Genomic DNA, 72,089 nt, shown 5'->3' with positions numbered 1-72,089 from the left:
ACATATATTGGCGCAGACGCTTAGCAGCTCAAGCCAATGCGCAACAAGTCTTTTCTAGCATAAAATACCGAGTCTCACAGTCGGTGAATTTCTTACTGAGGTAGTAAATACCATATTCTTAGTTTCCAGTTTCGTCTTGCTGACCAAGAACACAACCCATACTCTCTTCGAGCACAGACAAATACATGATCAAAGCCCTTCCTTCCACAAGTGGAGACAGAATCGGAGGCTCGAGAAGATACTTTGATACTATCAAAAGCTTTCTGGAAATCCTCGGTCCAATCACAAGATTGATCTTTCCGAAGAAGCTTGAATATAGGCGCACATGTGGCAGTCATATGCAATATAAATCTTGAGATGTAATTTAAGCGGCCGAGAAAACCTCTGACTTGCTTCTTAATTTTGGGCGCATGCATCTCTTGTATTGCTTTGACCTTGGCAGGATCAACTTCAATACCCTTCTCGCTGACAATAAAGCCCAACAACTTACCAGAATGAACACCAAAAGTACACTTATTGGGATTCAAGCGGAGTTTGTACTTCCTCAAACATTGGAATAGCTTCAACAAATGCTCAACATGCTATTCTTCATCGCTGGATGTAGAAATCATATCATCAATGCAAACTTCGATCTCTTTATGCATCACATCATGAAAAAGAGTGGTCATGGCTCTCTGGTATCTTGCACCAACATTCTTTAAACCGAAAGGCATCACTCTATAACAGAATGTTCCCTAGGGTGTAATGAATGTCGTCTTCTCCATATCTTCGGGTGCCATCTTGATCTGATTATAACCGGAAAATCCATCCATCGACGAAAATACTTTGAATTTAGCTGTATTATCTACCAACATATTAATGTGTGGTAGAGGGAAATCATCTTTCGGACTAGCTTTGTTCAAATCTCTATAATTGACACACATGTGAACTTTTCCACCCTTCTTCGGAACATACACAATATTGGCCACCCATTATGGATACTCAGCGGTAACAAGGAAACCATCATCAATTTGCTTCTACATTTCTTCTTTAATCTTTACTGCCATATCTAGATGAGTCATCCTCAACTTCTGCTTGACTGGCGGGTATTCTGGCTTCAACGGCAATCTATGCTCCACAATCTCAAAATCTAAACCAGGATTGTCTTGATAGGACCAAGCAAACATATCTGAATAGTCTCGGAGAAGATCAATCAATCCCTTCTTAACCTCTGGACACAGTTGAGACCCAATCTTAACTTCCTTCACATCATTTTCAGAATGCAAGTTGACTAGCTCAACCTGCTCTTCGAATGGCTGAATGCCTTTTTCCTCGTGCTCAAGTAGACGAGATAATTCATCAGATACTTCTTCAATAATCTCTTCCTCAGCCTCAAACACAGGGAAATCAAAGTTTGGAGAGGGAGTAGGATCATTGTATTCAATGGGTTTAGACACCAACCTGCATAATGATTTGATATTTTGATTTTAGAGAAATGAATTGTGACCAAATATTATGCAAATGGACAATTATTTATTTATGTTTTTTGTGATTACCATTTTTAGAAAAGCAAAAAGTAAAAATAAAACATCATAGATATGGATGAATAAAATTGCATTTTATTGATGATAAAATTTGAAAAATGCCCAACAATGTTCACTTCTCTCTTAGGCATAGGAGAAGGATTTTTCCTAAAATAATGAAATGGAAAATTACTTAGAACGATGGATAATAACAGGAACATCAATAGTAACCCAATTGCTGCAAGTCTCGCCATGTGTCAGAAAATTGGCACAGTCTTCATCTTCATCGCCTTCGATCACAGCAGTTGAGTGTTGTTCATTACAATGGATGAACCCTCCGCTACGGAAGCTCGGTTGCACTTCTTCAACTTTGACATTAGACGGCCTTCGCTGGAATCCCAATCCAGCTCGGTTCTTGTTCTCGGCGATCTCTGCCATACGGCCCCACTGATATGTAATGCCATCTTCATAATTTTTTGCGGATCCTTGAAAGAAGACATGGGTGCCCCAATTTTCTTTACCTCAGCAATAGATAGAGCTTGGAACAGAGTTCCAACCTCTTCCTCAGTTTCAACATATGAAAAGGACGACAAATGGCTCACCAACAGTGCTTTATCCCCACCTACAATGACAAGCTTGCCATTCTTCACAAATTTCAATTTCTGATGCAGAATGGATGTTACAGCTCCAGCTTCACGGATCCACGGCCTTCCCAATAGGAAGCTATAGGGAGGGTGGATATCCATTACTTGAAAAGTAATCTGAAAATCACTCGGACCTATCTTCATCGGAAGGTCCACTTCTCCTATAACGGTCTTGCGAGAACCATCAAACGCTTTGACGATCACGCCATTGTATCGCATCGGGGTGCCTTGGTAGGATAACGTGGACAGAGTTGACTTTGGGAGTACATTCAAAGAAGAACCGGTATCAACTAGCACATTTGACAGTGCATCCTCCTTGCAGTTCACCGATATGTGTAGCGCCAGATTATGATTTCTGCCTTCCTTGGGAAGTTTTTCATCACAAAAACTCAAGTTATTGCAGGAGGTAATGTTAGCCACAATGTGGTCAAATTGATCCACAGTTACATCGTGCTCGACATAGGCATGGTCCAACACTCTTTGCAATGCTTCTCTGTCCACTTCAGAATTCATTAGCAGAGACAACACTGAAATCTTCGAAGGAGTTTGGAGCAGCTACTCCACCATATTAAATTCACTTTCTTAATTAATCTTAACACCTCATCATCATCATTAGGCTTCAATTTGCTGGATTCACCAGACTGACATATTAGAGCACTAACTTGGTTCACTGCAGGTACATCAACCTTCTTACCATCCTCTAACACCTCTTTTGGAAGACAGGACCAAAAACACGACCGCTACGAGTCACTTTCGCAATATCGGCTATATTCACAATAGAATTGGTTGTAGGAAATGAAACCTCTTGACCATTCTCCTTCATTTTAGCATTATATTGGTAAGGAACAGCTTTATCGGATGCATACGGGACGGGACCCACTAACCGTATCACTAACGGTGATACCGATTTGTTGATGTTTTTACTGATGCTGCTATCAAACTGAATCACTACCCGCTCTGGGGTCTTACACACTGGAACAATTATATTGACATCACCTATATCCCTCGACTGTTAAATCTGGGTTACATTCTCATCCATTAACATCTGGATATCTCTCTTGACTATCAAACACCCACGGGGGTTCACGCTACAAATTGCACAACCATCATGGTCATGCTCACAATCACTAATGGTACACAGGGTCCTATGCATCTCCACCAAGGACCTATGAATACGTCACACATCGAATACTCGGAAATTTCCTGGACAACCATCTACCATATTAACAGAGGAATTACCATAAGGAGGCAATGGGTTAGCTTTCACATTCGGAGCACAGTCCTCAAAGGACACCATCCCATATTTTACCAGTTTCTGGACCTCATACTTCAATGGGTAACAGTTTTCAATATCATCGTCGGGATCTCCTTGATGAAAGGCACAACGGAGTTCGGGCTTATACCACCATGGAAGTGGGTCTGGAATTTGAGGCGGATTTCTTGGCTGGAGTAGGTTCTTGAGAACCAAAGACGGATAAAGTTCGGCATATGACATGGGAATAGCGTCGAAAGAGACATTCTTCCTCTCAAAATTTGGTTGTTGTTGTCGTAGTTGTTTGTTCGTTGTTGCGGCTGTTGTTGACGTTGTTGTTGAACTGTCACTGATTGATTGTTTGAATTGTTTGAAAATACTAGAATAACTGATGAAACCTGATGATGATGCTGACGCGGTTGCGGATTTATTTTGACATGAGGCCTTCTCTGCCTCCCTACTGATACTGCATTAGTTTCCCCTTCCATCTTTTTAGCGAAACTGCTTCCATATTTCTGGCTTGATGACACCTCTTCTTTAGACAGACGTCCCTCACAGACTCCTTCCTCTAACCTCATCCCCATGTTGGCCATTTTTGGAAAGTCATTGGGGGCACTGGCAATCATTCGTTCGTAATAAAACGAACTCAGGGGTTTAAGGAAAATCTTGGCCAACTCCTTCTCTTCCAACGGAGTATTGATCTGAGCAGCAACCTCTCTCCATCTCTAAGCATACTCTTTGAATGTCTCTTTGTCCTTTTGAGACATAGACCTTAGCTGGTCTCTATCCGTCGCCATGTCCACGTTGTACTTATACTGTTTCACAAAAGCTTCTCCCAAATCATTGAACATGCGAATACTTGCACTGTCTGGTCCCATGTACCATCTCAAAGCGGAACCAGTTAAACTGTCTTGGAAATAGTGAATCAACAACTGATCATTAAAAGTTTAATTAGACATATTTCTAGCATACATAACAAGGTGGCTTAGTGGAAAAGTATGCCCCTTATACTTTTCAAAGTCAGGGACTTTGAACTTCATTAGGATCTTCACATTCGGCACTAGGCAGAGCTCGACAACACTCTTCCCAAACAAGTATTTTCCTCTCAGAGTCTTCAACTCTTTTCGCAGCTCAAGGAACTTATCCTTCATCTCATCCATCTTCTCATAAACATCAGGGCCCTCAGACGGCTCATAATGATAGATGGTGTCTTCAAAACGAGGCAAGGTATGAACAAATGGAGACGGCACATACATGACCCGGCTAGATGCCGGCATAGAAGAAAATGTGGGTGAAAACCCTTTAGTCATGAAGTTCGGTGGCATCCCCCACGGGAATCCAGCAGGCATAGTCGGACTGAATTGAGTAGCATCAACAAGGACATTTGAGGTAGCAACCTCTGAGATGACATGCCTATGAGGAGGAGGAGTTGCTGGAGTTGGAGAAGACTGATTATGGGCAGCTAGAACAGACTCCATCATAGAAATTAGGCGAGCAATCTCATCCTTCAATTCTCGGTTCTCTTTCTCTAAGTCCTCCATGATTATCGGTTGATTGGCGCGAGTGTTGTATCGGTGAGTCAGCTTGGCTGAAGCACAAAAGAATAACCGATAAGACATCTAGCGAAAGAAAGCCTGTTATGCAAATGATGCATGAAATGCAATGTTTTTTATTGATTTTATTTTCAAGGAACATACTATTTCATTTACAAATATATATTAATAATAATAACAAATTTGATTGACCATAAAGATCTCTTTTATAACTTGGAAGGATTATACTGAGTACGATTTCAGAAACCAAAATACAAATACAAGAGAAAAGGAAACTAATCATCCTAAGGATCTCTAGCAACAGTGTCAGATGATCTGGCAGCAGGTGCATACTGTAACAACCCAATTTTTAGTATTTATTTCTTATATTATTATTATTATATTTTATTTTATTTATTTGGAGTGTTAATTAATTAATTGGTTGTTAGGTAGTTTAATAATTGATTATATTCATTAACTTGGTGTGTATATTGTGTTAGTTTAATTTAATTGAACTAATTAGAGATATTTTAATATTAGGTCTTATTGGGCCTAATAATTAAATTAGAGGTATCATTCTTTAAGCCCAAATATAATACTAGAATAGTAAGAGGTGAGGAGAGTGAGAAGTAGGATTCATTTGGTCATTTGACGACAACAGAGAAATAAAAGAGGAAAAGTAAGGAGAATAGGGGAAGAACAAGAGAGAAGTCCAAAAAATTGAAGAGCTAAGGGGGAGAATCCTTATTATTATGGGTTAGTATGATTGGGTCAATGGGTAGAAATATGTTTAGGTTGAAATCCCTAATTTTTACGATTTTGAAATTGTGAGGTTTTGATGAGTAATCTTTGAATTGTGATGATTAATTTCGTTTGGAATGGATATATGGGTGAAATTGAGAGATAGGTGGAGAATCCAATTTTGATGTTTTATACTGTAGTAACGTTAAGAAAAATCCAGATTTTACACCATGTTAACCGGTTACCCAAATGCGTTAACCGGTCACATGCTGAAAAATCTCCCCAGAAACTGAATTCTGTTTTCAGAGTATCCGGATACCAAAATGTGGTAACCGGTTACTTAGTTCAAAACCTGCCCAGAATTGTATTCTGTTTTCAGAGTATTCGGATACCAAAATATGGTAACCGGTTACTTGCTGAGAAAAAGGGAAAATTGAGGATTTTAAATGCTGTAATCATTTTGAAATGAAATCTAATTGTGCGTATTTGATAATTAGTTTATACATGTGAATAGTGGATTTGTGATGAATGTGTATATGTACCATTGGTGGATAATTCATAGAGTTGAATTATGGTGATATGTGGAATGTTAAGATGGTAGAGATGATCTTAATTGCATATGTTATTGGTATTTGTACATTCATTCATGGCATGGTCGGCTTCATGGTGAAAGCGGTGAAACTGTGGGTTCACATAGACGTTGATCCTTAATTGGAAATAGGCGTAGCAGACGTTGATCCTTAATTGGAAATAGACGTAGTGGCTTGGATTCTAGATATTGAATCGGAAAGAGGTGAAACTGTGGGTTCACATAGACGTTGATCCTTAATTGGAAATAAGCGTAGCAGACGTTGATCCTAAATTGGAAATAGACATAGTGGCTTTAATCTTGTTCGGATCGGAAGCGTGGCTTGGATTCTAGATATTGAATCGGAAAGCGGTGAAATGTTGGGTTCACATTGCGGTACCACATGCATAGAGTCACATGTCTTGCATTGAGTCACATTAGAGTTATGTGATAATTGAATGTATGCATTGATGTGATTGTGATGTGTGTATGAGATATGGTAATTGAATTTGGTGATGTTTGGATACATAACTTGGCAAAATATGTGATTATGTGATGAATTTCGTTAATTGTAGATTTAATCATTGTGCCTCATTACACTTCTTCATAATGTTTTGAATTCTCACCCTTCTGTTTAAATGTTGCCTTTACATGGGCGTCATGCAGATATTCAAGAGTAGTATTGCTGAAGTAAGTGGACGGTAGCTCACTCGAGATTTAGCCGGAGTGTTTCCGTGTTTTGTTTTAGAGACTAGGTAGTGAGTCAATGCTCTGGTCATGTAACACGGGGAAGATTAGTAGTATTGAACTCATATCTTATTTGGATATGTATTATGCTATTACTTGTGAACATGTTTAGTTGCAATTGTTGTTTGAGGGCCATAGTGCCAAATATTCTGGATATGGTTTTATTTTATCTTGAGGAGATTATTGAGAGATGATCATGGTATGGGACATGAATCATTTTATGAAATACATGAGTATTCATTATTTTCCGCTGCGAACGCATATTCTTGAATATTCATGATAATTAAAATGTGTTATTTTAAATGACCAGGTGTATTGTATATTGATGATGAATGATGTTGGTTACTGAAAGCTTTTAGTTTTTGAAAACGTCGATGTGACGCCCTTTTGTTTATATGCGTGTTTATTCATTCTGATTATATGTTAAGTATTTTGGGGTATAAAAAGGGGTGTTACATTAGTGGTATCAGAGCAGGTCGGTCCGTCCGGCTAGGTTGTTTAATTATGTTTGTTCCCTAGTATGCGACATGTGTGTGAGAACACTGTCGATGCTTGTTTTATTTTCCATTGGCAGGTTGGGAATGAAATAAGTGGGGGAGAAGCGGCTGCTTATCTTGAGTATTCCAATTGTATCGAGCTTGGACATCATGTTGTTGCATGCAAGAGTGCAGTGTTGGCCAGTTAACCTGTTTGAGAATGTTGTGCTTTTCCTGAACCCGAAGAGAGGTCGGATTTGAGGATGGTGTTGGTTAGAATTTAATCGGGTGTATATCAACTGTTTTGAGAAGACGATTATTTTTCCCGAGGTTGGTGCTAAGGAAGATTGGTTTGTGTCTGCTAAGCTAGTTGATGAATCGGTGCAAGGTGGTGCCGAGTTGTTTATGTTGTTGGCAACTCTGGATATTTGTGAGAAGATGACGATTGAAGAATTGCCAATAGTTTGTAAGTTTGCGGAGGTATTTCCTGAAGATATAAGTGATTTACCGCCGGAACGTGAGGTTGAGTTTTCGATTGATTTAGTTCCTGGAACTAGTCCTGTATCGATGGCTCCCTATAGGATGTCTTCTTCTGAGTTGAAAGAGTTGAAGAGTCAACTTGAAGACTTACTCGAGAAGAGGTTTATTCGTCCTAGTGTGTCGCCATGGGGTGCACCTGTTCTGTTGGTCAAGAAGAAAGAAGGTTCTATGAGATTTATGTGTTGATTATAGACAATTGAACAAAGTGACGATTAAGAACAAGTATCCACTTCCGAGGATTGACGATCTGATGGATCAGCTGGTTGAGGCTTGTGTGTTTATCAAGATTGATTTGAGGTTTGGGTATCATCAGATTCGTTTAAAGGCTAAGGATATTCAAAAGATTGCTTTTCGGATAAGGTATGGTCAATACGAGTACTCCGTGATGCCTTTTGGTGTGACTAATGCACCTGGTGTACTTATGGAGTATATGAATAGAATTTTTCATGATTATATGGATAAGTTTGTTGTTGTGTTGATCAATGATATATTGATTTATTCTAAGAGCGAAGAGGATCACGCCGAGCATTTGAAGGTTGTGTTATCGGTGTTGAAAGAGAGGAAGTTGTTTGCTAAACTCTCCAAATGTGAGTTTTGGTTGAGTGAAGTTTTCTTGGACATGTGATTTTGAGTGGTGGTATTTCTGTGGATCCTACGAAGATTGAAGTTGTATCTCAATGGGAAGCTCCTAAGTCTGTTGCTGAGATTCGAAGTTTCCTTGGTTTGGCTGGTTATTATAGGAAGTTCATTGAAGGATTTTCTAAGTTGTCGTTACCATTGACGCTGTTGACTAGGAAAGGTCAAGCTTTCATTTGGACTTCGCAGTGTGAAGCGAATTTTCAAGAGCTTAAGAGAAGATTGACTACGGCTCCTATTTTGATTTTACCGGATCCGTTAGAAACTTTCGTTGTGTATTGTGATGCTTCTTGGCTAGGTTTAGGAAGTGTTTTGATGCAAAAAGGGCAAGTGGTAGCTTATGCTTCAAGGCAACTTAAAGTTTGTGAGAGGAATTATCCGACGCATGATTTAGAGTTGGCCGCCGTTGTGTTTGTGTTGAAGCTTTGGAGACATTATTTGTTTGGATCGAGATTTGATGTGTTTAGTGATCACAAGAGTTTGAAGTACTTGTTCGATCAGAAAGAATTGAATATGAGGCAAAGGAGATGGTTGGAATTCTTGAAAGATTATGATTTTGGTTTGAATTATAATCCAGGAAAGGCGAATGTTGTAGCCGATGCATTGAGTAGGAAGTCATTGCACATGTCTATGTTGATGATTCGAGAGTTTGAATTGTTGGAGCAATTTAGAGATTTGAGTTTGGTTTGTGAAGCGACGTCTTCGTGTGTTAAGCTTGGTATGTTAAAGCTTACGTGTGGCATTCTTGACGAGATTAGAGAAGGTCAGAAGTCAGATTTGAAGTCGATGTTATGACATTGATTAATCAAGGCAAATGTGGTGACTTTCGGATTGATGAGAATGGTATCATGAGGTGTCGTGATCGAGTTTGTGTTCTGGATGTTGCGGATTTGAGAAAGAGGATTCTTGAGGAAGGGCATAGAAGTGGTCTGAGTGTTCATCCTAGTGCTACTAAAAGGTATCAAGACTTGAGGAAGATGTTTTGGTGGCAAGGTATGAAGAAGGATGTAGCGGAATTTGTGTATTCATGTTTGACTTGTCAAAAGTCAAAGCTTGAACATCAAAAGCCGTCTGGTTTGATGCAACCATTATCTATTCCCAAGTGGAAGTGGGGTAATATCTCTCTAGATTTTGTCTCGGGTTTGCCGAGAACATTGAGTAATTGTGGGGCGATTTAGGTCGTTGTCGACAGGTTGACGAAATGTGCTCATTTTATTCCGATGACGATGGATTATTCGATGGAGAGACTTGCTAAGTTGTACATCGTGAGGATTGTGTGTTTGCATGGTATTCCGTCGAGCATTGTTTCAGATAGAGAGCTGAGGTTCACTTCGATATTTTGGGAAGGCTTGCAAAGTTCTTTGGGTACGAATTTGCGTTTGAGTTCGGCATATCATCCGCAAACTGATGGTCAAACGGAGAGGACTATTCAGTCACTTGAAGATCTTTTAAGGTCTTGTGTTTTGGAACAAGGAGGAAATTGGGATAGTTTCTTGCCTTTGATCGAGTTTACGTATAACAACAGTTTCCATTCGAGTATTGGAATGGCACCTTTTGAGGCTCTTTATGGTAGAAGGTGTAGGACTCCTTTGTGTTGGTACGAATCGAGAGAGAGTGATGTGGTTGGACCCGAGTTGATTCAAGAGACTACAGATAAGATTAAGATGATTCAAAAGAAGATGAAGGCTTCTCAGAGTCGTCAAAAGAGTTATCATGATAAGAGGAGGAAAGCTCTTGAGTTTGAGAAAGATGAGCATGTGTTTCTTCGAGTTACGCCAATAACGGGTGTTGGTAGAACTTTGAAGTCGCGTAAGTTGACGCCGCATTTCATTGGTCCTTATCAGATTTCCGAGAGAGTAGGTGAAGTGGCATATCGGATTGCATTGCCACCGTCACTTTCTAATCTTCACGATGTGTTCCATGTGTCTCAATTGAGGAGGTACATTGCGGATCCATCGCATGTTGTTCCATTAGATGATTTTCAAGTGACGGATAACTTGACGGTTGATACATCACCTATGCGAATTGAAGATCGAGAAGTGAAGAAGCTTCATGGTAAGGAGATTGCTTTGGTGAAAGTGATATGGGGCGGAGCCGCCAATGGCAATATTACTTGGGAACTCGAGGAAAAAATGAAGGAATCGTATCCGGAGTTGTTCGTTTGAGGTATTTTTCGAGGCCAAAAATTTTTAAGTGGGGGAGAGTTGTAACAACCCAATTTTTAGTATTTATTTCTTATATTATTATTATTGTATTTTATTTTATCTATTTGGAGTGTTAATTAATTAATTGGTTGTTAGGTAGTATAATAATTGATTATATTAATTAACTTGGTGTGTATATTGTGTTAGTTTAATTTAATTGAACTAATTAGAGATATTTTAATATTAGGTCTTATTGGGCCTAATAATTAAATTAGAGGTATCATTCTTTAAGCCCAAATATAATACTAAAATAGTAAGAGGTGATGAGAGTGAGATGTAGGATTCATTTGGTCATTTGACGGCAACAGAGAAAGAAAAGAGGAAAAGTAAGGAGAAGAGGGGAAGAACAAGAGAGAAGTCCAGAAAATTGAAGAGCTAAGGGGGAGAATCCTTATTATTATGGGTTAGTATGATTGCGTCAATGGGTAGAAATATGTTTAGGTTGAAATCCCTAATTTTTATGATTTTGAAATTGTGAGATTTTGATGAGTAATCTTTGAATTGTGATGATTAATTTCGTTTGGAATGGATATATGGGTGAAATTGAGGGATAGGTGGAGAATCCAATTTCGATGTTTTATACTGTAGTAACGTTAAGAAAAATCCAGATTTTACACCGTGTTAACCGGTTACCCAAATGCATTAACCGGTTACATGCTGAAAAATCTCCCCAGAAACTGAATTCTGTTTTCAGTGTATCCGGATACCAAAATGTGGTAACCGGTTACTTAGTTCAAAATTTGCCCAAAATTGTATTCTGTTTTCAGAGTATCCCCGGATACCAAAATATGGTAACCGGTTACTTGCTGTGAAAAAGGGAAAATTGAGGATTTTAAATGTTGTAATCATTTTGAAATGAAATCTAATTGTGCGTATTTGATAATTAGTTTATACATGTAAATAGTGGATTTGTGATGAATGTGTATATGTACCATTGGTGGATAATTCATAGAGTTCAATTATGGTGAAATGTGGAATGTTAAGATGGTAGAGATGATCTTAATTGCATATGTTGTTGGTATTTGTACATTCATTCATGGCATGGTCGGCTTCATGGTGAAAGCAGTGAAACTGTGGGTTCACATAGACGTTGATCCTTAATTGGAAATAGGTGTAGCAGACGTTGATCCTTAATTGGAAATAGACGTAGTGGCTTGGATTCTAGATATTGAATCGGAAAGCGGTGAAACTGTGGGTTCACATAGACGTTGATCCTTAATTGGAAATAGGCGTAGCAGACGTTGATCCTAAATTGGAAATAGACGTAGTGGCTTTAATCTTGTCCGGATCGGAAGCGTGGCTTGGATTCTAGATATTGAATCGGAAAGCGGTGAAATGTTGGGTTCACATTGTGGTACCACATGCATAGAGTCACATGTCTTGCATTGAGTCACATTAGAGTTATGTGATAATTGAATGTATGCATTGATGTGATTGTGATGTGTGTATGAGATATGGTAATTGAATTTGGTGATGTTTGGATACATAACTTGGCAAAATATGTGATTATGTGATGAATTCCGTTAATTGTTGATTTAATCATTGTGCCTTATTATACTTCTTCATAATGATTTGAATTCTCACCCTTCTGTTTGAATGTTGCCTTTACGTGGGCATCATGCAGATATTCAAGAGTAGTATTGCTGAAGTAAGTGGACGGTAGCTCACTCGAGATTTAGCCGGAGAGTTTCCGTGTTTTGTTTTAGAGACTAGGTAGTGAGTCAATGCTCTGGTCATGTAACACGGGGAAGATTAGTAGTATTGAACTCATATCTTATTTGGATATGTATTATGTTATTACTTGTGAACATGTTTAGTTGCAATTGCTGTTTGAGAGCCATAGTGCCAAATATTCTGGATATGGTTTTATTTTATCTTGAGGAGATTATTGAGAGATGATCATGGTATGTGACATGAATCATTTTATGAAATACATGAGTATTCATTATTTTCCGCTGCGAACGCATATTCTTGAATATTCATGATAATTAAAATGTGTTATTTTAAATGACCAGGTGTATTGTATATTGATGATGAATGATGTTGGTTATTGAAAGCTTTTAGTTTTTGAAAACGTCGATGTGACGCCCTTTTGTTTATATGCGTGTTTATTCACTCTGAGTATATGTTAAGTATTTTGGGGTATAAAAAGGGGTGTTACATTAGTGGTATTAGAGCAGGTCGGTCCGTCCGGCCAGGTTGTTTAATTATGTTTGTTCCCTAGTATGCGACATGTGTGTGAGAACACTGTCGATGCTTGTTTTATTTTCCATTGGCAGGTTGGGAATGAAATAAGTGGGGGAGAAGCGGCTGCTTATCTTGAGTATTCCAATTGTATCGAGCTTGGACATCATGTTGTTGCATGCAAGAGTGCAGTGTTGGCCAGTTAACCTGTTTGAGAATGTTGTGCTTTTCCTGAACCCGAAGAGAGGTCGGATTTGAGGATGGTGTTGGTTAGAATTTAATCGGGTGTATATCAACTGTTTTGAGAAGACGATTATTTTTCCCGAGGTTGGTGCTAAGGAAGATTGGTTTGTGTCTGCTAAGCTAGTTGATGAATCGGTGCAAGGTGGTGCCGAGTTGTTTATGTTGTTGGCAACTCTGGATATTTGTGAGAAGATGACGATTGAAGAATTGCCAATAGTTTGTAAGTTTGCGGAGGTATTTCCTGAAGATATAAGTGATTTACCGCCGGAACGTGAGGTTGAGTTTTCGATTGATTTAGTTCCTGGAACTAGTCCTGTATCGATGGCTCCCTATAGGATGTCTTCTTCTGAGTTGAAAGAGTTGAAGAGTCAACTTGAAGACTTACTCGAGAAGAGGTTTATTCGTCCTAGTGTGTCGCCATGGGGTGCACCTGTTCTGTTGGTCAAGAAGAAAGAAGGTTCTATGAGATTATGTGTTGATTATAGACAATTGAACAAAGTGACGATTAAGAACAAGTATCCACTTCCGAGGATTGACGATCTGATGGATCAGCTGGTTGAGGCTTGTGTGTTTATCAAGATTGATTTGAGGTTTGGGTATCATCAGATTCGTTTAAAGGCTAAGGATATTCAAAAGATTGCTTTTCGGATAAGGTATGGTCAATACGAGTACTCCGTGATGCCTTTTGGTGTGACTAATGCACCTGGTGTACTTATGGAGTATATGAATAGAATTTTTCATGATTATATGGATAAGTTTGTTGTTGTGTTGATCAATGATATATTGATTTATTCTAAGAGCGAAGAGGATCACGCCGAGCATTTGAAGGTTGTGTTATCGGTGTTGAAAGAGAGGAAGTTGTTTGCTAAACTCTCCAAATGTGAGTTTTGGTTGAGTGAAGTTTTCTTGGACATGTGATTTTGAGTGGTGGTATTTCTGTGGATCCTACGAAGATTGAAGTTGTATCTCAATGGGAAGCTCCTAAGTCTGTTGCTGAGATTCGAAGTTTCCTTGGTTTGGCTGGTTATTATAGGAAGTTCATTGAAGGATTTTCTAAGTTGTCGTTACCATTGACGCTGTTGACTAGGAAAGGTCAAGCTTTCATTTGGACTTCGCAGTGTGAAGCGAATTTTCAAGAGCTTAAGAGAAGATTGACTACGGCTCCTATTTTGATTTTACCGGATCCGTTAGAAACTTTCGTTGTGTATTGTGATGCTTCTTGGCTAGGTTTAGGAAGTGTTTTGATGCAAAAAGGGCAAGTGGTAGCTTATGCTTCAAGGCAACTTAAAGTTTGTGAGAGGAATTATCCGACGCATGATTTAGAGTTGGCCGCCGTTGTGTTTGTGTTGAAGCTTTGGAGACATTATTTGTTTGGATCGAGATTTGATGTGTTTAGTGATCACAAGAGTTTGAAGTACTTGTTCGATCAGAAAGAATTGAATATGAGGCAAAGGAGATGGTTGGAATTCTTGAAAGATTATGATTTTGGTTTGAATTATAATCCAGGAAAGGCGAATGTTGTAGCCGATGCATTGAGTAGGAAGTCATTGCACATGTCTATGTTGATGATTCGAGAGTTTGAATTGTTGGAGCAATTTAGAGATTTGAGTTTGGTTTGTGAAGCGACGTCTTCGTGTGTTAAGCTTGGTATGTTAAAGCTTACGTGTGGCATTCTTGACGAGATTAGAGAAGGTCAGAAGTCAGATTTGAAGTCGATGTTATGACATTGATTAATCAAGGCAAATGTGGTGACTTTCGGATTGATGAGAATGGTATCATGAGGTGTCGTGATCGAGTTTGTGTTCTGGATGTTGCGGATTTGAGAAAGAGGATTCTTGAGGAAGGGCATAGAAGTGGTCTGAGTGTTCATCCTAGTGCTACTAAAAGGTATCAAGACTTGAGGAAGATGTTTTGGTGGCAAGGTATGAAGAAGGATGTAGCGGAATTTGTGTATTCATGTTTGACTTGTCAAAAGTCAAAGCTTGAACATCAAAAGCCGTCTGGTTTGATGCAACCATTATCTATTCCCAAGTGGAAGTGGGGTAATATCTCTCTAGATTTTGTCTCGGGTTTGCCGAGAACATTGAGTAATTGTGGGGCGATTTAGGTCGTTGTCGACAGGTTGACGAAATGTGCTCATTTTATTCCGATGACGATGGATTATTCGATGGAGAGACTTGCTAAGTTGTACATCGTGAGGATTGTGTGTTTGCATGGTATTCCGTCGAGCATTGTTTCAGATAGAGATCTGAGGTTCACTTCGATATTTTGGGAAGGCTTGCAAAGTTCTTTGGGTACGAATTTGCGTTTGAGTTCGGCATATCATCCGCAAACTGATGGTCAAACGGAGAGGACTATTCAGTCACTTGAAGATCTTTTAAGGTCTTGTGTTTTGGAACAAGGAGGAAATTGGGATAGTTTCTTGCCTTTGATCGAGTTTACGTATAACAACAGTTTCCATTCGAGTATTGGAATGGCACCTTTTGAGGCTCTTTATGGTAGAAGGTGTAGGACTCCTTTGTGTTGGTACGAATCGAGAGAGAGTGATGTGGTTGGACCCGAGTTGATTCAAGAGACTACAGATAAGATTAAGATGATTCAAAAGAAGATGAAGGCTTCTCAGAGTCGTCAAAAGAGTTATCATGATAAGAGGAGGAAAGCTCTTGAGTTTGAGAAAGATGAGCATGTGTTTCTTCGAGTTACGCCAATAACGGGTGTTGGTAGAACTTTGAAGTCGCGTAAGTTGACGCCGCATTTCATTGGTCCTTATCAGATTTCCGAGAGAGTAGGTGAAGTGGCATATCGGATTGCATTGCCACCGTCACTTTCTAATCTTCACGATGTGTTCCATGTGTCTCAATTGAGGAGGTACATTGCGGATCCATCGCATGTTGTTCCATTAGATGATTTTCAAGTGACGGATAACTTGACGGTTGATACATCACCTATGCGAATTGAAGATCGAGAAGTGAAGAAGCTTCATGGTAAGGAGATTGCTTTGGTGAAAGTGATATGGGGCGGAGCCGCCAATGGCAATATTACTTGGGAACTCGAGGAAAAAATGAAGGAATCGTATCCGGAGTTGTTCGTTTGAGGTATTTTTCGAGGCCAAAAATCTTTTAAGTGGGGGAGAGTTGTAACAACCCAATTTTTAGTATTTATTTCTTATATTATTATTATTGTATTTTATTTTATCTATTTGGAGTGTTAATTAATTAATTGGTTGTTAGGTAGTATAATAATTGATTATATTAATTAACTTGGTGTGTATATTGTGTTAGTTTAATTTAATTGAACTAATTAGAGATATTTTAATATTAGGTCTTATTGGGCCTAATAATTAAATTAGAGGTATCATTCTTTAAGCCCAAATATAATACTAAAATAGTAAGAGGTGATGAGAGTGAGATGTAGGATTCATTTGGTCATTTGACGGCAACAGAGAAAGAAAAGAGGAAAAGTAAGGAGAAGAGGGGAAGAACAAGAGAGAAGTCCAGAAAATTGAAGAGCTAAGGGGGAGAATCCTTATTATTATGGGTTAGTATGATTGCGTCAATGGGTAGAAATATGTTTAGGTTGAAATCCCTAATTTTTATGATTTTGAAATTGTGAGATTTTGATGAGTAATCTTTGAATTGTGATGATTAATTTCGTTTGGAATGGATATATGGGTGAAATTGAGGGATAGGTGGAGAATCCAATTTCGATGTTTTATACTGTAGTAACGTTAAGAAAAATCCAGATTTTACACCGTGTTAACCGGTTACCCAAATGCATTAACCGGTTACATGCTGAAAAATCTCCCCAGAAACTGAATTCTGTTTTCAGTGTATCCGGATACCAAAATGTGGTAACCGGTTACTTAGTTCAAAATTTGCCCAAAATTGTATTCTGTTTTCAGAGTATCCCCGGATACCAAAATATGGTAACCGGTTACTTGCTGTGAAAAAGGGAAAATTGAGGATTTTAAATGTTGTAATCATTTTGAAATGAAATCTAATTGTGCGTATTTGATAATTAGTTTATACATGTAAATAGTGGATTTGTGATGAATGTGTATATGTACCATTGGTGGATAATTCATAGAGTTCAATTATGGTGAAATGTGGAATGTTAAGATGGTAGAGATGATCTTAATTGCATATGTTGTTGGTATTTGTACATTCATTCATGGCATGGTCGGCTTCATGGTGAAAGCAGTGAAACTGTGGGTTCACATAGACGTTGATCCTTAATTGGAAATAGGTGTAGCAGACGTTGATCCTTAATTGGAAATAGACGTAGTGGCTTGGATTCTAGATATTGAATCGGAAAGCGGTGAAACTGTGGGTTCACATAGACGTTGATCCTTAATTGGAAATAGGCGTAGCAGACGTTGATCCTAAATTGGAAATAGACGTAGTGGCTTTAATCTTGTCCGGATCGGAAGCGTGGCTTGGATTCTAGATATTGAATCGGAAAGCGGTGAAATGTTGGGTTCACATTGTGGTACCACATGCATAGAGTCACATGTCTTGCATTGAGTCACATTAGAGTTATGTGATAATTGAATGTATGCATTGATGTGATTGTGATGTGTGTATGAGATATGGTAATTGAATTTGGTGATGTTTGGATACATAACTTGGCAAAATATGTGATTATGTGATGAATTCCGTTAATTGTTGATTTAATCATTGTGCCTTATTATACTTCTTCATAATGATTTGAATTCTCACCCTTCTGTTTGAATGTTGCCTTTACGTGGGCATCATGCAGATATTCAAGAGTAGTATTGCTGAAGTAAGTGGACGGTAGCTCACTCGAGATTTAGCCGGAGAGTTTCCGTGTTTTGTTTTAGAGACTAGGTAGTGAGTCAATGCTCTGGTCATGTAACACGGGGAAGATTAGTAGTATTGAACTCATATCTTATTTGGATATGTATTATGTTATTACTTGTGAACATGTTTAGTTGCAATTGCTGTTTGAGAGCCATAGTGCCAAATATTCTGGATATGGTTTTATTTTATCTTGAGGAGATTATTGAGAGATGATCATGGTATGTGACATGAATCATTTTATGAAATACATGAGTATTCATTATTTTCCGCTGCGAACGCATATTCTTGAATATTCATGATAATTAAAATGTGTTATTTTAAATGACCAGGTGTATTGTATATTGATGATGAATGATGTTGGTTATTGAAAGCTTTTAGTTTTTGAAAACGTCGATGTGACGCCCTTTTGTTTATATGCGTGTTTATTCACTCTGAGTATATGTTAAGTATTTTGGGGTATAAAAAGGGGTGTTACATTAGTGGTATTAGAGCAGGTCGGTCCGTCCGGCCAGGTTGTTTAATTATGTTTGTTCCCTAGTATGCGACATGTGTGTGAGAACACTGTCGATGCTTGTTTTATTTTCCATTGGCAGGTTGGGAATGAAATAAGTGGGGGAGAAGCGTCTACTTATCTTGAGTATTCCAATTGTATCGAGCTTGGACATTATGTTGTTGCATGCAAGAGTGCAGTGTTGGCCAGTTAACCTGTTTGAGAATGTTATGCTTTTCCTGAACCTGAAGAGAGGTCGGATTCGAGGATGGTGTTGGTTAGAATTTAATCGGGTGTATATCTACTGTTTTGAGAAGACGGTTATTTTTCCTGAGGTTGGTGCTAAGGAAGATTGGTTTGTGTCTGCTAAGCAAGTTGATGAATCGGTGCAAGGTAGTGCCGAGTTGTTTATGTTGTTGGCAACTCTAGATATTCGTGAGAAGAGGACGATTGAAGAATTTCCAATAGTTTGTGAGTTTGCGGAGGTATTTCCTGAAGATATAAGTGATTTACCGCCGGAACGTGAGGTTGAGTTTTCGATTGATTTAGTTCCTGGAACTAGTCCTGTATTGATGGCTCCCTATAGGATGTCTGCTTCTGAGTTGAAAGAGTTGAAGAGTCAACTTGAAGACTTACTCGAGAAGAGGTTTATTCGTCCTAGTGTGTCGCCGTGGGGTGCACCTGGTCTGTTGGTCAAGAAGAAAGAAGGTTCTATGAGATTATGTGTTGATTATAGACAACTGAACAAAGTGACGATTCAGAACAAGTATCCACTTCCGAGGATTGACGATCTGATGGATCAGCTGGTTGGGGCGTGTGTGTTTAGTAAGATTGATTTGAGGTCTGGGTATCATCAGATTCGTGTAAAGGCTGAGGATATTCAAAAGATTGCTTTTCGAACAAGGTATGGTCATTACGAGTACTCCGTGATGCCTTTTGGTGTGACTAATGCACCTGGTGTACTTATGGAGTATATGAATAGAATTTTTCATGATTATATGGATAAGTTTGTTATTGTGTTCATCGATGATATATTGATTTATTCTAAGAGCGAAGAGGATCATGCCGAGCATTTGAAGGTTGTGTTATCGGTGTTGAAAGAGAGGAAGTTGTTTGCTAAACTCTCCAAATGTGAGTTTTGGTTGAGTGAAGTAAGTTTTCTTGGACATGTGATTACGAGTGGTGGTATTTCTGTGGATCCTACGAAGATTGAATTTGTATCTCAATGGGAAGCTCCTAAGTCTGTTGCTGAGATTCAAAGTTTCCTTGGTTTGGCTGGTTATTATAGGAAGTTCATTGAAGGATTTTCTAAGTTGTCGTTACCATTGACGCAGTTGACTAGGAAAGGTCAAGCTTTCATTTGGACTTCGCAGTGTGAAGTGAATTTTCAAGAGCTTAAGAGAAGATTGACTACGGCTCCTATTTTGATTTTACCGGATCCGTTAGAAACTTTAGTTGTGTATTGTGATGCTTCTTGGTTAGGTTTAGAAGGTGTTTTGATGCAAAAGGGAAGGTGGTAGCTTATGCTTCAAGGCAACTTAAAGTTCATGAGAGGAATTATCCGACGCATGATTTAGAGTTGGCCGCCGTTGTGTTTGTGTTGAAGCTTTGGAGAGATTATTTGTTTGGATCGAGATTTGATGTGTTTGGTGATCACAAGAGTTTGAAGTACTTGTTCGATCAGAAAGAATTGAATATGAGGCAAAGGAGATGGTTGGAATTTTTGAAAGATTATGATTTTGGTTTGAATTATCATCCGGGAAAGGCGAATGTTGTAGCCGATGCATTGAGTAGGAAGTCATTGCACATGTCTATGTTAATGATTCGAGAGTTTGAATTGTTGGAGCAATTTAGAGATTTGAGTTTGGTGTGTGAAGCGACGTCTTCATGTGTTAAGCTTGGTATGTCGAAGCTTACGTGTGGCATTCTTGGCGAGATTAGAGAAGGTCAGAAGTCAGATTTGAAATTAGTCGATGTTATGACATTGATTAATCAAGGCAAATGTGGTGACTTTCGGATTGATGAGAATGGTATCATGAGGTGTCGTGATTGAGTTTGTGTTCTGGATGTTGCAGATTTGAGAAAGAGGATTCTTGAGGAAGGGCATAGAAGTGGTTTGAGTATTCATCCTGGTGCTACTAAAAGGTATCAAGACTTGAGGAAGATGTTTTGGTGGCAAGGTATGAAGAAGGATGTAGCGGAATTTGTGTATTCATGTTTGACTTGTCAAAAGTCAAAGATTGAACATCAAAAGCCGTCTAGTTTTATGCAACCGTTATTTATTCCCGAGTGGAAGTGGGATAATATCTCTATGGATTTTGTTTCGGGTTTGCCGAGAACATTGAGTAATTGTGAGGCGATTTGGGTTGTTGTGGACAGGTTGATGAAATGTGCTCATTTTATTCCGATGAGGATGGATTATTCGATGGAGAGACTTGTTAAGTTGTACATCGAGAGGATTGTGTGTTTGCATGGTATTCCGTCGAGCATTGTTTCGGATAGAGATCTGAGGTTCACTTCGAGATTTTGGGAAGGCTTGCAAAGTGCTTTGGGTATGAAGTTGCGTTTGAGTTCGGCATATCATCCGCAAACTAATGGTCAAACGGAGAGGACTATTCAGTCACTTGAAGATCTTTTAAGGTCTTATGTTTTGGAACAAGGAGGAAATTAGGATAGTTTCTTGCCTTTGATCGAGTTTACGTATAACAACAGTTTCCATTCGAGTATTGGAAGGGCACCTTTTGAGGCTCTTTATGGTAGAAGGTGTAGGACTCCTTTGTGCTAGTACGAATTGGGAGAGAGTGTTGTGGTTGGACCCGAGTTGATTCAAGAGACTACAGATAAGATTAAGATGATCCAAGAGAAGATGAAGGCTTCTCAGAGTCGTCAAAAGAGTTATCATGATAAGAGGAGGAAAGCTCTTGAGTTTGAGAAAGATGAGCATGTGTTTCTTCGAGTTACGCCAATAACGGGTGTTGGTAGAGCTTTGAAGTCGCGTAAGTTGACGCCGCGTTTCATTGGTCCTTATCAGATTTCCGAGAGAGTAGGTGAAATGGCATATCGGATTGCATTGCCATCGTCACTTTCTAATCTTCATGACGTGTTCCATGTGTCTCAATTGAGGAGGTACATTGCGGATCCATCACATGTTGTTCCATTAGATGATGTTCAAGTGAGGGATAACTTGACGGTTGATACATCACCTATGCGAATTGAAGATCGAGAAGTGAAGAAGCTTCGTGGTAAGGAGATTGCTTTGGTGAAAGTGATATGGGGCGGAGCCGCCAATGGCAATATTACTTGGGAACTCGAGGAAAAAATGAAGGAATCGTATCCGGAGTTGTTCGTTTGAGGTATTTTTCTAGGCCGAAAATCTTTTAAGTGGGGGAGAGTTGTAACAACCCAATTTTTAGTATTTATTTCTTATATTATTATTATTATATTTTATTTTATTTATTTGGAGTGTTAATTAATTAATTGGTTGTTAGGTAGTATAATAATTGATTATATTAATTAACTTGGTGTGTATATTGTGTTAGTTTAATTTAATTGAACTAATTAGAGATATTTTAATATTAGGTCTTATTGGGCCTAATAATTAAATTAGAGGTATCATTCTTTAAGCCCAAATATAATACTAGAATAGTAAGAGGTGAGGAGAGTGAGAAGTAGGATTCATTTGGTCATTTGACGGCAACAGAGAAAGAAAAGAGGAAAAGTAAGGAGAAGAGGGGAAGAATAAGAGAGAAGTCCAGAAAATTGAAGAGGTAAGAGGGAGAATCCTTATTATTATGGGTTAGTATGATTGGGTTAATGGGTAGAAATATGTTTAGGTTGAAATCCCTAATTTTTATGATTTTGAAATTGTGAGATTTTGATGAGTAATCTTTGAATTGTGGTGATTAATTTCGTTTGGAATGGATATATGGGTGAAATTGAGGGATAGGTGGAGAATCCAATTTCGATGTTTTATACTGTAGTAACGTTAAGAAAAATCCAGATTTTACACCGTGTTAACCGGTTACCCAAATGCATTAACCGGTTACATGCTGAAAAATCTCCCCAGAAACTGAATTCTGTTTTCAGAGTATCCGGATACCAAAATGTGGTAACCGGTTACTTAGTTCAAAATCTGCCCAGAATTGTATTCTGTTTTCAGAGTATCCGGATACCAAAATATGGGAACCGGTTACTTGCTGTGAAAAAGGGAAAGTTGAGGATTTTAAATGCTGTAATCATTTTGAAATGAAATCTAATTGTGCGTATTTGATAATTAGTTTATACATGTGAATAGTGGATTTGTGATGAATATGTATATGTACCATTGATGGATAATTCATAGAGTTGAATTATGGTGATATGTGGAATGTTAAGATGGTAGAGATGATCTTAATTGCATATGTTGTTGGTATTTGTACATTCATTCATGGCATGGTCGGCTTCATGGTGAAAGCGGTGAAACTGTGGGTTCATATAGACGTTGATCCTTAATTGGAAAAAGGCGTAGCAGACGTTGATCCTTAATTGGAAATAGACGTAGTGGCTTGGATCCTAGATATTGAATCGGAAAGCGGTGAAACTGTGGGTTCACATAGACGTTGATCCTTAATTGGAAATAGGCGTAGCAGACGTTGATCCTAAATTGGAAATAGACGCAGTGGCTTTAATCTTGTCCGGATCAGAAGCGTGGCTTGGATTCTCGATATTGAATCGGAAAATGGTGAAATATTGGGTTCACATTGCGGTACCACATGCATAGAGTCACATGTCTTGCATTGAGTCACATTAGAGTTATGTGATAATTGAATGTATGCATTGATGTGATTGTGATGTGTGTATGAGATATGGTAATTAAATTTGGTGATGTTTGGATACATAACTTGGCAAAATATGTGATTATGTGATGAATTCCGTTAATTGTTGATTTAATCATTGTGCCTTATTATACTTCTTCATAATGATTTGAATTCTCACCCTTTTGTTTGAATGTTGCCTTTACATGGGCATCATACAGATATTCAAGAGTAGTATTGCTGAAGTAAGTGGACGGTAGCTCACTCGAGATTTAGCCGGAGAGTTTCCGTGTTTTGTTTTAGAGACTAGGTAGTGAGTCAATGCTCTGGTCATGTAACACGAGGAAGATTACTAGTATTGAACTCATATCTTATTTGGATATGTATTATGTTATTACTTGTGAACATGTTTAGTTGCAATTGTTGTTTGAGAGCCATAGTGCCAAATATTCTGGATATGGTTTTATTTTATCTTGAGGAGATTATTGAGAGATGATCATGGTATGGGACATGAATCATTTTATGAAATACATGAGTATTCATTATTTTCCGCTGCGAACGCATATTCTTGAATATTCATGATAATTAAAATGTGTTATTTTAAATGACCAGGTGTATTGTATATTGATGATGAATGATGTTGGTTTTTGAAAGCTTTTAGTTTTTGAAAACGTCGATGTGACGCCCTTTTGTTTATATGCGTGTTTATTCACTCTGATTATATGTTAAGTATTTTGGGGTATATGTAATACCCCAAAATTTACCCTTCATTTTTCCTGGAAGCATACGCTTTACACCTCATGCATGCATTCATTTTTAGGTCATTTAACATTAGATACATTGCATTTCATCATGTCAATCAGAATTAGATCCAAGAAACTTTATTTAAAAAAAAATAAAAAAAATTAAAAATTAAAAAATTTAAAAATAAATAAATAAATAAATAAATAAATAAATAAAACGAAAAATAAAAGAAACAAAAAATAAATAAAAAATAAATAAATAAATAAATAAAAATAATAATAAATAAATAAATAAATAAATAAAAGAAAAAATCTCTGACTTGGACCTCTCTCAAAAGCCCACTAAGCTACCAATATTAGGCTATAAATACTAGAGTTTCAGTGAAACAAATATGGATTCTATTCCTATTACCCTGAGGAAAAAGATAGTGAGAGAAGAGCTAACAGAGTTCAGAGCCGCCTCCAAACCCTGAAGGGAACTCAACTGCACAGAATCACCTCTGTCTCACATAAACCCTAAAGATTGTTTTGTAAACCTCACGGGTGCAACTCAATTTCAATCAAGCTCTCCAATTAGGTTTGCCCTATATCCATCATCTTTATGCCTTTAATTTGAATGCTCTAAATGTATGAGGTATTATGGGTGAATTTGATACCCTGTTGATGCATGTCTTTTTTGTGAATTTTAATGGCATGATTCATGTGGTTACATTTTGATTTGGGGGCAACCCTTGATTACCCTATTTTTTTGTCTCTATCCTGTTTGTTGAGTTTTTGTGAGGGCTCACATGACTTTTGCAGGGATAACTTGCGTGGTTTTCCACTTTATTTGTGGGATACCCCCTGGAGGTTTCATTCCGATTACCTGTACTGATTCACTTTCTTTGATGGTGTTTAGCTTGGAAGGATCCCTGGGTTTCCCATTCCTCTAACTGTTGTTACTTCGGATCTTTATCCGCGTGGTACTTTTACATTTTTCTCACATTTTACTGCTTTCCTAGCTGGAAGACCTCGATAGGAGGTAATGTTTTTATGTGTTTTTTTTACAGGTTCCTTCGTCAAGGACTGCCTTTTTGCATGAGTTCACCAAACCCTAACCCTTCATTGATTTTTCTTCTCCTAAACACACGTTTACTCCTTCTACTACAGGTGAGTAAGTCTCCAAAGGTCGAGCATCCGGTAGATTGCGTAGTAACGTCGTTCGTCCAAAACCCACTCCATAACCCCGTAGTTAGCCGAACTACGGCTTGCTCTGATTCTCATTCCAGATGAGATACGTAGGCATAAGACGCGATGTCTTAGCGAGCACACATCCCCCCAACCCATAGGTCAGCCGAGCTACGAAGGCTCTGATTCTCATATTCAGATGAGATACGTATGTAGTGGATGCGACATCCGCGCGAGTCATTTTCATTTAACCCTTTTTTTTGGTAAACAGCACAAGATAAACTCACACCCTTTAGACAAGAACTACAAAAGTGGATCCCGTAGAGTACTACGGATGCGTAGGGGTGCTAATACCTTCCCTTCGCATAACCGACTCCCGAACCCAAGATTTGGTTGTGAGACCCCGTCTTGTCCTTTCTGTTTTCAGGTTTACTTCGAGCGTTTCCTTTCCCTCCTTTGGGATGAATAACGCACGGTGGCGACTCTTCTGTCATTTTCTTTCGCCAGTTGTTTTTTTTCACACTGTATTTTTCAGGTTGCGACAGTATAAAAAGGGGTGTTACACGTACTTCCTTCGGATGCGTCGAATCTAGGGCTTAAAAGAAGTCTTCATCTGAGCCTTCTCAAGGACAAGCTGATCAACAATCTTCTTCCAAGCACTGGAAGGCTGAGGCATACTAGAGGATGATGGACCCTCTGGTTCTCTCTGTCTCTTTACTACCCGATCTTCAAGAAGTTCAATAAGCGCATCTTTGTCTTTCGACTCAAGCTGCAACTCCTCATGCTTTTGGCTTAAAGCATGGAACCGTTCTTCCCATATATCCTTCTCTTGCTTCATCTTGGCGAGTGCGTCTTTCAACTCCTCTACATCTTGGTTAGGGAGAGTTAGTGGCTCAGCCGTAACCAAAGACATAGGTCTCTGACAAGCATACGACATCTTCAATTCCATAGCTCTTTTCTTCACCCAAATAATGTAAGCTTCCAAAGCTACACAATTGCACGGACCAAGCTCGGATCTTCCTTTCCTATGCATGTTATGCCAAGCATGCACCATCTTCTAATTCAAATGTTGGGGATCTTTACCCTCTTGATAGAAAAGACCTTCTAACTGAGTGTTATTAGGATCTTTACCCTCTTGTAGTTAATTCCTCCCTGCGTAGCAATGAGAGGCACATTGGAGAATTCACCACAACTATCAATAATATCCAAGCTACTTAATGTAGATTCATACCAAACAATATCATCATTAGTTAGGGACATAAGTATTTGAGAGCACCATAGACATTACTTGTTCTCCATAAAAGCAGGCGTCTAAGGCAAGTTCCAAATAAACCACTTGTACAGAAGAGGAAGACAACACACAATAGTCCCACCACCTTTAGAATTCCTCAAATGCAAAGAGAAATACATATCACCCAACAGAGTAGGCACAAGATTTCCAATCAAGAAGATTCTAATGGCATTAACATAAACAAAACCATCAATGTTAGGGAACAAAGCTAAACCATAGATGAGCAACACAAAGATGGCTTCAAAAGCATCAACACTATTGGCTTGAGTAAAGGCAGTAGATTTCCCAATGAGGAACTCATAAGTCAACCCAAACATTCCTCCTTCCTTCACCCAATGAGCCTCAATCTCAGACTTCTTCAGATGAAGAGCTTCAGCTATAAGATGAGATATGGGAATCTCCTTCAATCCACTAAAAGGAACCTTGTTAGAAACAGGCATTCTTAAGAGATGGGCATACTCCTCTAACGTAGGCACAAACTGATAATCGGGAAAACTGAAGCAACGGTAGAGAGGATCATAAAACTGAACCAACACACTCAAGAGCCCTTCCACTACATCAGCAGACAACATAGATAGAAGCTTCCCATGACGATGCTTGAAGTCCAAGGGATCTAATACAAAAGATGATAGCTCCCTTAGCTCTTTCAAATCGGGAAATCTGAAACTGTACTTCTTAGTGTTCCTTCGTCCATAATCCATAGTCTGAAAATATTTGCAAATAAAACCTCAGTTCCTTGAAGTTACTTTTTGTGTGATGAATGTTATGATGCGCATGAATGCATGAATGCAACAATCACAAATAATGGATCACACACAAGGCAAACAAACAAAGGTCAAGGGATGAATCAAGTCATTGTCAAGATCAATCATCCATTTTGGTGGACTATGGTTTTCACCTTCTCAACACCCAAGTTCCATTGATATTGACAAGACTTGATTGGATCAACCAAGAATCAAAGGGTTTGTTGCGAGTCACGAGCATGGAGTCAGGTTAAGAACCATCCCAAAGGAGTGTACTAAGGATAAAAACCTGTAGATCATGTTCTAAAAAGTTCCCAAAGTCTTGATTTCATCTATCGGATATTATAGGTTTGGATGAATGACTCATCGACCCATAATATTCTCAAGTGAAACTCGTCTGAGTGTAGTATCGTGTAACAACAGTTATCAAGTCTACACTTGAACAGTCTTCGCACTAAGTCCTAAATAGGCCAAGTTTGGTTAAATGTTCTATGGTTCTCAGATTCTTGGACCCCAAATCAGAGAAAGTAATGTCTAACCACAAATAACTTGTGTGACATCAATAGCTCCAAAAGGGTCTCCACTTAGTAGATGGGTCTCAAGCCAACTTGTTAAGGACTACTTCACACAAGTTGAACATGACTATGCCATCTTCCTATATTAATTGCACTCAAGTTTGGGTTAGAACTTATCTCACCACTCAGAGATCACCAAGCACAATAGGCATATTATATCATACAAACAAATATACAAACATCATACATACAATTATATACACATAAAAAAGTAGGCTAAACCCACTGAGGACTACTCCCCAGCAGAGTCGCCACTTAATTTCTGTCGTGGTAAATTCATGACCATTAAGTTATGGATAAACTTAACGTTAATAAAACCAGAGTCGCCACCTCGTTTTTATTGTTTCCAAAGGAAAAGGGAAAAGTATGAACAAAACCCAAAGATAAGAAGTTTTCAAATCAAAACTAATAAAATGCCAGAGATTACATGTAAGAGGGTTGATTACACAGAGGGAAAGTGTTAGCACCCAAAGTGTCATAGGTACTCCTAGGGAGCCATTTTTTATGTGTGTATGTGTTTTGGTATAAAAGATGTTTGCAATATATAAAGTGTGGGGATGAGAAAAGAATTCATTAATTATATTTTTATGTTTGACAAGACCTTCGGACTTGTGCCTACGTACCAAATAAAAATGAGAGATCAAAACCTCGTAGTTCGTGGTATCAATTTCAAAGTGAGTGAATTGCTTTTAACAAAAATTTAAATTTAAGAGAGGCACAAAGGGGCCTAAAAGAGTTTGGATGAGTGTTAGTTCTTTTTGTCTTTTGAAATTTTAAGTCAATATGGTTAAGTTCATTTACAAGTTTGATTAAGAAAAGAGTGTAAAAAAGCAATGACATAAGGCAAAAGTTTCTAATTTGCAATAATGTCTAAGTTTAGAAATCACAAGCAAAGAAGATTTTGAAAAGGGGGAGAGATTTGAAATTTAAGAAATGTTAGGAGATGAAGAGACTAATCCTAAGCAAAAATTTAAAAGTTAAGAGTTGAAAAGATCTGACAAATGGGATGCAATCCAATAGACAAGAATGTCATATAGAAACCCATTTTTCCTTGGGACTTTAAATCAAGCAATATCAATAAGCAAGTAGCAAGATGAAGCGCAAGGCATCAAATAAAGATAGCCACATCCAAGCAAGCAACTTCATAGTCTTCTTCTTAATCTTCCCATGTATCGGATGACATACTCCTTGAATGGCTTAGAATAAGGCATTAGACATAGGTTCAAAGTAGCATTTACATCAAGACCGTGTAGCAGATGAACTCAATTGGATCCCAATACTTGCATCAAATGAAAACTCAAATCACAATAGCTTGGTTTCAAAAATGTTGGCAATGGCCAAGTCCTTTTGCATAGGGAATGTTGCCTAATTCTAAGTCCAAAACTCAGATGAAATCCAACAGTCCACACAAACATTTTTTAGGGTTTTTCTGTTGTTTATAAGGTATTTTAAGGTCATAAGACCACAAACACAAACAAGATACACAAACAAATATATATAATCACAATATATGGCTCAAGTGAGCAAAGTGAAAATGGCATAAACATAAACAAGTTAAATGATATGGAAAATGGAAAATGAAATGGTAATTGACTTGAATTTAAATTGCATAAAGTAAATGACTTAAAATTAAAAGTAATTATTAATAAAATTTAGTCAAATGTTAGTTGATTAGATGTTAGTGAAGTTTTGCTTTTCCATTGATTAAGTCATTCTTTGGAGAACACTCAACCCTTTATTCACAACATGGATCCTTGAACCAAGACATCTTCCAAAGGAAGGAAAAAAGGCAAAGTTTACATATAATACCATGAAAGAGGGGAGACTTACAATCTCACTTACTAGAATGATATGCCTTTGGGTCACAATTTAGCGTTATGTTAAGCAATCGTAATTGGACTTATATAGAAGTCACAACTATCTGAGGTCGAGCAATAGAAATCTTGGTGTTAATGCATGTTATAGATATGGTATAATGAACCATACTCCTAAAACATACCACACACAAGAAGAAAATGATCAAAGGATGGACATAATCTCATCCATACTTGTTTTGGTTCATCTAAAATGAAGTTATTGATGAACCAATTAGCCTTAGGATATTGAGACTTCATTGGTCAACGAAAGGGATGGGATAGACTGGGATTGAAGATAAAGAGGGAGGGGAGATGAGACAAACACAAATTGGTCATGGGAGGAATTTTATCAAATTAAAATAATTCATTCATTTTGGGAGATGAAATGTACATTTCATCAATCCCCTAAATCCAATGATTTTAATCCAACAAAAGCCAAATTAACCTTGACCAAGGCCCAAAGACATAGTCAAACTTCACAAGTCAATAAAAATGGCTCAACATAATTTCTACACAATTAACCAATTAAAAATCAAATTAAAATGAATTTAAATTAAATTATGTTTGATCAAATACCTAAAACTTCTTCAAAACAGCAAATAAATGGCCATGAGATTTATCTAGGTCAAACAAGGTCAGAGGACCTTAGACAGAAAATTTCATAATTTTTGAAAAGTCAGAAGTATTTTTAAATAATTAAAAATATGCATAAAAACAATTAAATCATTAAAAATATCAAATTAATCCGAAAAATAATTTTAATTCAGAAAATGAAAGAGGAAATTTTTTGAAATTTTTTGGTGAAAGTCCCATATTTTTTGGATTAAAAATGAAATTAATATGAATTAATTAAAAATAAGGGATTAAATGAAATAATCAAAAAATCAAAAAAAAAAGAGCCATCTGATCTCCCTCATTAATTGAGGTGGCAAATCAGATGGTTAGAAACGCGGGTTCCACCAATGCTTCAGTCAACTATCCCACACGCGTGGTAATTAACTTGGATGGATGAGATTAGAAGCTATGGACCAAATCAGATGGTTGGAACCTTGCCAACACACCACTAGAGCCCTAGCTCCGATCATCTTCTCCGGTGAGGACCACCGGACTGGTCCAAGCTCAACTCAAAGGAAAATGAAAAGTGAATACACTAATTTGAAGGAAAAAGAGAAGGAGCACGAATCTGGCCTCAATTTTGTCCAATTCCAAGTATATAAAAAGATACAGGGATTTGAATTTTGCGGATCATGAATTGAGTTGCTTCGATTTGACCTCAAAGCAACTCAATCTTCTCTCCTACATTGATAGGACTTCAGACAACCAAAAATCAACAAGAATGGTGAAGAATTGAGGGAGAATCAAAGAGATGAAAATTCTGAAAATTCACCTTCAATGGAGCTTCAGATTGGCACGATCTTGCTTTCAATTATGCTTGGCCTTGCTTCAGATGCTCGTTGGAAGTGAAATGGGTCAAAGAAAGGGATGGACTCTTGGAATTTCAATCTCAAAACAGATGAAGAATTGAAACTCGATTTTTAAAGAAAATCCTCAAGTTTATCCTTCAATGGTGAGGGTTTGAGGTTGCAGGTTCAAAGCTTGGGCATGAGGTATTTAATTTTGAGCAATGAGGATCTTATTTATAAGCCAAGAGATTGATTTTTGCACACTTCCAAATTTGGCAAATTTTGAAATTCCCCTTTGCACAGTTGCATGGGCGTGTGCTAGGCCGATGCGATGATGTAATCTGATCCAGAATTGAATGTTAATCATGCTGAAACCATGTTGGAAGGCCATGCAAATGTGTATGAAAAATGAAAGTTGAAATTATCCAAATCGTCCTTTAACTTACACCCATGCTCAAGTCCCTCATACTTTGGTCAAATAAGGTGATCTTGGACTTTTCGGAAAGTTGATATCAAGGGGAATAACTTTCTTATTCAAAACTGTTTCATTTGAAGCATGGATCATGCTTAATTTTGAGGTGTAAGTTTGGGAAATCAAACATATTTGAATCTTATCTAAGTCCCAAGTCAAATGTTCACTTCTTCCACCTTGAATAACTTTATCTATGGACTTCGAATGAGAAATGTTTCTTCATCAAAGTTGTACCTCTTTCAAACCTCTTCAATTTGGTCATAATTTTGACCTCATTTGGATTTGGAATGAAGGATTTATGCATTTTAGAAGTTGAGCAAAATCACTTGTTCAATGGTATTGGCCCAAAATGACCTATATTGTTTCCTCTTGGCACATGCATTTGAAAGTTGAATTTGAACTTCATCAAAACATAAGAGTTGAAGTAGACATCTTGAATTTGATCATTAAATTTGAATGGATTTTATCTCATAAAAATTGAGCAAGTTATGGTCTTGGGAAGTTGACCTTCAAACTAGGGTTCAGACAAAATGACCTATAATCTTTCACCATAAAAAATGACTTTGCAAGTAGAAATAGCCCTAGACTTTAACATGAAATTTTTTTGGAATGTCATTTTGAGTAACGTGTCTCTTGGAATCATTTCCATATGACAAAAATTGTAGGAGATAGGGTCTAGGGAACCCCAGTTTTGACCAATTGACTTCCTCTGGTCAACCAACATGAACCATCTTGCTAGCTTGACGTTCTATTGACTTTTGGGACTCATGGAGGATCATATATACATAAGATGATGAAATATGAAGCATCCCTTTAAATATTTGATCAGTTGTTCAAGAAACTTGTTGAAGAAGTTACACAAGATACCTAGATGAATTAGGGTTTCTAAGGCAAGCAAACTCCAAACTCTTGATGATTTCTTGATCAAAATAACATGTGAAGATCATGGGGATTCATATATGACACTTAGAGTCAATGTGAACCATTTATTGATTGCACTCCTTGCATTGAGGTTCTTAAACCCTATATATGAGCTTGATAAAGCATGGGTAAGCATACACATTACCTACAAAAGCAACAAACTATACATTGACATATTTTTGGTATTTTGGTTAGTAAACAAATAAAAATGAAGTATTATACAATTAAATGTGCTTGGTGATCTCTCGCAATACAAACCCAATGGATGAGGGGTAAGGAGAATGTCAAGGTGTGATCCCGATGTCAATGCATATGATGAGATAATCATGAGGGATCTTAGGGTCAAAATTGGGGTCTCACAACAACTTCAATTCATTTGCCTCCACAATCATGCAATAGGTTGATGCCACCCATCGCTCTCTCTCAGGATCCTTCAATACGCTTAACCGAAACATCATTGAATTCACCGGCTTCTATGAAGAAAACAGACCTTCGCGTCAAAAATTTTGTTATAAAGGATGAAATGAACCGTCAAGAGGACGACGACTTTAGATGATTGATTCATTCAGTGCAGTTTCATTTCTCTATGTTTGCATGTTATTATATTACTTATTTATCTTAAAGTTTATGTTAAACAATTATGACAATGTTATTTACTTATTTTCTGAAATTCTGGTATCAGATATAAGATGTCGAAAGTAATGTCACGACACTAATATCTGGTAATACACAATGGATAAACAAAAACAGAATGGTAAAGCGAATAACACAAGCAATTGTTAACCCAGTTCGGTGCAACTCACCTACGTCTGGGGGCTACCAAGCCAGGAAGGAAATTCACTAAAATAGAATTAGTTCAAAGACACTCCGTACACTTCAACAAGTTACAGTCTTTCTCACCTAATCTCTACCCGTGCAATTTCTACCTAAGCACTCTTAGATATGAGAACCCACTCACTTCCCTTACAATCACACACCAGTAATTTTAAACAACAATCCCTTGAGAAAAGAAAATACTTTTCAATTACACACTCTTGATTTTACTTCACAGTTTCAATCAAGAAGACACACTCTTGATCTTTCTTCACAACTTTGATCAAGAAGACACACACTCTTGCTTAACAGCTTTAGAGTGACAAAATACAACCACAAATCAGTCCAATTCAGTCATCAATGGATGACTTGAATGACCTACAAGTCTTACGACTAAACAGACACAAACCCTAGCTCTCTCTCTATATTTCGCTCAGTCTTGGTTGTGTGTTCAAATAGGTTTTCTAAGTCCCTTTTTATAGAAGCATCCAGTTGGGCTTGGACATCTTGAACACCCTAAATCTATTTTCCAATCAAATCTTTTTATAACAGCTGTATAGATCACCTTGGAAAATAAGTAAATCTGGTTATAATCCATGATTGAATGCGCCAGCTAATCATATCTTCAATCATACAAAGATTTCCATTAATTGTGCAATCACAAAACACCAGACATTCATACTGAATGTTCTGTGTACAGGATGTCATGACATCGGGTATGACATTCTGGAAAAATCCTGCATAATCCAATAATTCCTTTTATAACTTCCAGCAGGTACAGCCATATCAGATGTCATAACCTTGTGTATGTCATCTGAAACAATCCTGCATGAACATGTCTTTCATTTAAGCTCCAGCAGGTACATCCAATATCAGAATCCATGGCATTGTATGTGGCATTCTGAAACAATCCTGCTTGCACATGATCTTGAACTCCAGCAGGTACATAGGATATCTTATGTTAAGACATCACATATGACATCTTGTGAACACTCTTTGTTTTACCAAAATTGCTGCCAACACTTAGAATCAACAAACTCCCCCTTTGGCAAATTTTGGCTAAAACATATATCTGTACTTTTTGTTCACAAGGTAAACTATCAGCAGTTAAACAACATAACAGTGGTTTAATCAGCAGCAGAAGCAAAACAATTACTAGTTATGGCTACTAGTAATACACACATGCACAAGGGTACTTCTCCTCCCCCTATGTCTGTGCAACAAACAACAGAATTACTAGTTATGGATGCAACTAGTAAGACACACAAATGCACAATGCACAATGGTACTTCTTCTCCCCCTAAATCTGTGCATTCATCAAGTAACAGCTACTGTAACTCCAGCACCTGTACCAGCCAGAATGTCATTCTGACATCTGCTTCAACATCAGCACCTGTGCACCATATCGGACATCCTCTTTGACATCTGTAAACATCTATAAACAGAACACCATTCTGTTTTAGCACTTGTGCACTTCTTTCAATAATAGATGTCCTTTTGTCCAGCCACATACAACTTCCACAACTCCATCTCCCAGCTCCACATACTTCTCCCCCTTTTTAGTCAAAATTGACCAAAGGTGACCAATTAGACAAAATAATTGTCTATTAGCCTAGCAGAGAATGTTAGATCAGATGTTATAACATTAAGCATGTTAAAACAAAATATTCAGGAAGTACACACCATCATTATACACAGCTGATAGCTGAGATAATGAACAAATCCAAGGAACTCTTTAAGAGCCCTAAATAATACATAACTGGCATCAATAAGGACTGCCACAAAATAAAAAAATCGTAGAAACATCAGTCTTTCAAACAGCAGACCAGCTTCCACCAAACTTTCCAGCACACCTACCAGTCTTCAATTTAGCCAGGAACCATTAATCAGAAGAAGAAGAATCATCTTCACCTTCACTTGTATCTTCACCTGCACCTTCAGAGTCTTCTAAGCCTCCAGAACTTCCATTGGATTGGGATTTTGATCTTGTATTTGAGTCCTTCCCAGCCTTCTCTACTTCTTCCTATTCTAGGCTACAGATAAGAACTTCTAAAGCTTCTTTTCTAGCTTTGGCCACCCTTATACCATTTTCCAATTCCTTGCAGGTTTCTTTTAGTTGATCAACCAAGCTCCCTTGAGATGTAGACTCCCTTTTGGCAGATGTCATGACATCATTGACATGACTTCCCTCAAACAGCTTATAATGAATGGACAAAGGGGATTTTCTCCTACTTGGAATTTCACTTGTACTCAGAATGCCTGGTTGTTGACTCAGGATAATGCCACAAATAAGGGAGGGGAAGGCAATGGGTAACTTCACATCATTTGTAGAAGCATGTCTAATGGTTTGATCAAATATGAACTTGCCAAAATCATAGTTAACCCTTGTTCCAATTGCATGAATGATTCTTCCAAGGTTAATGGAGGTAGTAGAGACATGATTAGTAGGAATCCAATTAGCTGAGCCAATCTTATGCAAGATGGCATATTTAACACTAAGCTTTCCAGCTGATAAGTGATTCCTACTAGGCCATTCCTTAACTTGGCCAGCTGTGATAACCCTACAGACCTCATTGTCTGTAGTCTCTAGGTCTACTCCTCCATCTGTTCCTCTTCCTAGGAACTTGTTGATGACACTTGGTGAGAATTTCACACATTTTCCCCTTACAAACACCTTGCAGAACTCCCTGCTGCTCTTTTCATGAATATCCTCAGGGATATTAAGAATAAACTCTTTTACCAACCCCTCATAGCATTGGGGTAGAGTTACCACAGTTTTCATGAGTCCAGCATTTTTGATCAACTCAATTACCTCCTTTACCTCTAGAGCTTCTTGTCCAAGCTCTCTTTCAATAGCTACTCTCCTCTGAATGACATATTTCCATTTTGCTGCCCCATCTTCCAAATGAAAGGAGATATTGTCTAGGTGCACAGCATCAGCCTTGCCAGGAGACTTCTGAACAGCCTGCCTTTTTGCAGGGGAGATGTCTGGGACATCGTCTTTGACATCTTCCGTAGAGTCAGAGCTATCTCTTTCTTTCCTTTTCCTAACCTCAACTTTGCACCAAGCTTTTGAGGGTCCTATACCCGCAGTCTTTTTCACTCTTCCTGTTCTCATTCTTGCCACACTTTTCCCTAGAGAGCATAGTGTCGCATTACGCGAAAAAACCGGCGGGAAAACAAGAACAACAGAGCCGCCACCGTGCGTTATTTATCCCAAAAGAGGGAAAGGAAACGCTCGAAGTAAACCTGGAAAAGACATGGTCTCGCGACCAAAGAGAGATGGGATCGGGATTCGGTTATGCGAAGGGAAGGTATTAGCACCCCTACGCATCCGTCGTACTCGACGGGATCCACGCACAAAAGGAAGGATAAAGGTTGCTAAAAGCTGCTCACAAACATCAAACATTGGCTGAAAGAGACACAGGAAACACAAAAGAAACTAACTCGGCAGGATATCGCATCCTGGGCCTACGTAGTCTATCAGGCATAGACATCAGAGTCGACGTAGTTCGGACTAGGGGAAAACGTGCTCGCTAGGATGTCGCATCCTATGCATACATATCTTCTCGGACTAAAGAAGAATCAGAGCACTCGTAGCTCGGCTTACGCACGCCAAACAAAACAACACAGGAAATCGACTGCCAATCGCTGGACTTACGTCAAACTCCACACAAACAGGCAAACCTGGAAACCGAATGCCAATCGCTGGACTTACATCAGACTCCGAACCAACAAACACACACACAGGAAACCAACTGCCAATCGCTGGACTTACATTGGACTCCAAGCACGCAACAAACAAACACAAAGGAAACCGACTGCCAATCGCTGGACTTACGTCGGACTCCAACTCACACAAAGGACAAAACAAAAAGGGCGCCCGGAGAGATCATCTCATCTCCTGCCTACGTACCTCATCTGGTATGAGGATCAGGGCGACGTGGTTCCCCTACGCAGGGACAAAGGACTAGCCTAACCAGATACAGAGGGAGACACAACTAGGGAGACTACGACTCGAGCCTAGATGTTATCATGCATATCATCCCTAAGTTAAGGTTGCTATCTAACTTGCACAGGGAGCAAGCTATCCTAGACATCACAGGCAAAGCAAACAATCACAAATAGCACACACTATATACACACAAAGTGGGCTTACACAAGGGTTAGGCTGTGAAACACAAACCATCTGGAATCAGGTGATGTTAGCTCTTAACCCTAACATTGAGAGTTAGGGTGAAGCAGATGAAATGGGAAGTGAAGATAAGACTTCACAGCTCTTATCCCTGACTGATACAACTGTACAAGGATCTTGGGTTACTATCCACAATGCATCAACACAAGGTGTGTGAGCAAAGGGATGACTCAATTGAATAGCAGGAGATGGATTGCACATCTCTTTTATCTACCAATTGCCTCTTAGAGGTCTTTTCCTGCTTGGCACAAAGATAAACAAACACAAGCATTGCCTCTTAAGGAGGACTTCAGACAGGTGCCTGACCAAATAACAGGCCAGGTCTTCCAGACTACATGTAGTCAGAGACATTATACCTCAAATTGGTTAAGCAACCAAGCAACAGCAAAAGCAAGTTCATAATGAACTATAGCAACTAATGTACCTGAAAACAATCTAACTCAGTCAATACACAACTCACAAAAGTCAAACAGGCAGACTAAAAGTCAACAGTTAACTGTAGAAACAGACAACAAGCATCATTGCACAATGCACAATCTCAACTCAAATGAGCTAAAAGCCACCTACAAAACAAATCAACATTAGTCAAGATAAACCACATAGTCAACTCAAACAATGTGCATTAATCTCCTCATATCCATATGCTTCTAAACCTGCAAACCAAGCTCAAACATGAGAAGCAAACCACTACGACAAGGCCTAGGGTCAAAGAGGGAGAAATAATTCAAAACAGAACATGGAAATTGACAATAAGCAAGCTCAATCAATTAGGAACAATGTCCAAAAGGTCTCACATTCATATCATACACCAATTTCATTTCATAAAGCACATAAGCCAAAGCATGCAATTTGGAACCACATTGAAGCAACAGCAAGAACAAATCCACATCAACTCAAAAATGATTCAATAAATCTCAATAAAAATCATAGCTATACAGAATTCATCACATGGTCATCATACCAAAAATCAAGTCATTTGGATAAGGGGAAGCATGTGAAATAAATTCTATAAGTCAAGGTATGCACAAACAAGCTCAAATAGGGCACAAAATGATACATCAACTTCACACAAGCATAAAACAGAATCCACACATGATAAATGACTGAAACCAAAGCCATAGCAAACTTCAAAGGGTCTAGAATCAATGTGCAAAATTTCAAGTTCATAGGATACAAAACCAGCATTTCACAAATCATCTAAGCTCATGACTCTCAAAAAGTCCAAACATGACTAATCAGAAAATAAAATCTCAAACAAATTGGAAATGCATTCAAAAATTCTACAAAAATTCATGATCAAACTTAACATCCAGAAGAATCATCACACAAAAAATCTCATCAATTGGCATGGAAAATAAATTCCTCAAGTTGAGCAAGCAATGGTGTGATACACATTGTCACACCTACCTTAATCATATCATATCTCAACATCCAGAAAGGCTAAAAATACAAACTCTATACCAAAATGTCCCTAAAGGTGTCTAGTTTAAGCACACAAAATTTCAAAGTCATTGGATTGAAATCCATCATTTCACAATTAAAATGGCAAGGCATGTCAAGAAAACACATGTATGATCATTCCCTAACCAAAATAAAAATCCAGGCGTGCACAATTTCTGTAAAAATCATCAAAAAAAAGTAGAGGTCGTGAGGAAAACAACAAAAAAAACCTCATCTCATTTGGACAATCCATCATGAAGTTATCAATTTTGGAATGGATGAAAAAATTAAAAACACATAAGCAAGCACACATGAACATGAAAGCATAAAGTGAAAAAATGCCAAAGGCCAAATGTGAAAATGCCTTGGTCCGGAATCGAAGTGAGTGTGTGTTTTTGAACTGAGCGCGTTTCATCATGAAACGCTTCGTTTCATTAAATCTACGTGGACATGGCGCGCGTTCAGAACCAATCAATTAGCCAAGTCACTGCCAGGTGTACCAATGCATGGTGATAAACAGACAATCACATGCAAACATGCGCGCTCATGGATCAAATTACGTTCTGGAAAAAAAAGCTAGGGTTCATGCAATGTTCTTCATCATTCATACACTCAAGAACAATTATTCACAGAAATTCACAAATGATACATCATTGCACTCGTCTTTGCACGTACATCAACAATCTCAACTCAATTTATCCTAATTCTCACTAACATGTCTGGATCGAGTAAAAGAAAATTCACACATCAATCTTATATTCAACATATCTCACTCAAATCTTGATGAAAATTAATGCCACAAAGCTCAGAATACTCATGGATTCAAGATCTACAACATGCATATCCTAATTGCATGAATTGTGAGATTCGAAATCTCACCTTCAAGAGATTGCAGAACTGAATTCGTGACTTTCAAGCCTTGAGAAGCAAAAACAGATGATCTTCAATGCTGGTATGATGATTTGGATGAATGTTGGATGCTCAGTCTTGCTTGATCTTGCTCAAATCTACAGTTGCCATTGATGATGCTAGCTTCAACAGTTCAAGAATCAGCTCAAAATCCTTGCAATCTTGCTCCAATCCAACTCAGTTATGGTTGTAGATGATGATTCAATCGTGGAAATAGTAAGGTTTGTGAAGAATTTTGATGAATCTTCAAGAAAGAGTTTGAGAGCACAATGAAGAAAAAGTTCAGATCTGGAAATTATGCGAAGTTAATCCAATTTTCTGTTATGATTTGCAATATATATGGTCTGTTAATCATGTTTGCTAATTAAGATTAAGCCAAGCCAAAGTAATTAAGTGAAATGGAAGTGTTATGCAAATTGGCAATTCACCTTATGTGCATGGAATGATTGCTACAGTACACGAGTTCATGTGTTAATTCACCTTGAAATATCATTTTTAGCCAAATGCACATGATGGAATGTATGGAAAATGCTTAATTTTCAAATGAGATTTTTCCCTCCAAATTTCAAATGAAATTCAAGTGAAAAATCCAATATTTTTATGATGAGAATTGATGAAATGTAATGCATGATTTGGATAGCTCATGTTAAAACAAGAATGTTACAAAAAATCCCACTCCATTTGGCCTTTTGGTCTGAAAGTTATCCCCTTTTGAACTTCAAATTTGCTTGACAATGATTGATCCATAGTTTCTCAACCACACATGAGAAATTCATGTTCTTGGACTTTTTGGAAAGGTGAGAGCAAGATCTTCAACTTTCATGTTGGACCAAATTTCATTTGAAGCATGCTTGAACATGTAAACTTGAGGAGAAGACCTTTCCATTTTTGGCAGTTTGAAATTATAGGTCACTTACTATTTTTGGAAACTTTTCATCTGACCTCAAATTCTTCATTGTTGATGTTTGAAATGTCAAATGAGACTTGTATGGACATGAATGGGGCCTCTCTAACCATCTCCCACCTTCAAATCCATGATTGAATTCACAGTTGACTTTGGTTGACTTTCTAGGGTTTCAGATGAATTGGACAATGACTGATGAGCTTTGAGCATCCAACCTTTGGCCAAACCACTTCAAAATGATCCCTAAGTCATATGAACTCAATGAACCAACCCCAGGGCTTTGCTTCAATAGGAAATGCACTTGCTTGCTTGCACAACTGGATCTCCTGACCAGTCTTGACTGATGAACTGATGACTTGGCAATGGCCATTGCAATGCTATGCAGTGGACAATGCTAATGTTAATGACCTAAACATGAAAATGTATGTACAAAATAGGAGGTGCAAATTTGAGGTGCTACAGCTGCCCCTATTAAATCAACTGGGAACCCGAACGGATGAGAGCGACGGCTGTCAGACTTTCACGGTAAACAGGGATTGAATACCCAGAACCGTAGAAAATTTGTACAATGCGGGGATCCACCAACGGAAACGTCCACTGGGATCTGATATTTATTGCTAGGGATTTGATTTTTCTTTTGAAGGTACAGTCACATCCAGACATCGACAGATGAATGGGGAAAGAAATCACAACTAGATGCCAACGGACAACTAGGAAAAACTCGACGTTTATCGAAACCAACAGAGAGGTGACCAGACATCAACGGATGAATGGGAAAGATAGACAACCATACGTCAACGGACGAAATGGGAAAAACTCATCGTTCATCAAAACCAACGGAGAGGTAACTCTACTAGGGACGACCAGGAAAAACCCGACGTTTATCGAAACCAACGGAGAGGTAACCAGACATCAACGGATGAATGGGAATACTCGACCAGACGTCGACGGACGAACGGGAGAAGCTCGTCGTTTATCGACACCAACAGAGAAAGGAGAAGCTCGACGTTTATCGACACCAACGGAGAAGGAGAAGACTCGACCAGACGTCAACGGACGAACGGGAGAAGCTCGACGTTTATCGACACCAACGGAGAAAGGTGACCAAACATCAACGGATGAATGGGAGAAGCTCGACGTTTATCGACACCAACGGAGAAAGAGAAGACTCGACCAGACGTCAACGGGCGACTCTACTGGGGAACTCTGACTGGGGATCGACCAGACATTAATGAATGACTGGGAAATAGGATATACAAGCAGACGTCAACGGACGAATGAGAAAAACTCAATGTTTATCGAGACCAACGGAGAGGTGACTCTTTGGGGAAAGTGAACACAACCAATCATCAACGGACGATTGGGAAAAACTCAACGTTTATCGAGACCAACGGAGAGGTAACTCTGAGGGGAATCAACAGCCATTAACAAATGATTTGTGGGGAACAAGCAACTATACGTCAACAGACGCATAGAAAGAACTTAGCGTTTATTGACACCAACGGAGAAAGGTGACTCTTCTTGGGGAAAATTCAACTAGACATTCGCGGACGACTAGAAAAAACTCAACGTTTATCGAAACCAACGGAGAGGTGACCTCTGGGGGGGGTATTACGAACATCGAAAGATGATGTTTACCGACATCAAAAGAAGACCAGACATTAACGAATGATTGGGTGACTCGATGTTTACCGACACCGAAAGATGGTGTTTACCGACACCAAAGAAATACGACCAGACACTGACCAGTATCACAAGATGACATCTACACATGTCGGGGCAAGGCTACACACTTGCAGGGGATCTCTCTGGGGAGAATCAAGCTTTCCTTCACACACGGGCGAGGAAATAAACCTCTTTGGGGAGATAACAAATCCTGAATGCTGTCAGGAGCAACTGTAGCAAACGTGTCGTACAGATGTTGAACAAAGATCCGGCTCTGCCGGGGATATGGTCTGATGGGTTTCAACACATGAATGCATATGTTAGAATTTTTCTATGGCGTAATGCTCCATATTGAATGGAAATGCTACGCATTTTTGAGGATGCAATGATTACTACATGTAAGATGCAAAATGACGAAAACTGGCGCTGGGGAACCAACTGATCAGATACTCTAACTCTGTGGGGAGACTCTGCTTGAGGAACACTCTGCGGGGAGAGCACCGACTTCTCACTCGTGCTGGAGAAATAATATTGTTGCTGGGGAAAGGATAGACTCCGCTGGGAACATCCTTCAAAGGACCCAATCCACTCGGGGACTCCGCTGGAGATGATCTTCACCGCACCGGATCCACTTGGGGAACTGCTGGGGAAAATTATCAACACCAACCCCTGCTCAGGAGATCTGCTAGGGAAAGCAACCCTGTCGGGGATAACACACCACCCACTCTGCTGAGGAAGAGCAAAATTCTGGTGGGGAAAGCAATATACCAGACCATGCTGGAGAAAGACATCCACAACCCTGCTAGGGATAAGCGCTCAAGACCGCGCTGGGATAACAGTACTTCAAACCCGACTGCTGGGAAATAACACCATTCCAACTGACACCTCCGCTGGGGATACAACATCCTTCCAACTCAGTGGGGATCTCAACTGGGGAAATATTCGCTGGGGAATAAACCCACTTCCAGGCCTGCTGGGGATGGGCAACTCTTAGATCTACTGGGGATAGAAGACACTATCCAAAGGCGTCTCTGCAGGGGAGAATAGCTCAGAAAGCTCTCATACTAGCTTGGGAAAAAATCTGCTGTGGAATCGTCCTCACAGATGACGACCTGCAAAACAGCACAACTGCCCCAGGGGATACATGGACAAGATACGCTCAAGTGTCCTCACCACTCAAAATGATTTTCAAATGTTTTACCTTTCAGCACGTTATTGCTTAGCCTTCATGTTTTTATATGCAATGTTTATCAAAAATTCGGACATTTTTGCAAACAAAACAGTAAAATAAAAACAAAAGAGCTATTTATCTGAATAACGACTTTTATTGATTGAAAATGTGCCTGAAAAGGCGAATACATTGGGAAGCAATTCCTAGAAAGAGGTAATTGCGCACAAAAGCAAAAATCTATCCTAATGGCAATGTGAACACGGCATCCACTATTTCCCAATTCTGTTATAACTCACAGATCATCAGCTTTCCTCCCAAATTCCTTGCTTTCTGAGAAGAATGACTGGACCGATCACATCTTTCGAGATGGCAGATAACGAAGCGCGATGTAATACAGATAACTCAGACTGTAGTCTTCGCTTTAATCCCTCTTTTGCCTGGATCGCCCTTTCGGGTTTTCAATCCACCGGGACACCCATTTTTGCCTAAGCCGCCCTTGCGGGTTTTCGACTTACCGGGTGTACAAATTCTTTTCATTTTATCCCTAATTTTTGCCCGAACCTTTTCTTTCTGTTTTTTAGTTCGCCGGGATGCCCTTTTTTGCCTGGACTCTTTATTCTTTTTGTCCAGCGGGTCAATTTATGCGAAGTATTTTTTGACTACATCTGAGTTAACAGGGGACGGAAAATATTCACCATCCATAGTTGTAAGCATCAAGGCTCCACCGGAGAAGACCTTCTTCACAACATATGGACCTTCATAATTAGGAGTCCACTTGCCCCTGTTATCTGTACCGGGAGGAAGGATCCTCTTCAAAACTAGATCACCAGTCTGATAGCTTCGAGGCCGCACTTTCTGATCAAAGGCTCGCTTCATCCTTCTCTGATACAACTGCCCATGGCACACAGCTGCTAGCCGTCTCTCTTCGATAAGGCTCAACTCATTGAACCTTGTTCGAATCCACTCGGCTTCGTCAAGCTTGACATCCAACAAAACCCTCAGAGAGGGAATCTCCACTTCTACTGGTAGGACAGCTTCCATACCATACACAAGGGAGTACGGGGTTGCCCCGGTTGACGTACGTACAGAGGTACGGTACCCATGCAAAGCGAAAGGCAGCATCTCATGCCAATCTTTGTACGTCACGACCATCTTCTGCACAATCTTCTTGATATTCTTGTTTGCCGCCTCTACAACACCATTCATCTTAGGTCTGTAAGGAGAAGAATTGTGATGTTCAATTTTGAAATCTTTGCAAAGCTCTCTCATCATCTTGTTATTGAGATTCGAACCATTGTCAATGATGATTCTCTCAAGAACCCCATAACGACAGATAATCTCCTTCTTGATAAATCGGGCAACCACTTGCTTGGTAACATTAGCATAGGAAGCTGCTTCCACCCACTTGGTGAAGTAGTCAATCGCAACCAGGATGAAGCGATGTCCATTAGAAGCAGTAGGCTCAATCTTCCCTATCATATCAATGCCCCACATGGCGAACGGCCAAGGCGAATTCATGACATTCAGAGGGCTTGGTCGTACATGCACCTTATCAGCATAGATTTGACACTTATGGCACTTCCGAGCGTACTTGAAACAATCGGATTCCATAGTCATCCAGTAATAACCGGCTCTCAACAATTTCTTGGACATTGCATGACCACCAGCATGGGTACCAAACGAACCTTCATGCACTTCTTGCATCAACATGTCTGCTTCGTGTCTATCCACGCATCTGAGCAGAACCATGTCGAAGTTCCTCTTGTACAACACGTCATCCTGATTCAAATAAAAGCTTCCAGCTAGCCTTCTCAGGGTTTTCTTGTCATTCTTTGACGCTCCTTCAGGATACTCCTAGCTCTTGAGGAAATTGTTGATGTCAAAGTACCACGGCTTCTCATCAACGACAGACTCGGCTGCAAACACATACGCAGGCCTCTCGAGTCGATTCAATGCAACATGTGGCACATGATTCCACCAATGGACTTTGATCATAGAAGACAAAGTAGCCAAGGCATCAGCCATCTGATTCTCGTCCCGGGGGACATGATACAACTTCACCTTCTTGAAGAATGTCAGTATTCTTCGGGTGTAATCTCGATACGGAATCAAATGCGGCTGGTTCGTATTCCAATCTCCATTGACCTGATTGATCACTAGAGCGGAATCTCCAAAAATGTCAAGAGTTTTGATCCTCAGATCAATGGCTTCTTCTATCCCCATGATACAAGCCTCATACTCAGCCTCATTGTTGGTGACGTCGAAAGTCAATCTGGCAGAAAAGGGTATATGGGCACCTTTCGGATTGATAAGCGCTGCACCAACACCGTTACCATTCACATTCACAGCCCCATCTAACATCAGTGTCCACTTGTCATCCGGATCCGGTCCTTCCTCGACAAGAGGTTCTTCACAATCTTTCATCTTAAGATACATGATGTCTTCATCAGGGAATTCAAACATCATCGGCTGATAATCTTCGATCGACTGTTCGGCGAGATAGTCTGACAGAATACTACCTTTGATGGCCTTCTGCGACGTGTACTGAATATCATACTCAGTTAAGATCATCTGCCAACGGGCAACACGTTCGGTGAGAGCCGGCTTCTCAAAGATGTACTTTACTGGATCCATCTTAGAAATCAACAAGGTAGTATGGTTCAACATATACTGTCTCAGTCGGCGAGCAGCCCAGGCCAAAGCACAACAAGTCTTCTCGAGCTGTGAATATTTGATTTCACAGTCGGTAAACTTTTTGCTAAGGTAGTATATGGCATGCTCTTTTCGACCAGACTCGTCATGCTGTCCCAATACACACCCCATCGAGTTCTCCGTCACTGACAGGTACATTATCAGCGGTCTCCCAGGAACTGGAGGGATTAGGATTGGAGGCTTTTGTAAATACTCTTTTATCTTGTCAAAAGCTTTCTGACAATCATCATTCCACCTGACCGCTTGATTTTTTCTTAGCAACTTGAATATAGGTTCACACGTGGCAGTTAGGTGAGATACAAACCTTGCAATGTAGTTCAATCTCCCTAAAAACCCACGAACCTGCTTTTCTGTTTTCGGTTCAGGCATTTCTTGAATAGCTTTGACTTTTGCTGGATCAACCTCAATCCCTTTCTCGCTGGCAATGAAACCTAACAGCTTCCCTGATCTCACCCCAAACGTACATTTGTTCGGATTCAGCCTTAGTTTGAACTTTCTCAGTCTGTCAAACAACTTCTGTAAATTGACCAGGTGCTCCTCTTTTGTCTGCGACTTCGCAATCATATCATCCACGTACACTTCAATCTCTTTGTGCATCATGTCATGAAAGAGAGTCGTCATAGCCCTCTGATAGGTAGCACCGGCATTCTTCAGCCCAAATGGCATCACCTTATAGCAGAACGTGCCCCAAGGTGTAATGAATGTCGTCTTTTCCATGTCCTCTGGCGCCATCTTGATCTGATTATACCCAGAGAAACCGTCCATGAAATAGAAAACCGAGGATTGAGCCGCATTATCAACCAATACATCAATGTGAGGTAATGGGAAATCATCTTTCGGACTCGCTCTGTTCAGATCCCGGTAATCGACACACATTCTGACTTTGCCGTCCTTCTTCGGCACAGGAACGATGTTGGCCACCCCACGGGGGATACGTCGTCACTGACAAAAAACCCGCATCGAACTGCTTCTGAACCTCTTCCTTGATTTTAACAGCCATATCAGGACTCGTTCTACGAAGCTTCTGCTTGACCGAAGGACAATCATCTCTGAGAGGTAGTTTATGCACCACGATATCGGTATCCAACCCAGGCATATCTTGATAAGACCAGGCGAATATCTCTACATACTCTCTCAGCATTTCAATCAACCTGCTCTTGACCTCTGTCTTCAAGGCAGCCCCGATCTTAATATCTCTTCTGGCGTCCTCAATACCAAGATTAAAAATCTCCAACTCCTCCTGATGAGGTTGGATGACCCTTTCCTCTTGCTTCAACAATCTGACCAATTCTTTAGGGAGTTCACAGTCTTCCTCAGTCTCCTCTTCAGCTTGGTAGATGGGATTATTGAAATCATACTGAGCCATAACAGAACTGTTTATAGTAGATGCCGTGAGATCACTTCTGCATGTTTAATGCTTTGTTTTAGAAAAAGAGTTCAATAAAGTCACAAAAACAAAAACATTGCCATTTTTATTTTTTTTGAAAAGTGAAAACAAAAATAGAAAGACAGGGATCACAAAATTGTTTGCAAAACGTCCTTTATTAATGATAATCATTGAAAAACATGATGTGGTCCTACAATGAACCACTACGTCTTGGGCAGAACGTAGGGTTTTGTGCAGAATGAAAAAAACAAAAGAAAATTACTCTGTTTGAAGAGTAACTTGGACCACATCTTCTGCCGTCCAATTGCTGATCACTTCCCCTGGCGCACACGGGCGAACCCAGTTGTCGAGATCATAATCACTATCACCATCTTCACTGCTGGCTGCAAAGACGTCATCGTGATTCATCAGCCCAGCGCTGGTAAAGGTACTCGGACCCGCTTGGACACCCTGCTCCGCTTGCAAAGGTTGATAGCCAATACCAAATTTATCCTCTTTGACAGGCAAATCCACCATCTTGCCCCAGCCTTCAACTCTACCAGAGTCAACAACCTCCTTGGCCTGCTTGTACGAAGCAATCGAAGCACTCGGCTTCCTCTAATCAGCAAACGCCACCCTCTCGAGAGCAACAGTCTCAAACGCCTGGCATAAGGTTTCGTGGATCTCGCCATCCACCTCTACATACTAGAACGAGGACAGGTGACTCACCAGAATATCCTCCTCACCGCACACGGTCACAATCTGACCGTTCCAGACATACTTAAGCTTTTGGTGGAGAGTTGACGAAACTGCCCCTGCTGCATGGATCCACGGACGCCCCAACAAACAACTGTACGCTGGCTGGATGTCCATAACATAGAAGATGATATCGAATACCTCCGGACCTATCTTCACCGGCAAGGTAACTTCACCAAACACGGAATGTTTGGATCCGTCAAATGCACAAACTATCAGGTCACTAGGAGTAAGCACAACCCCTTCAACATATATCTTCTTCAGAATTTGCTTGGGCAGCAGATTCAGCGACGAGCCAGTGTCTACCAGCACGTGAGACAATACAGCACCCTTGCATTCCATGGTAATATGCAAGGCCTTATTATGATTACGACCCTCAGGCGTCAAGTCTAAGTCTGTGAACCCCAAACCATGCCTGGTGCTCACGTTGGCAATCACCCCCTCCAGTTGGTTGACGGATATCTCTTGAGGTACATATGCCATATTCAGCATCTTTAGCAAGGCGTTGCGATGTGCCTCAGAGCACAACAACAAAGAGAGAATTGAAATCTTGGACGGAGTCTGATTAAGCTGATCTACAATCTTGTAGTCACTTTTCTTGATAATTTTCATGAACTCCTCCACGTCCTTCTCAAATGAACCCTCAGGCATCTCCTTCTGAGCAGGTTCTTCGTCAACCACAGCCTGTTTGCCCTTAGCCTTGGCGAGAGCCTCGGCATTGTTGTCTCTTAGAGGTTGTGGAGCAAACAGACGCCCACTTCGAGTAAAACCTCCTGGTCCACCAACGTTGTCCACAACGGGACTTGCAACCACAGGAGTTTTGACTGGTGCATTGATTGTCACGGGCGCTTGATTTATCGGTCTGGTCCGATTCTTAGCCCTTCTGTTGCTACGGTAGGCATTGTCATATCTCCACGGTACAGCCCGACTGTCAACAGCCCTTCTGACCGGAGCGACGATGGTTGTTGGATCACTGGCAGTTACTGGTGCGGAGATGGTAACAGGAGTACCACTTGTTGCAGGCGCACTAACCCTCTGACCACGTCCTTCAGACGGTTTAAAAAAGATAGTAACAGTTGACACTGTCCCACGATCCTTGATAGCCCGACTGAATTGCAAACAACCCTCATCCATCAAACCCTGGATACCGGCCCTTAACCGTTCACAACCATTCTCAGATTCAACACAGTCAATACAGCCCTGAGCACAACCCGGGTAGACACCTCCATTCAGCAAACGGCCCTTTACCACAAGCAAGGAGGTCTGAACATCGTCCACACTGACAATCATATCCTCAGCCTCAACCCCTTCGATATTATTCACCCGGTGAGCACCATGCGGCGGCATAGGGTTATTAACAACATTCGGTACAGGAGCAAAATTGATAGTCTTGGCATCAATCAGGTCCTGGACTTTATGATGAAAAGCCCTGTAGTTTTCTATATGGTGTCCCGGTGCACCAGAGTGAAAGTCACAACGCACATTGGCATCATACCCAGGTGGTATTTTTGTCAACGGCGCCATGGTCCTCAATTCGACAAACCCTAATCTGAGCAACTCAGGCAGTAACTCAGCATAGGTCATTGGCAATGGGTCGAAACGTCTATCAGGCATCCTCTGCCTCGGCTGATACGGACGTTGCTGTTGTTGTTGTTGTGGCATTGGTTGTTGAGCTCTCTGTTGTTGCGGTTGTTGACGTTGTTGGGGTGCAGGAATGGTCACTGCAGCAACCTGACGGTACTGATTTCTGTTCTGCGTTCGGCGATGTTGCACAGCATTAGTCTCACCCTCTTTTGGCGAGGTGCCCCAGCAAAAGGTTTCTTGGACGACGAGGAACCCACATCCTGAATCTTACCAGCTTTGATCAGGCTTTCAGTCCTCTCTCCGCAGATAACCACATCAGAAAAACTACCGAATGGGCAGCTTCCCATCCGGTCCGTAAAAACACCTTGAAGAGTACCGATGAACATGTCAGTTAACTCCCTCTCTAGCATAGGGGGTTGTACTCTAGCAGCCAGCTCACGCCACCTCTGGGCGTACTCCTTGAAGCTCTCACCTGACTTTTGACATAGACTCTGCAGCTGAGTCCGGCTAGGCGCCATGTCCATGTTGTGCTTGTATTGCCTCAAGAAGGCCTCACCCAGATCCCTCCAACAGCGGATAGAATATTTCTTCAATTCCATGTACCAGTCCAAAGAAGCCCCAGATAGACTATCTTGGAAAAAGTACATCCACATCTTCTCATCATCGGTGTAAGCAGAGATTTTCCGATAATAAGCCTGCACGTGGGTGCGAGGGCAAGAAGTACCGTTATACTTGTCGAACGAGGGTGCTTTGAATTTGTAAGGAATCCTTAACCCCTCTACCAGCCCCATATTGGTCACGTCAAAACCCAGGGAATTCTGACATTCCATGGCTCTTATTTTCTCAGCAAGGGCGTCCACTTTACGATCTCTATCCTCAAATCTTCCAGCCACTTCATCATCTTCACTCAGCAGTGTGAACATGTCCTCTTGTCTATCAACAATAAGAGCTGGATGACGAACCGGAGCCCGGGTAGCTCTGGCATTGACAGTCTCTGCAGCAAGAGGTTGTCCGTTGATTCTTATCCCCCTCAACTCATCCCCGACGGCATAGTCATTGGCGGGAGCAGCAACATTAACGTTCTCATGAACAGGTGCACCAACAGCTGAAGCACGGTTGGACGTCTGAATCACAGTCTCTTGTCTATGAACCAGGGCTCGGAGTTCTTCCTGACCTTGCGCAACCCCTTGCATCATTGTCATAAACTGGGCCATGTTCGCCCTCATCTCAGCCAACTCCGTCTGAACTTGATCCATACTTCTCTGTTGATTGAGTCTGGTTGAATACCGGTGCGGTCTTCGATCAGCTATCCTGCCTGACACAGGAACCAGAGTGAGAAGTCGCGAGCAAGAACACCTGTTATGCAAAATGATATGTGTATGATGTGCGTGATGCGTATGCAAGTTAACTTTTTTAATGCATTATTATACATTTTTCTTCTCTTTTTTCGAAAATAAACATGCTATGATGCAAATGATGGAGCCATGACTGGTCGACTGAGTATCATATGGCACAGGATCGAAGCTTCGACTTGAACTCGGAACCACAAATCATCTGAAACCCAAAGTCATCTGAACCCAAGTCAACATCTGAGCTAGTACCCTCAGATTCAGCCCAGGGATCCGAAATAAACGGAACCCTCCGATCAATACCAGGATCAAACCTCCGGCGTCTCAAAATAAAGGTCCATAAATCCGCCATAACCATAATCACCAACACAGAATCACTCGCAGAAACTGTACTTGCAAGAATCAAACCCTCCCCTCACAGGTGAATTCTAACAAGGTCATCCTAAGGCGGACAATGGTCTTGACAATCGGGCAAAGATACTCAACGGGTTTTCCCTCTCGGGTGTGCCGTTGCAGCTCTCTTAAGATCGTCTCAACTAAAGATTCGGGAAAGAACGGTCACCGAAGTCAATAGCTCAGATGAGTTCATCCAACCTGAGTGGAATAACTCCAAACGGAAGGACTCTCTCAAATGAACCTCGTCCGGCTGTGGTGACACGTCGCAACAACATGTTGATACAGCAAGTGAGGAAACGCGAGACCACGCTAATCCTAGGTGTATACTCGGGCCTGGGTTTTAGCCCCACTCAGAACACCCACCCCAAACAGAGGAACCAACCTGTACAGGATCAGCACAATGATAGTATGATGCATGCAAACAGATATGCACATATATACAACATAATAATCATAAATGCAATAAATAGAGCAACACAAGCAACCTACCCTATCCTAGAGAGCGCTAGGAGAGACTCGCTTAGGGAAGATGGACCAGCAAGAGGTCAACTTCTCTCTTAGTCCCCAGCAGAGTCGCCAGCTGTCGTATTACGCGAAAAAACCGACGGGAAAACAAGAACAACAGAGCCGCCACCGTGCGTTATTTATCCCAAAAGAGGGAAAGGAAACGCTCGAAGTAAACCTGGAAAAGACATGGTCTCGCGACCAAAGAGAGATGGGATCGGGAGTTGGTTATGCGAAGGGAAGGTATTAGCACCCCTATGCATCCGTCGTACTCGACGGGATCCACGCACAAAAGGAAGGATAAAGGTTGCTAAAAGCTGCTCACAAACATCAAACATTGGCTGAAAGAGACACAGGAAACACAAAAGAAACTAACTCGGCAGGATATCGCATCCTGGGCCTACGTAGTCTATCAGGCATAGACATCAGACTCGACGTAGTTCGGACTAGGGGAAAACGTGCTCGCTAGGATGTCGCATCCTATGCATACGTATCTTCTCGGACTAAAGAAGAATCAGAGCACTCGTAGCTCGGCTTACGCACGCCAAACAAAACAACACAGGAAATCGACTGCCAATCGCTGGACTTACGTCAAACTCCACACAAACAGGCAAACCTTGAAACCGAATGCCAATCGCTGGACTTACATCAGACTCCGAACCAACAAACACACACACAGGAAACCAACTGCCAATCGCTGGACTTACATTGGACTCCAAGCACGCAACAAACAAACACAAAGGAAACCGACTGCCAATCGCTGGACTTACGTCGGACTCCAACTCACACAAAGGACAAAATAAAAAGGGCGCCCGGAGAGATCAGCTCATCTCCTGCCTACGTACCTCATCTGGTATGAGGATCAGGGCGACGTAGTTCCCCTACGCAGGGACAAAGGACTAGCCTAACCAGATACAGAGGGAGACACAACTAGGGAGACTACGACTCGAGCCTAGATGTTATCATGCATATCATCCCTAAGTTAAGGTTGCTATCTAACTTGCACAGGGAGCAAGCTATCCTAAACAGCACAGGCAAAGCAAACAATCACAAATAGCACACACTATATACACACAAAGTGGGCTCACACAAGGGTTAGGCTGTGAAACACAAACCATCTGGAATCGGGTGATGTTAGCTCTTAACCCTAACATTGAGAGTTAGGGTGAAGCAGATGAAATGGGAAGTGAAGATAAGACTTCACAGCTCTTATCCCTGGCCTGGGCGAGCTTCAGACAAATGAATGTGTGGGTTCAGAAAGTGGGAACCCTTCTACACTTATGACTGACACAACTGTACAAGGATCTTGGGTTAATATCCACAATGCATCAACACAAGGTGTGTGAGCAAAGGGATGACTCAACTGAATAGCAGGAGATGGATTGCACATCTCTTTTATCTGCCAATTGCCTCTTAGAGGTCTTTTCCTGCTTGGCACAAAGATAAACAAACACAAGCATTGCCTCTTAAGGAGGACTTCAGACAGGTGCCTGACCAAATAACAGGCCAGGTCTTCCAGACTACATGGAGTCAGAGACATTATACCTCAAATTGGTTAAGCAACCAAGCAACAGCAAAAGCAAGTTCACAATGAACTATAGCAACTAATGTACCTGAAAACAATCTAACTCAGTCAATACACAACTCACAAAAGTCAAACAGGCAGACTAAAAGTCAACAGTTAACTGTAAAAACAGACAACAAGCATCATTGCACAATGCATAATCTCAACTCAAATGAGCTAAAAGCCACCTACAAAACAAATCAACATTAGTCAATATAAACCACATAGTCAACTCAAACAATGTGCATTAATCTCCTCATATCCATATGCTTCTAAACCTGCAAACCAAGCTCAAACATGAGAAGCAAACCACTAGGACAAGGCCTAGGGTCAAAGAGGGAGAAATAATTCAAAACAGATCATGAAAATTGACAAGAAGCAAGCTCAATCAATTAGGAACAATGTCCAAAAGGTCTCACATTCATATCATACACCAATTTCATTTCATAAAGCACATAAGCCAAAGCATGCAATTTGGAACCACATTGAAGCAACAGCAAGAACAAATCCACATCAACTCAAAAATGATTCAATAAATCTCAATAAAAATCATAGCTATACAACATTCATCACATGGTCATCATACCAAAAATCAAGTCATTTGGATAAGGGGAAGCATGTCAAATAAATTCTATAAGGCAAGGTATGCACAAACAAGCTCAAATAGGGCACAAAATGATACATCAACTTCACACAAGCATAAAACAGAGTCCACACATGATAAATGACTCAAACCAAAGCCATAGCAAACTTCAAAGGGTCTAGAATCAATGTGCAAAATTTCAAGTTCATAGGATACACAACCAGCATGTCACAAATCACCTAAGCTCATGACTCTCAAAAAGTCCAAACATGACCAATCAGAAAAGAAAATCTCAAACAAATTGGAAATGCATTCAAAAATTCTACAAAATTTCATGATCAAACTTAACATCCAGAAGAATCATCACACAAAAAATCTCATCAATTGGCATGGAAAATAAATTCCTCCAGTTGAGCAAGCAATGGTGTGACACACATTGTCACACCTACCTTAATCATATCATATCTCAACATCCAGAAAGGCTAAAAATACAAACTCTATACCAAAATGTCCCTAAAGGTTTTCTACTTTAAGCACACAAAATTTCAAAGTCATTGGATTAAAATCCATCATTTCACAATAAAAATGGCAAGGCATATCAAGAAAACACATGTATGAACATTCCCTAACAAAAATAAAAATCCAGGCGTGCACAATTTCTGTAAAAATCATCAAAAAAAAAGTAGAGATCATGAGGAAAACAACAAAAAAAACCTCATCTCATTTGGACAATCCATCATGAAGTTATGAATTTTGGAATGGATGAAAAAATTAAAAACACATAAGCAAGCACACATGAACATGAAAGCATAAAGTGAAAAAATGCCAAAGGCCAAATGTGAAAATGCCTTGGTCCAGAATCGAAGTGAGTGTGTGTTTTTGAACTGAGCGCATTTCATCATGAAACGCTTCGTTTCATTAAATCTACGTGGACATGGCGCGCGTTCATAACCAATCAATTAGCCAAGTCACTGCCAGGTGTACCAATGCATGGTGATAAACAGAAAATCACATGCAAACATGCGCGCTCATGGATCAAATTACGTTCTGGAAAAAAAAGCTAGGGTTCATGCAATGTTCTTCATCATTCATACACTCAAGAACAATTGTTCACAGAAATTCACAAACGATACATCATTGCACTCGTCTTTGCACGTACATCAACAATCTCAACTCAATTTATCCTAATTCTCACTAACATGTCTGGATCGAGTAAAAGAAAATTCACACATCAATCTTATATTCAACATATCTCACTCAAATCTTGATGAAAATTAATGCCACAAAGCTCAGAATACTCATGGATTCAAGATCTACAACATGCATATCCTAATTGCATGAATTGTGAGATTCGAAATCTTACCTTCAAGAGATTGCAGAATTGAATTCGTGACTTTCAAGCCTTGAGAAGCAAAAACAGATGATCTTCAATGCTGGTATGATGATTTGGATGAATGTTGGATGCTCAGTCTTGCTTGATCTTGCTCAAATCTACAGTTGCCATTGATGATGCTAGCTTCAACAGTTCAAGAATCAGCTCAAAATCCTTGCAATCTTGCTCCAATCCAACTCAGTTATGGTTGTAGATGATGATTCAATCGTGGCAATAGTAAGGTTTGTGAAGAATTTTGATGAATCTTCAAGAAAGAGTTTGAGAGCACAATGAAGAAAAAGTTCAGATCTGGAAATTATGCCAAGTTAATCCAATTTTTTGTTATGATTTGCAATATATATGGTCTGTTAATCATGTTTGCTAATCAAGATTAAGCCAAGCCAAAGTAATTAAGTGAAATGCAAGTGTTATGCAAATTGGCAATTCACCTTATGTGCATGGAATGATTGCTACAGTACACGAGTTCATGTGTTAATTCACCTTGAAATATCATTTTTAGCCAAATGCACATGATGGAATGTATGGAAAATGCTTAATTTTCAAATGAGATTTTTCCCTCCAAATTTCAAATGAAATTCAAGTGAAAAATCCAATATTTTTGTGATGAGAATTGATGAAATGTAATGCATGATTTGGATAGCTCATGTTAAAACAAGAATGTTACAAAAAATCCCACTCCATTTGGCCTTTTGGTGTGAAAGTTATCCCCTTTTGAACTTCAAATTTGCTTGACAATGATTGATCCATAGTTTCTCAACCACACATGAGAAATTCATGTTCTTGGACTTTTTGGAAAGGTGAGAGAAAGATCTTCAACTTTCATGTTGGACCAAATTTCATTTGAAGCATGCTTGAACATGTAAACTTGAGGAGAAGACCTTTCTATTTTTGGCAGTTTGAAATTACAGGTCACTTACTATTTTTGGAAACTTTTCATCTGACCTCAAAATCTTCATTATTGATGTTTGAAATGTCAAATGAGACTTGTATGGACATGAATGAGGCCTCTCTAACCATCTCCCACCTTCAAATCCATGATTGAATGCACAGTTGACTTTGGTTGACTTTCCAGGGTTTCAGATGAATTGGACAATGACTGATGAGCTTTGAGCATCCAACCTTTGGCCAAACCACTTCAAAATGATCCCTAAGTCATATGAACTCAATGAACCAACCCTACGGCTTTGCTTCAATAGGAAATGCACTTGCTTGCTTGCACAACTGGATCTCCTGACCAGTCTTGACTGATGAACTGATGACTTGGCAATGGCCAATGCAATGCTATGCAGTGGACAATGCTAATGTTAATGACCTAAACATGAAAATGTATGTACAAAATAGGAGGTGCAAATTTGAGGTGCTACACATAGCCCTTCAGCAACACCTTTTTTTTCTGATTTAGATGAGTCATCATCTTTATCAGCATGAGGTTCCTCCTCAGGAGATGGGTCCCTTCTAGACAGAGGGGTAGAAACCCCTTTGACTTCATGCCCTTCTCTTAGAATCCTAGTGACTAGGTTCCTTATGGCACAATCAGCATAATGGATGTCTTTTGGAAGAGAGGAGTTACCAGAGGTATTACCTTGCTTATCACCAGCTTTGGAGGAGGGACCTGGGGTGTCGCCTGGTATCATCCAAAGAGGAGTGACGTCCATCACGACTTCATCTACAAACTCCATTGAGGGAGTTTTTCCATGGTGAGAAGATTCTGAATTAGATGATGATGAATGTTGAGACATGTTGTAGGACTTTTGAGAAAAGTTTATTTGCCCTAGCTGAGCTTCTCTGAGAAGATGAATGGAGAGGGAGATTGTTGTGTTTAGGTAGCGTGTGCTAAGGGAATAAATACTATTTTCAATTCCAGGGAATGATTTAGCATTAATGTGGCTCTTTCTTTTAAAAGGGAAGACACTATTTTTATTTATTTTTATTTTTCCACTTTAACTGCCATAATTTCTCAAGAGTACAAATCTCTAATTTCCCTCCCTCATATTCAATTTTAATTTTACCCAAATTCCTTGCTCCCTTGTCTGCTAGTTCCAGTCCATGCTTTAGACTTCTGAATTTGTCTTCCATAAATTTTCTAATGGGGTGATAATAGCAAGAACAATACTTTATCCATCTGTGTTGATTCTGATTTTTGGACCTAGTTTCGGCATTCAGGGTGTCATAATACAATGTCATGACATCGTGTGTGACATTGTATATAATCAGTAATAGTTTCATCCAACCCAGTTGAGCCCAACTGCTATCATCTTCTCTACCTTTCACAGTGTCATCCAAATCTTCTTCATATTGTCCTTGGCCTTTTTGCATCGAGATAAACATAGAGCCCCTTGTTGCTTAGTCCCAACAGTTCCATTCTGCCTATGACTGGTCATATGTCCACCTACTTGATCTAACCTCTCAGTTTTTTGAGCCATCATAACCTTTTCTCCTCTGATCTTCTGGTGTGACATCTTTGTGTGATATTTCCCCCAGCCTTGTTTTTCATCACTCTTGAGAGCATTTTACTCAACCAATACTTTAAGGGATAATCGAATTGAGAGCTCCATATGAAGCAATTGTCTTTGGTCCTGATTCCTCTCATAATTACTTCACTATTTATGTCAGAGATTAGACATTCAGTTTTGGTGAAGTTAACATTCAGATCTTGATCACATAGTTGGCTGATGCTTATTAGGTTTTCAGTTAATCCCTTAACTAGTAGAACCTTGTCAAGTTTAGGTACTCCAAGGCAATCAAGCTTACATGTTCCCTTGATTTCACCTTTTGCTCCATCTCCAAAGGTTACATGACTTTTGGTATGGTGATGCAGATCAATTAGCAGATCTTGGTTTCCAGTCATGTGTCTGGAACATCCACTATCAAAGTACCACTCTTCTTTGGCTGAGATTCTGAGGGGAATGTGAGCTATCAGACTTGTGACATTAGTTTAGGGACCTATTGCTTCTCGATGATAGGCATGTGCTGTTTGGGTCTGAATTGATAGTGATCCTGATGATGATGAGCAGGACTAGGATAGCCATACAGTTTATAGCAGAAAGGCTTCAGATGACCAAGTTTCCCACAGTAATGGCATCGCCATCTTTGGTGTTTCCCTTTCAACTGTTTTCTCCCCTGGTGTTGAGACATATGATGTGACATCACAGGTTTTTGATACACTTAAGTTTGGCTTGAGGTTTGAGATCAGTGTAACTGCTCTCAAGTTTAGAGTTGTTATACCCAATGCCAGATTTGTCTCCTGTTACTTGTCCAGTTTGAAGAATCTTGTCTAGGGAATCAGACCCATTGCTTAACATTCTTACATACTTGGTCATCTCTTCTAATTTAGTTTGAAGAATCTTTTCAATTTAGAGATGGTTATTGCATGGTCTGCCTTCTCACTTTCCAGCTGTGCTATCTTCTGATTTTCAGCTTGTGGATTTTCATCTAGCTTGGCATTCAGAACCACTGCTTCTGTTTGTAACTTGGAGATGGTTTCCAAGTATTCTGCCTTCTCATTCTCAAGTTGAGTTATTTCCTTCTTCTGGCTTTCAACCTGTTTGCACAACTCTACACTCTTAAGGCACAACTTTCTGTAGGTAGAGGCCAATTCTTCAAAGGTTTCTTCATCATCACTTGAGTCTTCATCAGATCCCCATCTTCCTGTCGTTGTTGTCACAAGATTTGCAGCCTCCTCTGTTTCGCTCTCATCAGACCAAGTGGCAGCAAGACTCATCTTCTATTTCTTGAGGTAGGTTCCACATTCAGTCCTGATGTGTCCATACCCATCACATTCATAGCACTGAACCTCTTTTCCTTCTTTGAGCTTCTCATATGATTTTGCTCTTCTTCCAGCATTATTGGATTTACTGATGTTCGATGAGATGTTCTTGACATTTGCCCTTGATCTTACATCCATCTTTTTCAACAGTTTATTGAACTGCCTTCCCAACATTGCTACTTCATTGACAAGATCTTCATCATCCTCCTGACTCTTATCCTCTTCTGTATTTGACATAAAGGCCATGCTCTTTGTTTTCCTTTCAAAACCATCATTTAATCCCAACTCAAAGGTTTGGAGGGAACCCATTAGCTCTTCTACCCTCATGTTGGAAATTTCTTGAGATTCTTCTATGGCAGTCACCTTCTTTGCAAATCTCTTAGGAAGTGACCTGAGTATTTTCCTTACCAGTTTTTCATCTGTCATCTTCTCTCCCAGGGCTCCTGAAGCATTAGCAATTTCAAGGATACTCATGTGAAAATCATGAATGTTTTCATCTTCTTTCATCCTTAAGTTTTCAAACTTGGAGGTGAGCAGCTGAAGTCTAGACATCTTTACCCTAGAGGTGCCTTCATGAGTGGTCTTGAGAATGTGCCAAGCCTCTTTGTCCATTTCATAGTTATTTACCAGCCTGAAAATATTCTTGTCTACCCCATTGAATATGGCATTCAAGGCTTTAGAGTTTCCAAGAGAAAGGTCATCCTCCTCCTTGGACCATTGTTCTTCAGGCTTCTTAGTGGTGGCTTCTCCTTCTTTAGTAATGACAGGATGTACCCAACCTGTTAACACAGCTTTCCAAGCCTTGTTATCAAGGGATTTCAGAAACGCTACCATTCGAGTTTTCCAATAGTCATAGTTAGAACCATCCAAAATTGGTGGCCTATGAACAAATCCTCCATCTCTCTCCATTGTACCAGAAAGTATTGCCCCTAGATCTCACCCAGAACCAGAGCAGGACGCCTGCTCTGATACCAATTGAAATTCTGGTATCAAATATAAGATGTTGAAGGTAATGTCAAGACACTAATATCTAGTAATACACAATGGATAAACAAAAACAGAATGCTAAAGCGAATAACACAATCAATTGTTAACCCAGTTCGGTGCAACTCACATACGTCTGGGGGCTACCAAGCCAGGAAGGAAATTCACTAAAATAGAATTAGTTCAAAGACTCTCCGTACACTTCAACAAGTTACAGTCTTTCTCACCTAATCTCTACCCGTGCAATTTCTACCTAAGCACTCTTAGATATGAGAACCCACTCACTTCCCTTACAATCACACACCAGTGATTTTAAACAACAATCCCTTGAGAAAAGAAAATACTTTTCAATTACACACTCTTGATTTTACTTCACAGTTTCAATCAAGAAGACACACTCTTGATCTTGCTTCACAACTTTGATCAAGAAGACACACACTCTTGCTTAACATCTTTAGAGTGACAAAATACAACCACAAATCATTCCAATTCAATCATCAATGGATGACTTGAATGACCTACAAGTCTTACGAATAAACAGACACAAACCCTAGCTCTCTCTCTATATTTCGCTCAGTCTTGGTTGTGTGTTCAAACAGGTTTTCTAAGTCCCTTTTTATAGAAGCATCCAGCTGGGCTTGGACATCTTGAAAACCCTAAATCTATTTTCCAATCAAATCTTTTTATAACAGCTGTATAGATCTCCTTGGAAAATAAGTAAATCTGGTTGTAATCCATGATTGAATGCGCCAGCTAATCATATCTTCAATCATACAAAGATTGCCATTAATTGTGTAATCACAAAACACCAGACATTCATATTGAATGTTCTGTGTACAGGATGTCTTGACATCGGGTCTGACATTCTGGAAAAATCTTGCATAATCCAATAATTCCTTTTATAACTTCCAGTAGGTACAACCATATCAGATGTCATGACCTTGTGTATGTCATCTGAAACAATCATGCATGAACATGTCTTTCATTTAAGCTCCAGCAGGTACATCCAATATCAGAAGCCATGGCATTGTATGTGGCATTCTGAAACAATCCTGCTTGCACATGATCTTGAACTCCAACAGGTACATAGGATATCTTATGTTAAGACATCACATATGACATCTTGTGAACACTCTTTGTTTTACCAAAATTGATGCCAACACTTAGAATCAACATTTTCTTCTGCTCCGTGCAATATTTATGCCTATAATTCTTACATTGACTTCATGTTATCTGCATGGTTGTTAATGTCTATCTTTTGCAAAGTAGTTGACTAAGTGCTTATGAATATATTTGTTTCCTGGTGAACGTATCATTGTTTCTTTTTGATGTTGTCAAAGGGGGAGAAGCAATGGAAACACAATAGTAGATTTATAACAACAAAATGTTTGAAGGAATGCATAAAATCAGGGGAGAGGATGACTATCAAAGTACGCGATTGTGCCATGGTTTGCCATCATAAAAAAGGGGGAGTATGTGAGGGAAAAGATTACTAGGCCTTATTTTAATGATGTCAAACCTTTCTAGTTGCTCATAACGTGTGCTTTGGACGGTGTCATCATATCATAAAACACATTCATCCTCCAACATGCTCAAAGTATAAGTGAAATGTCTCCATGCATATAGGAGCATCTCATTGACCTGAATAATGCACGTGATCTTCGTTAGTACCTTAGGTTCATAAAATAATTGTTTCAAATGATCAAAATATGTCTAAAAAATTATTTTTTGACAGTCTAAGAATTTTGAGTCGACTCACATCCTAGAGCGGTCGACTCATTCATACATATCCCAGTCTGTGAAACTCTCGGGTCTGAACAAGTCGAGTCAGAGGTCGACTCAATCCTAGGAAAACCAAATGAGTTGACTCATCCACATGATTGAGTTGAATCATTTCCTGATTCATTTAAACTATGATTACCATGGGGCTGAACAGGTCGAGTTATAGGTCTAGTCAACTCTGGAAAAAACCTTGTTTCAGTCGACTCATCCCTTGTTTGAGTCGACTTATCGCTTGCTTCACTTGAGTAGTTTTTATCTTGGGTCTGAACAGGTCGAGTGACCTGTGTGAACAGGTCGACTGGTCGATGTTGGCACTCAATTTTTTGTTGTGCTTTTTTGCAAAATTGTACTGTTATTTCTGTTACTTTGTCCATGCATCATATAAATATTCTAGAGTCTATTCTTCAACAAGTAACAAGAAAAGTGAAAGATATACACCAAAAGGCTCTTCACCTTCATTCTTCATTGCATTTCTCAACAACTACACATAATAATTTTTGTTGATCATTGTGCATTACTGTGGTGATAACGTCCAAATAGGATTGTGTAATCTTAGTTTGGGTAGAGGCTTTGAGTGGGTTTTTCTTGAATAAAACCAATGGGTTTTTGTACTCCAAGACTTAGGGGTTTTTGAACTAATCTGTGCTTCATAGATTCAGTTGAGTGAAAGGTTTGAAGCACGGTGGGTTCGTTCAAACAAATAATGGAAACCGGAGGATTATGAAAGAAGGTTATGTAGCACCTCAAATTTGCACCTCCCATTTTGTAAATTCATTTTCATATTAGGTCATTAGCATAACATTGTCCACTGCTTAGCATTGCATTGTCCATTTGCCCAAGTGCAAGTCATTAAGCCAAGACTGGTTAGGAGGATCAGTCAAGCAAGCAAGCAAGTGCATTTCCTATTGAAGCAAAGCCCTAAGGTTGGTTCAACATTTTCATGTGATCTAGGGATCCTTTTGAAGTGGTTTGGCCAAAGATTGGATGATCAAAGCTCAACAGTCAAGCTGAATTTCATCTGAAACCCTAGAAAGTCAACTGTGGTCAACTGTGCCTGAATTCATGGATTTGAAGGTGGGAGATGGTTTGAAAGGCCTCATTCATGTCCATACAAGTCTCATTTGACATTTCAAAGATCAAGATTGAAGAATTTGAGGTCAGATGGAAAGTTTCCAAAAATAGTAAGTGACCTGTAATTTCAAACTGCCAAAAATGGAAAGGTCTTCTCCTCAAAGTTACATCATCATACAAGCTTCAACTGAAATTTTGTCCAACATGAAAGTTGAAGATCTTGATCTCACCTTTCCACAAAGTCCAAGAACATCCATTTCTCATTTGTGGTTGGCAAGTTATGATCAAATCATTGTCAAGAAATTTTGAACTTCAAAGTGGGATAACTTTCACACCATTTGGCCAAATTGAGTGGGGTTTCTTGCTACAATCTCCATTTGACATGCTTTATCATAATCATTCATCACATTTCATCAAAAATCATCACATAAAAAGTCCATTTTTCAAGTGAACCAATTTGAATTTTGGTGGGAAAAAAGGTGAATTTGAAAAGTACACATAATTTTCACTCCAAACCAATTGCATTGGCATTGAAACAGAAATTGTGACTTGCTGCAAGGGATTTTGGCACTGTTCCATTGGCACATATGCATAAGGACATTTTTGCCAAATTGCATAACATGCTTAATTCACTAATCCATTTCCATTTTTGCTAATCATGTTTAACAAGCTGGATTAACAAGAAGTATAAAATCTTAATTGTAACAGAATTCTGCATTAACATTTCACAATTTCAGATCCAAACTCAAAATCTCTCAAATTCTCTCCAATTCTCTCAAACTTTTTTTCAACTTTTTCCATCGAATCTTGATTCCTCTTGCAGGTTCTTTGCTCCAATCATCAATTCATGCATAATTGAAGATCTGTTGAAGCAAATCTTGGAAGAATCCTTGAAGAATCGCATCTGTTGCAGCTTGCATATTCACATGGCATTTGGAGATTTCTTCGAATCTGAGCATTGTTGAGCTGAAGTACATCACTCATTCATCTTCTGCATCATCACTAAGCATCTGTTTCACCATTACAAGGCCAAGGAACCACGATTTCAACTCTGCACTTCAAACAAGGTTGGAATTCGAATTCTCTAATTGTTGAAATCATGATATGCTTCTTGTAGATTTTTGATTGTAGATCACACTGAACTTCGTAGAATTGAATTTCATTGAGAATCAAATGAGATATTGTGAATTGAAGTTTGATGTTCAAATCTTTTTTCGCTCGATCTGGATTTATTAGCATGAGTTAGGTTTAATTGGTTATGGATTGTTGTTGTGCTTGAGAAGACGAATCGAATGATGTATCGTTTGTTGATTTTGGGGAAAAATGTTCATGACCTGGATTTTCGATGAAGAACAGTTTGAACGCGCTCAAGAACTTTGCCCAGAACTAGCGTAGATCCATTTCCCGTGTGTTTTGCATGAATTCTGTGTTTGTTTCCCATGTGACCAATCCCGTTGCGCCAGGTGTATTAGTTAAACGCAGCGCTAAGGCTAAGCGCGCGCCAGTTTGAATTTGGAGGAGGTTCGATCCTCAGCTCCAGCGCCTTTCTTTTAGGCTTTGGCATTTTTCTCATTTCATGTTATCATGTTTCACCATGCTTGTTTCACTTTTTTTTAATTTTTCTTCTCAATAGAAAATTCATAACTCTCTCAATAATAATCCAATCAACATGAGATTTTTTCTTCCATGATCCTTGTAATGTCCTCTTTGTTTTGATGATTTTTAATAAATTTGTGCACGGTTGGAAAAAATAATTGCCTAGGGTTTGTTTTCATATGCCATTTGTTGCACCATGCTTACTATTTTGATCATGAAATGATGATGCTTAATTGGAAATTCTTGAGATTTTACCTGTGTGTTCTAGACTCATTCCTGGTCATTTTGGTATATGGTTTGTGATTTTTGCATTCCTGGATTGTGAGATATGACCTGGTCATTTGAGATGTGGCAATTTGTGTCACACCATTTTTTGTGCAACTTCATGATTTTTGTTACCATGCCATATGAACTCTAGATGACTTGAAATTTTGCATGTTGAATCTTCTGGATGTTAAGTGTGAATATGAATTTTTGTGGATTTTTTGAGTGCATTTCCAATTTGATTGAGATTTTCTCCCCTGTTTGACCAATTGTTGACTTTTTGTGAGTCATGATTTTATATGATTTGGGAAATTCTTGTGGTTTATTGGATGGACTTGAAATTTGGCATGTGTATTATAGACATCTTGAAGTTTGCCATGGCTTTGGTTTCATTCATCTATCATGTTTGGTTTCTGTTTTATGATTGCTTGAAGTGGATGTATGATTTGGTGCCTTGTATGAGCTTGTTTGAACATGCTTTGACTTATGGAATTTAATTGACTTGTTTCCCTTGGTCCAAATTGACATGTTATGAATGCTGTTTGATCATGAATTTTTTGGTGATTTATTGAAATGTTTGTGAGTTGATTTGAATTGAATCATTCTGTTTGGTTGTATGAGGTTCTAAATTGCATGTTTTGTACTCTTTGATTCATGAAATGATATTGATGAATGATATGAACATGAGACCACTTGGATTTGATTCTTATTTGATTGATCTTGATTTTTGATAATTTTCATGTTCTGTTTTGACCTTTTGCTCCCATTTTGACCCTAGGCCTTGTCCTAGTGGTTATGGATTAATGTTTGAGCTTTGTTTCAGGTCAAAGAGCACAATTGCTTATGCTTGATGATGTACACTCAATTGGAGTTGGTTTATTGATTGTTTATGACTAACTTTGAGTTTGTTTTGTAGGCATTGAGACTTGTACTTATGCCTTGTGACTTGCACCTTTGTGCATTGATGCTTGTTATCTGTTTGTGCTGTGGACTTGTAATTGTCTGTTTGTTTTTTGTCTGTCTGGTATACTGATTATGTTGGATTGATTTCAGGTACCTTAGTTGCTATCGTTCACTTGTGAACTTGTGTTTGCTTTGCTTGCTAGCTTGAGCATTGAGGTATAATGATCTCTTCTCCATGTAGTCTGGAAGACCTGGCCTGTTACTTGGCCAGGCACCTGTCTGAAGTCCTCCTTAAGAGGCAATGCTTGTGCTTGTTTATATTTGTTCCCAAGCAGGAAAAGACCTTTGATAAGGCAATTGGCAGACACAAGAGATGTGCAATCCATCTCCTGCTATTCTGTTGAGTCGTCCCTCTGCTCACACCACTGTGTTGATGCATTGTGGATATTAACCCAAGATCCTTGTACAGTTGTACAGTTGAGTCAGTGTCATAAGTGTAGAAGGGTTCCCACTTTCTGAACCCACACTTCATTGTCTAAAGCTCTCCCAGGCCAGGGATAAGAGCTGTGAAGTCTCATCTTCACTCACCTCTCATCTGCTTCACCCTAACTCTCAATGTTAGGGTTAAGAGCAAACACTACCCCAATACAGTTGGCTTGCTCTTGCAGCCTAACCTTTGTTTGAGCCCCACTTTGTGTGTATATAGTGTGTGCTATCTGTGATTGTTTGCTTTGCTATTGCCTGTGCTTAGGTTTAGCTTGCTCCCTGTGCAAGTTAGGTAGCAACCTTGACTTAGGGATGATTTGCATGATAACATCTAGGCTCGAGTTAGTCTCCCTAGTTGTGTCTCCCTCTGTTATCTGGTTAGGCTAGTCCTGTGTCCCCGCGTAGGGGAACTACGTCGCCCTGATCCTCATACCAGATGAGGTACGTAGGCAAGAGATGAGCTGATCTCTCCGGGCGCCCGTTTTGTTTTGTCTTTGCGTGTGTTAGGAGATGGATGTAAGCCCAGCGATTGGCATTCCGTATCCTCTTGTTGTGTGCTTGGAAGCTGATACAAGTCCATTGATTGGCATTCGGGTTCCAGTGTGGGTGTGTTTGGTTCGGAAGCTGATGTAAGTCCAGCGATTGGCATTCGGGTTCCATGTTTGCTCGTGTTTGTGAGGTTTTGTTTGGCGTGCGTGAGCCGAGCTACGAATGCTCTGATTCTTCTTAGTCCAAGAAGATACGTATGCATAGGATGCGACATCCTAGCGAGCATGTTTTTCCCCCAGTCCGAACTACATTGACTTTGATGTCTATGCTTGATAGACTAAGTAGGCCCAGGATGCGATATCCTGCCGAGTCAGTCTTGTTTATTTTCTTGTGTCTCTTTCAGCCAGTATTTGTTTGTTTGTGAGCAGTGTTTTAGCAACCATTTTCCTTCCTTTTGTGCGTGGATCCCGTCGAGTACGACAGATGCGTAGGGGTGCTAATACCTTTCCTTCGCATAACCGACTCCTGATCCCATTCTCTTTGGTCGCGAGACCATGTCTTCTCCAGGTTTACTTCGAGCGTTTCCTTTCCCTCTTTTGGGATAAATAACGCACGGTGGCGGCTCTGTTGTTTTCGTTTTCCCGCCGGTTTTTCGCGTAATGCGACAGGTTAGGGTTCAAGCGTCTTGCAATTGAAGTCATCCGAGCTAGAATTTTGAAGAACATGGAGTTCTTGTAATAAGGTAGCTACAACCGGAGGTTTCATGCAGATTCAATCGAAATCAGCCGAGCTAGAGTTTTGGAGAACGTGGAGTTCTTGCAATAAGGTAGCTGCAACCGGAGGTTTGTTCGGTACGCTTGAAGGACTTGGTTTAACTCGAATCAAGGGGAAAGAAGTGAATAGGATCTGCAACAACACTAGGGGTTGGTTGGTGGTGATCATTTTTTCTCTTGTATTAACTTTGCAAATTGATAATAAAAATCTCAATTCTAGTTTTAGAATTGGGGGAAGACGTCCCCTAAGCGAGGACGAAAGGGGAACTGCCTAAAAAAATCTAGTGTTGTTCTCTCTTTCTCTTAACTCTTTAAATTCTGCATTAATTACGTTTTGTGTGAAACTAATAGTAAAATCAATCTCGCTTAATTGTTATGCATAATAGCTGTTCAATAAATTGATGCAATCACTTTGATTGCAACTAAGTAAAATTCAGCACATTCAATTTGAGTGATATTGAGACTTGGTGTGGAGTGCACACCAAGTGTTTGATAAAATTAATCTCACACAAATCTATTTATATTTTAATTGTTCTCTTATTGTGTTAACTCATCATTATAGGTAACGATATCAAGGATTGTGGTAATTAATCGATTGATTTAGATAGTGGATAATTATCTCTATCGTATTCGGTTTCACGCGTATCTGATCTTTCCATTAACAAATCATTTAGACGATTGTGGTCTAGGGAGATTTCGCAATCTTTGAAAACTGATTTAAAAAGCGCATAAAATTGTGCTGCAATTAGCCATAATTAGATGATGCCTTAGGTGAGGCTATGTTAAAATTGCTGCTTCGCTTTAATCCATTTGTCGTCAATTTGTTTTTCTCTTTACCATGTTAAACACAATTACTTGTTAACTGATTGTTAGAACCTTGGTGTAGAATGACTTGTGGCAACTCCTTTTACACTTTCCTGCTATTAGGATCTCATTGCCTCATCATATTAATCTGGCATGTTTTGTAATTGACTGTTTGTAGGTCATGAAAGGAACAAACAATAGGTTGCTTACAAGTGATGAACCTTGATTACTAAGGTTTAACAACTACTTCAGTTTTGCTTGTCAAGTGAGCAATAAACTTGAATTGCTTGATGATACTAGGATCAAATTTCTTGTTATGAGTGACCTGTTGCCATGCCCTGTACATGTGAGTACAAAATGACTTTTGTGTATCATTTATGTTGGATATGGTGTGTGTATGCTAATCTTGTTGATGGCTATTCTTGGCACTGATGAACTATTGTTGTTTGGCATATATGCATTATCTTGGTAATTATTTTATAAATGTTCAGGATGCTATGTGGACCGTGTTGCTGCTAGAGAACAAGTTATTCCACATGATCTTCCATCCACTACATAGAAAAAGTGATGACTCCATTCTTGGTGAAAGTACTAAGGATGCAAGTCTACATCATCCTTGTCGCCACAATCTCAGTTGAAGTCTTAATGTTACTTGAACATGCATGATTTGTTGGAGACAGTCATTATACTAGCGGCTTTCCATGTGTTGACTCATGTGATTGTGCAAGGTGGTGGCACGAATTCTTGTGATCCTTAGCATTTTGCACTGGCCAAGTCTCTTAGGTCTAGCATTTGACTTACACTGCTTATTCAACTTGTATCTTGGTATCATGTAAAATGGTGTAACACATATTGTAGACTTTGATGTTAGTAAAGGTTTGTTAGAATGGTTAACTTGAGATGAAATTAAGATGTTTCATTGTTGAAGTAATTTTTGCAATGCTTATGAATTGTATGGATGTTTGGCTTTATGCTTGACAAAATGGATTGTAAATAAACTTTAATGAATGAATGCTATGTTTTAAAATTTTGGATTATGTAGAGATGCATTTGGTACACGTGAGTTGGTCATGAGAATATCAATGATATGCTAAGTTCAAATGGTGAATGGTTTTGAATTATTTAGGATGTAATGAAATATATCTTAACTTTTGTTCATGGTAAAGGTTAAAAAATGAATGTTAGATGGTATAAAGAGTTGGTTTAGACATGAAATGAATGACTTTATGGCACGAACTTTGCAGCATGGTTGTATTGACATTTCATTTGGTATGGCACTTGAATAATTAGAAATTGGTTGATTCAAGGCTTACGATGAAATTATGTCAAAGGAAAGGTCTTTTAGTTTGAAAATACAAATGAAAGTTGGATGTCGAATGGTAAATACAATGAATCATAGTTAAAGATGATAAAGTTTTAGAATGAATCATAGCCTTTGAAATTGATATGGCGTGAAAATGACTCATGGAAAATTGTTGACTTTGGTCAACTAGTTGACCAAAAAGTCAACTATAGGTCCCAAACAAGAGTTTTCTTGTATGGACTTGTGTTGGTTGGCATGAATCCTGATAAACATGGATAGACCCATAATGATGTCCTAAAAAAAGGTCTAAAAGATTTGATGGATCAAAAGCAAACCAAATTCCAAAGTTTCAATGTATTGATGCAAACATGAACCCCATAACCAATTGTAGCGGTAAATTTATGGCCATTAAGTTATGGATAAACTTAACGTTAATAAAACTGGAGTCGCCATCGCGCTTTTATTGTTTCCAAAGGAAAAGGGAAAAGTACGAACAAAAACCAAAGATAAGAAGTTTTCAAATCAAAACTAATAAAATGTTAGCGATTACAAGTAAGGGGGTTGGTTACACAAAGGGAAGGTGTTAACACCCAAAGTGTCCTAGGTACTCCTAGGGAGCCCTTTTTTTGTGTGTATGTGTTTTGGTATAAAATGATGTTTGTAACAAATAGAGTGTGGGGATGAGAAAAGAGTTCATTAATTATATTTTTTTGTGTTTGACAAGACCTTCATACTTGTGCCTACGTACCAACATAAAAATGAGGGATCAAAACCTCGTAGTTCGTGGTATCAATTTTAAAGTAAGTGGATTGATTTTAATCAAAAGTCAAATTTAGAAGAGGCACAAAGGGGCCCAAAAGTGTTTGAATGAGTGTTAGCTCTTTTTGTCTTTTGAAATTTTAAGTCAACATGGTTAAGTTCATTTACATGTTTGATTAAAAAAAATAGTGTAAAAATGCAATGGCATAAGGCCAAAGTTTCTAATTTGTAATAAAGTCTAATTTTGGAAATCACAAGCAAAGAAGATTTTGAAAGGGGGGAGAGATTTTAAATTTAAGAAATGCGAGGAGATGAAGAGACTAATCCTAAGCAAAAATTTAAAAGTTAAGAGTTGAAAAGATCTGACCAATGGGATGCAATCCAATAGACAAGAATGTCATATAGAAACCCATTTTTCCTTTGGACTTTAAATCAAGCAATATCAAATAAGCAAGTAGCAAAATGAAGCGCAAGGCATCAAATAAATAAAGCAACATCCAAGCTAGCAACTTCATAGTCTTCTTCTTAATCTTCCCATGTATCAGATGACATATTCCTTGAATGCCTCAGAATAAGACATTAGACATAGGTTCAAAGTAACATTTGCATCAAGACCATGTAGCAGATGAACTCAAGTGGATCCCAATACTTGTATCAAATGAAAGCTCAAATCACAATCACTTGGTTTCATAAATGTTGGCATTGGACAAGTCCTTTTGAATAGGGAATGTTGCCTAATTCTAAGTCCAAAGCTCAGATCAAATCCAACAGTCCACACAAACATTTTTCAGGGTTTTTTGTTGTTTATTAAGTATTTTAAGGTCCTAAGACCATAAACACAAATAAGATACTCAAAAAATATATACAATCACAATATATATCTCAAGTGAGCAAAGTGAAAATGGCATAAACATAAACAAGTTAAATGATATGTAAAATGGCAAATGAAATGGTAAATGACTTGAATTTAAATTGCATAAAGTAAATGACTTGAAATTAAAAGCAAGAATAATAAAAGTTAGTCAAGTGTTAGATGATTATATATTAGTGATTTTTGCTTTTTAATTGATTAAGGCATTCTTTGGAGAACACTCAACCCTCTATTCACAAGCATGGATCCTTGAACCAAGACATCTTCCAAAGGAATGAAAAAAGGCCAAGTTTCCATATAATACCATGACAGGGGGGAGACATACAATCTCACTTACTAGAATGTTATGCCTTTTGGGTCAAAATTTAGCGATATGTTAAGCAATCATAAT

The sequence above is a fragment of the Lathyrus oleraceus genome, chromosome 2, assembly GCF_024323335.1.
Source record: "Lathyrus oleraceus cultivar Zhongwan6 chromosome 2, CAAS_Psat_ZW6_1.0, whole genome shotgun sequence".
NCBI lineage: Eukaryota > Viridiplantae > Streptophyta > Magnoliopsida > Fabales > Fabaceae > Lathyrus > Lathyrus oleraceus.
This window is presented reverse-complemented; position numbering follows the sequence as displayed.